This window comes from Triticum aestivum, chromosome 1D, assembly GCF_018294505.1.
Source record: "Triticum aestivum cultivar Chinese Spring chromosome 1D, IWGSC CS RefSeq v2.1, whole genome shotgun sequence".
In the NCBI taxonomy this organism is placed as follows: Eukaryota; Viridiplantae; Streptophyta; class Magnoliopsida; order Poales; family Poaceae; genus Triticum; species Triticum aestivum.
This window is the reverse complement of record NC_057796.1, coordinates 124,272,286-124,344,374: the sequence shown is the minus strand read 5'-3', so window position 1 is coordinate 124,344,374 and position 72,089 is coordinate 124,272,286. Positions and strand designations below refer to the sequence as shown.

Genomic DNA, 72,089 nt, shown 5'->3' with positions numbered 1-72,089 from the left:
CCCATCCATGATAAGCCACCCCCTGGCATGTGTCGCTAGATATCCCCGACATTTGGCGCCCACCGTGGGGCTCAGTGCACCGTTGGCCGGAAATACGTTCTGGACGGGAACCCTCTTCCTTCATGGCAAGCGCAGCCAGCCCGGCATGCCTGATGGCGTTTGCGTCGACGCGCTACGCGGCGTGGAAGCCGCTTGCGCCGCAAGCTGCCTCGCTGATCTCATCGGCGGGATCCACCTCTCCGACGAGCCCGCGCCTGATGCGGAGCGGCCAGCTCTGAGAGTTGCCTCGTCGACCTCCTCGGCAAGCTCCACATCGCCAACGAGCCTGCCTCCGACCTGTAGTCCGTCGGCTCCACCGATCCGCCCGTCGAGATGCTCATCGACTCTGACACGGCGTACACCGATGCCTTTCCTGGCAACGTGGTGATCATCGACGACCCGCTCCCTCCCGCGGTCAGCAATGCCAGCGCCAGCACCATCACGGAGGTGCTGGTCACTAGACACGATGGAGCCTCTAACGGGGCCGGCTAGGACCCGCTGCAAGCGGCAATGCGGGGTCTGTCCGCGCCCGTGGCGGCAGATGCCGATGGAGCGACGCTGGAAACATTCCGCGTCTCGCTCCTCGACAGTGCCAATAAGTTGGCGGCCATGAGGCGCCTCATTAAAGGCTACTAGCGCGAGATCGACTGTGCCGTGTGTTGCACGCCGGCTGCTGGCAAGCCTAGCCGAGTGGGCACGATTCGGCAGCGCGACGCGGCTATTGCCAGCATGCTGGGGGCTGAACGCCCGGTCTACGCCACCCCGATGGAGAACTTGTGCGCCGCCCAGGCGGCGGCAGACGAATTGGACCACCTGGAGGACGACGAGCATCGCTGCATGAGGGCGCGCCTCCAGAAGCTCCTCGACGCAGCTACCACGCCGCAGGAAGCTGGCCGCCGCGCCGTAGAAACCGGCGTGCAAGCCGAAAACCACCCCCCCCCCCCCGCCGCCGCCGTGAGCACGGGGCGACCGCCCGGTCCCCGACAGGCGGCGCCCGCGATCGGTGAGACCAAGAGCCGGCTGCTAGCCGCAGTCGGCACACACGCATCACGATTGTGCGCGACCAAGACGGGACGATCGTCCGCTTCCCCCTCGTAGGGAGAGGCGGGCTTCCCCACCGCCCGTTGAGCATCTGACTCTTGGAGGCCAGCTAGGCCCCCATGAAGGAGTCGGAGAAAACAACGCCCGCCATCAGAACGACCGGCTCGCTCGGTCCTTGGCGGTAGAAGAAGAAGATGCAATCGGCCCGCCCTGTTTCGGGCCCCGCATTCGCGACGAGCCCTTCCCAAAGGGTTCTCGCTCCCTCGAGACACTCCCAAGTACAACGGCTCCGTGAAGCCGGAGGACTGACTGGTCAACTACTCCACAACCATCAGCATAGCAAACGGCAACAAGCGTGTTACCGTGAAGTACGTTCCGCTCATGCTACAGGGCACGACCCGGACATGGCTGAACAACCTCAAGCCTTACAGCGCCAACAGCTGGCTGTACTTCGCCGATGTCTTCATCCGCAACTTCACCAGCACCTACAACGGCTGCCCAAGCCTCGCCAGCTCTCCATGTGCATCCACGGCCCGACCGAGTCCACCCGCGACTACCTGACGCGCTGGGCTGAGCTGCGCAACTCCTGCGAAGGGGTGCACGAGGTGCAGGCCATAGAATACTTCACCGCCGGGTGCAGAGAGGGCACCCTGCTCAAGCACAAGCTCCTCTGCGATGAGCCAGCCACACTAGACGAGTTGCTGATCATAGCGGACAAGTATGCCACGGCAGACTCCTCCATGAAGTCGGAGCTCCGGGTGGACGCGTCCGGGAAGGTGCTCCCCCCGGCTCCACAGATGCCGGCTGGTGACTCTAGCCGGCGACAGCAGCCGAACTACAACAAGTGCAAAGCCCTGCAGCCGGCTTCCACCAGCCGGCAAGTGGCAACAGCTGAAGACCAGCAGCCGGAGGGGCAGCCCGGCCCCAAACTTCAGAAGGGCGGCAAGCCTGCTTGGTTGCCCGCCTTCTCCTTCGAGCAAACCCTTGATGCTCCCTGCAAGTTCCACAGTGGCGCGAAGCCGTCCAACCACACCACCCGAAAATGCCACTGGCTGTTGGAAATATGCCCTAGAGGCAATAATAAATGGTTATTATTATATTTCTATGTTCATGATAATAGTCTATTATTCATGCTATAATTGTATTGTCCGGAAATTGTAATACATGTGTGAATACATAGACCACAACCTGTCCCTAGTAAGCCTCTAGTTGACTAGCTCGTTGATCAACAGATAGTCATGGTTTCCTGACTATGGACATAGGATGTCACTGATAACGGGATCACATCATTAGGAGAATGATGTGATGGACAAGACCCAACCTAAGCATAGCATAAAAGATCGTGTAGTTTCGTTTGCTAGAGCTTTTCCAATGTCAAGTATCTTTTCCTTAGACCATGAGATCGTGCAACTCCCGGATACCGTAGGAGTGCTTTGGGTGTGCCAAACGTCACAACGTAACTGGGTGACTATAAAGGTGCATTACGGGTATCTCCGAAAGTGTCTGTTGGGTTGGCACGGATCAAGACTGGGATTTGTCACTCCGTGTAAACGGAGAGGTAACTCTGGGCCCACTCGGTAATGCATCATCATAATGAGCTCAATGTGACTAAGGCGTTAGTCACGGGATCATGCATTGCGGTACGAGTAAAGAGACTTGCCGGTAACGAGATTGAACAAGGTATTGGGATACCGACGATCGAATCTCGGGCAAGTAACATACCGATTGACAAAGGGAATTGCATACGGATTGATTGAATCCTCGACACCGTGGTTCACCCGATGATATCATCGTGGAACATGTGGGAGCCAACATGGGTATCCAGATCCCGCTGTTGGTTATTGACCGGAGAGGCGTCTCGGTCATGTCTGCATGTCTCCCGAACCCGTAGGGTCTACACACTTAAGGTCCGGTGACGCTAGGGTTGTAGAGATATATGTATGCGGAAACCCGAAAGTTGTTCGGAGTCCCGGATGAGATCCCGGACGTCACGAGAGGTTCCGGAATGGTCCGGAGGTGAAGAATTATATATAGGAAGTCCAGTTTTGGCCACCGGGAAAGTTTCGGGGGTTATCGGTATTGTACCGGGACCACCGGAAGGGTCCCGGGGGTCCACCGGGTGGGGCCACCTGTCCCGGAGGGCCCCGTGGGCTGAAAGTGGAGGGGAACCAGCCCCTAGTGGGCTGGGGCGCCACCTTGGGCCTCCCCCCCATGCGCCTAGGGTTGGGAACCCTAGGGGGGGAGTTCCCCCTTGCCTTGGGGGGCAAGGCAACCCCTTCCCCCCTTGGCCGCCGCCCCCCCCTTGGAGATCCCATCTCCTAGGGCTGCGCACCCCCCTTGGGGGCCTATATAAAGGGGGGGAGGGAGGGCAGCACACTACAGCCTTTGGCGCCTCCCTCCTCCCCTGCAACACCTCTCTCTCGCGCGCAGAAGCTCGGCGAAGCCCTGCCGGAGAGCCGCTACATCCACCACCACGCCGTCGTGCTGTTGGATCTCCATCAACCTCTCCTCCCCCTTTGCTGGATCAAGAAAGGAGGAGACGTCGCTGCACCGTACGTGTGTTGAACGCGGAGGTGCCGTACGTTCGGCACTCGGTCATCGGTGATTTGGATCACGGCGAGTACGACTCCGTCATCCACGTTCATTGGAACGCTTCCGCTCGCGATCTACAACGGTATGTAGATGCACTCCCTTCCCTCGTTGCTAGTAGACTCCATAGATGCATCTTGGTGAGCGTAGGAAAATTTTAAAATTATGCTACGATTCCCAACAGTGGCATCATGAGCCAGGCCTATGCGTAGTTACTATGCACGAGTAGAACACAAAGCAGTTGTGGGCGTTGAGTTTGCCAATTCTTCTTGCCGCTACTAGTCGTTTCTTGTTTCGGCGGCATTGTAGGATGAAGCGGCCCGGACCGACCTTACACGTACGCTTACGTGAGACTGGTTCCACCGACTGACATGCACAAGTTGCATAAGGTGGCTAGCGGGTGTCTGTCTCTCCTACTTTAGTCGGAACGGATTCGATGAAAAGGGTCCTTATGAAGGGTAAATAGAAATTGGCAAATCACGTTGTGGTCATACGTAGGTAAGAAACGTTCTTGCTAGAAACCTACAAACCACGTAAAAACTTGCAACAACAATTAGAGGACGTCTAACTTGTTTTTGCAGCAAGTGCTATGTGATGTGATATGGCCAGAAGATGTGATGAATGATATATGTGATGTATGAGATTGATCATATTCTTGTAATAGGAATCACGACTTGCATGTCGATGAGTATGACAACCGGCAGGAGCCATAGGAGTTGTCTTTATTATTTTGTATGACCTGCGTGTCATTAAGTAGACGCCATGTAAATTACTTTACTTTATTGCTAAACGCGTTAGCCATAGAAGTAGAAGTAATCGTTGGCGTGACGACTTCATGAAGACACAATGATGGAGATCATGATGATGGAGATCATGGTGTCATGCCGGTGACAAAGATGATCATGGTGCCCCGAAGATGGAGATCAAAGGAGCATGATGATATTGGCCATATCATGTCACTATTTGATTGCATGTGATGTTTATCATGTTTTTGCATCTTATTTGCTTAGAACGACGGTAGCAAGTAGGATGATCCCTTATAATAATTTCAAGAAAGTGTTCACCCTAACTGTGCACCGTTGCGAAGGTTCGTCGTTTCGAAGCACCACGTGATGATCGGGTGTGATAGATTCTTACGTTCGCATACAACGGGTGTTGACGAGCCTAGCATGTACAGACATGGCCTCGGAACACACGCAATACACTTAGGTTGACTTGACGAGCCTAGCATGTACAGACATGGCCTCGGAACACGGAGGACCGAAAGGTCGAGCATGAGTCGTATAGAAGATACGATCAACATGGAGATGTTCACCGATCTTGACTAGTCCGTCTCACGTGATGATCGGACACGGCTAGTTGAGCTCGGATCATGTTTCACTTAGATGACTAGAGGGATGTCTGTCTGAGTGGGAGTTCATTAAATAATTTGATTATATGAACTTTATTATCATGAACTTAGTCTAAAATCTTTACATCATGTATTGTAGATCAAATGGCCCACGTTGTCCTCAATTTCAACGCGTTCCTAGAGAAAACCAAGCTGAAAGATGATGGCAGCAACTATACGGACTGGGTCCGGAACCTGAGGATCATCCTCATAGCAGCCAAGAAAGATTATGTCTTAGAAGCACCGCTAGGTGAAGCACCAATCCCTGAGAACCAAGACGTTATGAACGCTTGGCAGCAGCGTGCTGATGATTACTCCCTCGTTCAGTGCGGCATGCTTTACAGCTTAGAACCGGGTCTCCAAAAGCGTTTTGAGAAACATGGAGCATATGAGATGTTCGAGGAGCTGAAACTGGTTTTTCAAGCTCATGCCCGGGTCGAGAGATATGATGTCTCCGACAAGTTCTTCAGCTGTAAAATGGAGGAGAACAGTTCTGTTAGTGAGCACATACTCAGAATGTCTGGGTTGCACAACCGCTTGTCTCAGCTGGGAGTTAATCTCCCGGATGACGCGGTCATTGACAGAATCCTTCAGTCGCTTCCACCAAGCTACAAGAGCTTTGTGATGAACTACAATATGCAGGGGATGGAAAAGACCATTCCCGAGGTATATTCAATGCTGAAATCAGCTGAGGTAGAGATCAGAAAAGAACATCAAGTGTTGATGGTGAATAAAACCACTAAGTTCAAAAGGGGCAAGGGTAAGAAGAACTTCAAGAAGGACGGCAAGGGAGTTGCCGCGCCCGGTAAGCCAGTTACCGGGAAGAAGTCAAAGAATGGACCCAAGCCCGAGACTGAGTGCTTTTATTGCAAGGGAAGTGGTCACTGGAAGCGGAACTGCCCCAAATATTTAGCGGACAAGAAGAAGGCCGGCAACACCCAAGGTATATGTGATATACAAGTAATTGATGTGTACCTTACCAGTACTCGTAGTAGCTCCTGGGTATTTGATACCGGTGCGGTTGCTCATATTTGTAACTCAAATCAGGAACTACGGAATAAACGGAGGCTGGCAAAAGACGAGGTGACGATGCGCGTCGGGAATGGTTCCAAGGTCGATGTGATCGCCGTCGGCACGCTACCTCTGCATCTACCCACGGGATTAGTTATAAACCTCAATAATTGTTATTTAGTGCCAGCTTTGAGCATGAACATTGTATCTGGATCTCGTTTAATTCGAGATGGCTACTCATTTAAATCTGAGAATAATGGTTGTTCTATTTATTTGAGAGATATGTTTTATGGTCATGCCCCGCTGGTCAATGGTTTATTTTTGATGAATCTCGAACGTGATGTTACACATGTTCATAGTGTGAATACCAAAAGATGTAAAGTTGATAACGATAGTCCCACATACTTGTGGCACTGCCGCCTTGGTCACATTGGTGTCAAGCGCATGAAGAAGCTCCATGCAGATGGACTTTTGGAGTCTCTTGATTACGAATCATTTGACACGTGCGAACCATGCCTCATGGGTAAGATGACCAAGACTCCGTTCTCCGGAACAATGGAGCGAGCAACCAACTTATTGGAAATCATACATACCGATGTGTGCGGTCCAATGAGTGTTGAGGCTCGCGGAGGATATCGTTATGTTCTCACTCTCACTGATGATTTGAGTAGATATGGGTATGTCTACCTAATGAAACACAAGTCTGAAACCTTTGAAAAGTTCAAGGAATTTCAGAGTGAAGTCGAGAATCAACGTGACAGAAAAATAAAATTCTTACGATCAGATCGTGGTGGAGAATATTTAAGTCACGAATTTGGTACACACTTAAGGAAATGTGGAATAGTTTCACAACTCACGCCGCCTGGAACACCTCAGAGAAATGGTGTGTCCGAACGTCGTAATCGCACTCTATTGGATATGGTGCGATCTATGATGTCTCTTACCGATTTACCGCTCTCATTTTGGGGTTATGCTTTAGAGACTGCCGCATTCACTTTAAATAGGGCACCGTCTAAATCCGTTGAGACGACACCGTATGAATTATGGTTTGGGAAGAAACCTAAGCTGTCGTTTCTAAAAGTTTGGGGATGCGATGCTTATGTCAAGAAACTTCAACCTGAAAAGCTCGAACCCAAATCGGAAAAATGCGTCTTCATAGGATACCCTAAGGAAACTATTGGGTATACCTTCTACCTCAGATCCGAAGGCAAGATCTTCGTTGCCAAGAACGGGTCCTTTCTAGAGAAGGAGTTTCTCTCGAAAGAATTGAGTGGGAGGAAAGTGGAACTTGATGAGGTGATAGTCACCCCTTCCGAACCGGAAAGTAGCGCAGCACGGGAAAATGTTCCTGTGGTGCCTACACCGACGGGGAAGGAAGTTAATGATGATGATCATGAAGCTTCGGATCAAGTTGCCACTGAACTTCGTAGGTCCACAAGGACACGTTCCGCACCAGAGTGGTACGGCAACCCTGTCCTGGAAATCATGTTGTTAGACAACGGTGAACCTTCGAACTATGAAGAAGCGATGGCGGGCCCGGATTCCGACAAATGGCTAGAAGCCATGAAATCCGAGATAGAATCCATGTATGAAAACAAAGTATGGACTTTGACTAACTTGCCCGATGAGCGGCGAGCCATAGAAAACAAATGGATCTTTAAGAAGAAGACGGACGCAGATGGTAATGTGACCATCTACAAAGCTCGACTTGTCGCTAAGGGTTATCGACAAGTTCAAGGGGTTGACTACGATGAGACTTTCTCACCCGTAGCGAAGCTGAAGTCCGTCCGAATCATGTTAGCGATTGCCGCATACTATGATTATGAGATATGGCAGATGGACGTCAAAACGGCATTCCTTAACGGCTTCCTTAAGGAAGAGTTGTATATGATGCAGCCGGAAGGTTTTGTCGATCCTAAGAATGCTAACAAAGTATGCAAGCTCCAACGCTCAATCTATGGGCTGGTGCAAGCATCTCGGAGTTGGAACATTCGCTTTGATGAGATGATCAAAGCGTTTGGGTTTACACAGACTTATGGAGAAGCCTGTGTTTACAAGAAAGTGAGTGGGAGCTCTGTAGCATTTCTCATATTATATGTGGATGACATACTATTGATGGGAAATGATATAGAATTCTTGGAAAGTATAAAGGCCTATTTGAATAAGTGTTTTTCAATGAAGGACCTTGGAGAAGCTGCTTATATATTAGGCATCAAGATCTATAGAGATAGATCGAGACGCCTCATTGGTCTTTCACAGAGTACATACCTTGACAAGATATTGAAGAAGTTCAATATGGATCAGTCCAAGAAGGGGTTCTTGCCTGTATTGCAAGGTGTGCAATTGAGCACGGCTCAATGCCCGACCACGGCAGAAGATATAGAAGAGATGAGTGTCATCCCCTATGCCTCGGCCATAGGGTCTATTATGTATGCCATGCTGTGTACCAGACCTGATGTAAACCTTGCCGTAAGTTTGGTAGGAAGGTACCAAAGTAATCCCGGCAAGGAACACTGGACAGCGGTCAAGAATATCCTGAAGTACCTGAAGAGGACTAAGGATATGTTTCTCGTTTATGGAGGTGACGAAGAGCTCGTCGTAAAGGGTTACGTCGACGCTAGCTTCGACACAGATCTGGATGACTCGAAGTCACAGACCGGATACGTGTATATATTGAATAGAGGAGCAGTAAGCTGGTGCAGTTGCAAGCAAAGCGTCGTGGCGGGATCTACATGTGAAGCGGAGTACATGGCAGCCTCGGAGGCAGCACAGGAAGCAGTCTGGATAAAGGAGTTCATTACCGACCTAGGGGTGATTCCCAATGCGTCGGGCCCAATGACTCTCTTCTGTGACAACACTGGAGCTATTGCCCTTGCGAAGGAGCCCAGGTTTCACAGGAAGACCAGGCATATCAAGCGTCGCTTCAACTCCATTCGTGAAAGTGTTCAAAATGGAGACATAGATATTTGTAAAGTACACACGGACCTGAATGTAGCAGATCCGTTGACTAAACCTCTCCCTAGGGCAAAACATGATCAACACCAGGACGCAATGGGTGTTCGATTCATCACAATGTAACTAGATTATTGACTCTAGTGCAAGTGGGAGACTGTTGGAAATATGCCCTAGAGGCAATAATAAATGGTTATTATTATATTTCTGTGTTCATGATAATAGTCTATTATTCATGCTATAATTGTATTGTCCGGAAATCGTAATACATGTGTGAATACATAGACCACAACCTGTCCCTAGTAAGCCTCTAGTTGACTAGCTCGTTGATCAACAGATAGTCATGGTTTCCTGACTATGGACATAGGATGTCACTGATAACGGGATCACATCATTAGGAGAATGATGTGATGGACAAGACCCAACCTAAGCATAGCATAAAAGATCGTGTAGTTTCGTTTGCTAGAGCTTTTCCAATGTCAAGTATCTTTTCCTTAGACCATGAGATCGTGCAACTCCCGGATACCGTAGGAGTGCTTTGGGTGTGCCAAACGTCACAACGTAACTGGGTGACTATAAAGGTGCATTACGGGTATCTCCGAAAGTGTCTGTTGGGTTGGCACGGATCAAGACTGGGATTTGTCACTCCGTGTAAACGGAGAGGTAACTCTGGGCCCACTCGGTAATGCATCATCATAATGAGCTCAATGTGACTAAGGCGTTAGTCACGGGATCATGCATTGCGGTACGAGTAAAGAGACTTGCCGGTAACGAGATTGAACAAGGTATTGGGATACCGACGATCGAATCTCGGGCAAGTAACATACCGATTGACAAAGGGAATTGCATACGGATTGATTGAATCCTCGACACCGTGGTTCACCCGATGATATCATCGTGGAACATGTGGGAGCCAACATGGGTATCCAGATCCCGCTGTTGGTTATTGACCGGAGAGGCGTCTCGGTCATGTCTGCATGTCTCCCGAACCCGTAGGGTCTACACACTTAAGGTCCGGTGACGCTAGGGTTGTAGAGATATATGTATGCGGAAACCCGAAAGTTGTTCGGAGTCCCGGATGAGATCCCGGACGTCACGAGAGGTTCCGGAATGGTCCGGAGGTGAAGAATTATATATAGGAAGTCCAGTTTTGGCCACCGGGAAAGTTTCGGGGGTTATCGGTATTGTACCGGGACCACCGGAAGGGTCCCGGGGGTCCACCGGGTGGGGCCACCTGTCCCGGAGGGCCCCGTGGGCTGAAAGTGGAGGGGAACCAGCCCCTAGTGGGCTGGGGCGCCACCTTGGGCCTCCCCCCCATGCGCCTAGGGTTGGGAACCCTAGGGGGGGAGTTCCCCCTTGCCTTGGGGGGCAAGGCAACCCCTTCCCCCCTTGGCCGCCGCCCCCCCCTTGGAGATCCCATCTCCTAGGGCTGCGCACCCCCCTTGGGGGCCTATATAAAGGGGGGGAGGGAGGGCAGCACACTACAGCCTTTGGCGCCTCCCTCCTCCCCTGCAACACCTCTCTCTCTCGCGCAGAAGCTCGGCGAAGCCCTGCCGGAGAGCCGCTACATCCACCACCACGCCGTCGTGCTGTTGGATCTCCATCAACCTCTCCCTCCCCCCTTGCTGGATCAAGAAAGGAGGAGACGTCGCTGCACCGTACGTGTGTTGAACGCGGAGGTGCCGTACGTTCGGCACTCGGTCATCGGTGATTTGGATCACGGCGAGTACGACTCCGTCATCCACGTTCGTTGGAACGCTTCCGCTCGCGATCTACAACGGTATGTAGATGCACTCCCTTCCCTCGTTGCTAGTAGACTCCATAGATGCATCTTGGTGAGCGTAGGAAAATTTTAAAATTATGCTACGATTCCCAACACTGACTCACCCGAATCACCAAGGCCGAGGGCCTGCCTCCTCCGCCTGTCGGCCCCCCGGCTCCGCCTCCTCAGCAGCCAGCGGCCCGCGCAGCCGGCATGATCCAAGATGAGTTCCCCGAAGCCAACGCCACCTACGTCGTCTTCACCAGTGAAGCCGACGACAAGCACAATCGGCATCAGCAACACCGGGAGGTGAACGCCATCGCCTCAGAAGTCCCAGAGTTCATGCACTGGTCCGAGAGGCCCATCAGCTGGAGCCGTGATGCCCTCACCGTGTTCCTATGCCTTGGTGTTGGATTCCACCTTCTCAACAGAGAGGCGAGCTTGCCGCTTCTCCCGAGTCCTGATAGACAGTGGTAGCAGCATCAATATCCTCTACCGCGACACCATGGAGAAGCTAGGCATCAAGGAGAAGCAGCTCCTGCCCAATCGGACCGTCTTTCATGGCATTGTACCCGGCCTTTCCTGCTCTCCAATTGGCAAGATCAAGATAGACGTCCTGTTCGGTGACAAGGATCACTTCCGCCGCGAGCCAATCTGGTTCGAGGTGGTTGACCTGGACAGCCCCTACCACGCGCTCCTGGTTCAGCCCGCTCTGGCCAAGTTCATGGCAGTGCCGCACTACGCCTACCTCAAGATGAAGATGCTGGGCACCAAGGGCATCATCACCATAGCCGACGACTACCAGAAGTCGGCTGCATGTGCTGCCGCCAGTAGTCGGCTGGCCGAGTCCCTCGTCATAGCCGAAGAGAAGCATCTCCTTCACCGGGTGGTGGCCATGGCCAGGAAATAAACCAAGAAGATCCCCTTGGACCTGGAGCACCCAGAGAGGCACGCTGTCATAGGGGCCAACCTTGACAGCAAATAGGAAAGCGAGCTCGTCGATTTCCTCCGTGAGAATCGAGACATCTTTGCATGGTCTCCTAAAGACATGTCGGGTGTTCTGACGGACTTCGCCGAGCACAAGCTGCATGTGAGGCCGGATGCAAAGCCGGTCAAGCAACCCCTCTGCTGCCTGTCAGAAGAGAAGAGAAGAATTGTTGGTGAAGAGATCGTCCGGCTTCTGGCAGCCGGCTTCATCATGGAAGTGTTCTACCCGGACTGGCTTGCCAACCCAGTCCTCGTGTTGAAGAAGAACACAAGTGGCACATGTGTATTGACTACACTAGCCTCAACAAAGCCTGCCCCAAGGACCCTTTTGCCTTGCCTCGGATAGACCAAGTGATTGACTCCACAGCCGGATGCGAGCTGCTATCTTTCTTGGATGCCTACTTCGGTTACCACCAGATCAAGCTGAACCCGGCCGATCGGCTGAAGACCGCCTTCATCACACCATTCGGAGCCTTCTGCTACCTGACCATGATGTTCAGCCTGAGAAATGCCGGCGCCACGTTTCAGCGTTGCATGCAGAAGTGCCTCATCAAGCAACTCGGCAGAAATGCCCACGTCTATGTAGACGATATTGTGGTGAAGACGGAGAAGCGTGGCACCCTCCTGGAGGATCTCAAGGAGACCTTTGATAATTGCGCCATTTTCAAATAAAGCTTCACCCGGAGAAATGTGTCTTCGGAGTCCCAGCCGGCCAGCTCCTTGGTTTCCTTGTCTCTGAGCGCGACATCGAGTGCAACCCCGTGAAGATCAAGGCCATTGAGCGGATGCAGAGACCCACCCGGCTGCGCGACGTCTAGAAGTTCACCAGGTGCTTGGCATCTCTCAGCTGGTTCATCAGTCGGCTGGGCGAGAAGGCCCTCCCCTTTACCAGCTAATGAAGAAGACCACTTGCTTCGAGTGGAATGACAAGGCAGACGAGGCTTTCCTCCAACTCAAGAAGATGCTGACCACGCCGCCTGTCCTGGCCGCTCCGTCTACTAAGGAACTCATGCTCCTCTACATCGCCGCCATCAGTCGGGTGGTCAGCACCGTGATCGTGGTCGAGCGCCCAGAAGATGGCAAGGCACAGCCAGTCCAGAGGCCTGTCTACTACCTGAGTGAGGTGTTGTCGGCCTCCAAGCAGAACTACCCCCACTACTAGAAGATGTGGTACGGCGTGTACTTTGCCGCCAAGAAGCTCAAGCAGTACTTCCAGGAGCACTCCATCACGGTCGTCTGCACTGCCCCACTTGCCGAGATCATAGGCAACAGAGATGCATCAGGCCGGGTGGCGAAATGGGCCATCGAGCTAGCTCCCCACACCATCCTCTACCAGCCCTGCACTGCCTTCAAGTTCCAAGCGCTGGCCGACTTCCTCGTCGACTGGGCCGATACCCAGTACCTGCCACCAGCGCAGGATTCCACCCATTGGCGGACGCACTTTGACGGCTCAAAGATGCACACCGGTTTGGGATCCGGCATCGTCCTTACCTCTTCCAAAGGCGACAAGCTCAAGTACACGCTGTCGATGTCAAAACCGGCGGATCTCGGGTAGGGGGTCCCAAACTGTGCGTCTAAGGATCGAAGGTAACAGGAGGCAGGGGACACGATGTTTTACCCAGGTTCGGGCCCTCTTGATGGAGGTAATACCCTACTTCCTGCTTGATTGACTTTGATGAGTATAGGGGTTACAAGAGTTGATCTACCACGACATCGTAATGGCTAAACCCTAGATGTCTAGCCTGTATGATTATGATCCTCTCTACGGACTAAACCCTCCGGTTTATATAGACACCGGAGGGGGCTAGGATTATACATAGTCGGTTTATAGAGAAGGGAATCTTAATATCCGCATGCCAAGCTTGCCTTCCACGCCAAGGAGAGTCCCATCCGGACACGGGGGAAAGTCTTTTGTCTTGTATCTTCACGGCCCATCGGCCCGGCCCACGTCATATAGCCCGGACACCCGAGGACCCCATAATCCAGGACTCCCTCAGTAGCCCCCGAACCAGTCTTCAATGACGATGTATCCGGCGCACAGATTGTCTTCGACATTGCAAGGCGGGTTCCTCCTCCGAATACTTCCAAACATCTGAAAAGCTATATTCGGCCTTCACGGCTTTGGTCTTGGTAAGGTGAACTCTTCGAACAGCTCGACTTTACATTTAAACGTTGCACCCCTCGGCTTCGGTGCTTCCATCGCCTCGGCTTCCATGTGGCCAATGAATATGAAGGGTCCGAGCATTTTTACAGATAACCCCTTGACAGTGTACGGAAGGTGCCTATTTAAGGAGATTAGATCTCAGATGCCATTCCATACCAGGCGAAAATCCTTCAAATCTTTGCCTCACGAAACCACGCAATAATGGCCAACGCTCCCAGCTCTTCTTCCCGCCCCCACGACCCTCAAAAAGGCGATTGGGAGAGTTGTTCTGTATCCCATGCGCAGCTGACCAAACTCCAGGTGCAGGGATACCTCCCTCCTGCGGATCTAGTCCCCGTTCGGGCGGGATTAACCTCATTTACTGGCGAAGCCCTGGCAGAAAATTTCCCGAATCCTTCAGCAGGGGAACGGGTGTGCTTCGTTTCCTTTCTCTTAAGAGGCGTTAGATTTCCAATCCATCCCTTCCTCCGAGGGCTCCTGGAGTACTATGGCCTCCAACTGCACAATCTCACGTCGGGCTCCATTCTGCACATCGCGGGCTTCGTCGCTCTTTGCGAGTTGTTCCTAGGCTGCGAGGCCCATTTCAAGCTATGGAGGAAGCTTTTCTGCCTCGTCCCCCGCTCCCAAAAGGGATCCATATTCGAGGTGGGCGGCACCGAAGTATGGCGCATAGCCGGGACAAGATACCTGTCCGGCACTCCGAAGAATGAATCTGAAGAGTGGCCCTCGGAGTGGATTTATATAGAAGACGTTGTTCTCTCGGACCCAATCCGACGTGGCCTTCCTGAATTCTCCAATGCCTCGTTGAAGAAGCACCGCAGCTGGTGCCCCCTGAGCCTAGAGGAGGAAGACAGTGCGGAAGTTTAGAAGTTAATGGACAAGATAAAAGTACTCTCCCAATCCGTACTGTCTATAATTGAAGTCATGGCGATTTCTATAACGCGAGGTGTTCGGCCACTCCAATCCGGAGGACTCCCCATGTGGAACTTCAAGGGGGAGGATGATACCTCCCGCTATGGGTGCAAGGGTCTGGACAGTTTTGCCGCCCTGGCCGCTATGTTAACTAATCTTTACAAAGGGAAGAAAGAAGATTTCGCTCGCCTTAAGTGTCGTGATGGATTTTCCATGTACAACCCCCCTAGCTGGGTAAGCTCTCAATCCAGAACCTCACTCAATCTCCTTCCCGGGTCGCAATCAGTTAGATCTAACCCGACCATTTTTGACAAGAATGGAGGAAGGCCACCGCGGGGATTTATAGCCCTACTCCGCAACCGGAGGACCATATTCGGGACCTGGATCCTGGATTCGAGGAGGATCCCGACATATTCGTGGAGCTCAAGAAGGGGTTCTTCTATCAGGCGAGCTACAACGGCACAGAGGTGGACATCGAAGCCGATTACCCTGGCCTCCTTCCCGCTTCTCATGTAAGTGCCCAGGGAGCGTCTCCTCCGAAAGAGTTTTCCCATCGCACTGTCTCGTGCTTCAAAGGGGCGGCGCTCGTCTCACCATACCGCATCGAGATCGTCCCTCAAGAAGGCGACACCGACACAAGGCGGATCTTTGAAAAGAAAGGCAGACGGTGATACTTCCAAGCCCCATCCTTCATAAAAAAGGTACGGCTTTTGATACTCCATGCGGCAAACATACCGAATTGTGACGCTTGCTGTTGTGCCATATTTTAGGAAGAGCATTTACCAGACTACGTCCGAAGACCTCGCCGGACATACGTCCACCAATCCAACCCCGAACCCTGCCTCTAGGGCTAGAGTTGATACGGGTACCATGCCGGATTGTTCTCTCTCCAACGATTCGGATAACGTATCCGTCACCAACTCCGAAGTGGAGAGAGCCATGAACCATCGGCGCCGGAGGGCGGCTACGCGTGACCCTAATTTTACTGAAGAGGCATTCAATGCCTTCAGTTCGGCGGATGCATACATCCGAGCTGCTCGGGATGGGCTTGCCGAAGCCACTCACCAGCTATCAAAGGACATGCGGGTAAGATCATTTTGTATAAATTTTAATAGCCATATACCAGTAGCCCCCGAGACTTGAAAGAAGTTGAAACAACTAATTTTAAGGATCAATGTATGGTTAGGTACTTACGGAGAAGAACAGCATGCTATCTCGAGAGTTGGAGCATTGCCAGACTCAGCTGACGGCTGTTACCACCGAACTGGAGAAGTCCAAAGAGGCACCCACTGGTAATGTCTCCGCTGTCCGGAAAATATGATTATGTGCTAGTCGTGTTTATGCAAATAAACACAGTTGCATTGCATAATGGCACGATCGTCGGATCAGCTGGAGGAGAAACTAAAGGCCGCTCAGGCGGACAAAGAACATGCCGAAAGGCAAGAGGCCGTTGGTCAACGCGTACTGAAGCATATCAGGGACGAGAAGAACAAGCTGCATGATACCAACACTAAGCTCGACGAAGAGTTGAAAGACGTGCGAGCCCAACTGGCGGATGCCCTAAAGGAAAACATAAAGCTGAGAGGCAGCATATTCAGTATGCCTTTTAACTTACTATTATACAGTTCGCTGATGCGAATCCTAACCAGTTGATTGCTTGCAGGTGTGTTGACTGGGCGACCCGGAGAAGAAGTGTCTGGGTTCCAAGGTGACCTGCTACAAGAGTTGTTCAAGGTGCATGAGCAGGCGCGGAAGGCAATGAGAAGCATTGCGAAGGCTTTATGGCCAGCCAACTCTCCTCCAGGAAGTATGGAGGAGCTCGTGAATTTATTCAAGGGAGCTCGGCGCCATTTTGGGCTGTGGAAGATATCAGCATGCCGCGAAGGTGCTCGGGAGGCATGGGCCATGGTGAAAACACGGTACACCGGGCTTGATCCAAATCATATGTCACGAGTCGGGCCTCGAGGATCCGATGGCCAAGAAATCCCGGTCAGCCTGGTGTACGACCAAGTGAAGGAGGCCGCCAAGTTTTCCCAACAAGATTGTAGACTAGACAACCTGTTAGAGGGTCTAGAGGAAGAAGAAGTTTTTTAGTCCAAGTAGCAATGTACTTTTATCGACAAACTTGTCTCCAGCCGAATTGTAAAACGATTGTCATGGTAGACTTTCTGCTTCTACTCCGAAAACCCTAAGGTTAGGAGTGTTTCCAAATACTATACCATAGGTAAACACCAAAGCATGTTCGGAAACCAGGCAGTCCGGTCATCATTGCTTGAACAGACAAGTTGTATCCGAGGAGTTATGTTATATTACATTTGATTGTAAGAAACATCTTCCAGAGAGAATAGTTATGTTAAGGGTTCCTTTCCCTGGGTTAGTATGCGGTTCTCTGTGCATACCGAAGTTGTGATGCTAAAAAATCAGAGGACGCGTTTATACTCAGTTCGTCTTTTGCTCACCGACCAATCATTCCCTTAAGAATGCTAGCTTTCGGCTTCACCCGTCTGAGGTACATGTCTGGATGACCCGGCTGTAACAATCGCAGAGGTGCTCGCTTTATGCCCTAGCCGAACAAACGGGAACATAGGGCATAAGCACAGGAGCCAGGCAACCCAGCTTGGCAAAAACTTAAGTCATAAAGGTGCATATAATGGCGAAGAAAAGACATATATGGATAGATGACACATATATACGGTGAGCTTGATGCTCGAGAAATACTAACAAGAATAAGCTTCTTGTGAAAAGAAGCCCTCAGGTGTTGTGGGGTATGTACATTTTAGGATGTCCACCCCTCAGGTGTGCGGTTTATCCAAACACTAGCTAGAAGTCGTATGGAAATGAAGAAAAAAAAAGAAAAACTGAAAAGGGAGAAAAGAAGGAACGAGGAAAAAGGTATATGTTTGGACTTAGGCGTAGAATCTTCGGAGCCTTGCAGCGTTCCATGGGTTTGGCTCCAAGCGATTGTCCGAAGCATTACGAAAACGATAGGCTCCTCCAGTGAGAACTTCATCTATAATGAAGGCACCCTCCCATTTGGGCTTGAGCTTGTCCTTTTTCTTTTCTGGTAGGCGTAAAACGAGTTCACCGACATTGTAGGTCTTTGCTCGTACTTCTCTGCTTTGGTATCGCCGAGCCTGTTGTTGATAGAATGCGGAACGGGCCTTCGCGACATCGCGCTCCTCTTCCAGGCCGTCCAAGTCATCCTGTCGATCGAGCTCAGCTTCTCTCTCTTCATACATGCGCACTCGAGGTGAGTCATGAATAATGTCGCAAGGCAATACTACCTCCGCATCGTATACCATGAAAAAGAGGGTATATCCGGTCATGCGATTGGGCGTGGTCCGCAACCCCCAGAGTACAGAATCGAGTTCCTCGACCCAGTGTTTATCCGATTCTTGCAAAGACCGCACTAGTCTTGGTTTGATGCCGCTCATTATCATGCCGTTGGCCCGTTCAACCTGACCGTTTGTCTGAGGGTGGTATACGGAGGCGTAATCAAGCTTGATGCCCAAATTGGAGCACCAAGTTTTTACCTCGTCGGTTGTAAAATTGGAGCCGTTGTCAGTAATAATACTGTGCGAGATACCATAACGGTGTACGACGCTGGATATGAAGTCTATCACCGTTCCGGCTTCAGCCGTTTTAACTGGTTTGGCTTCTATCCATTTAGTGAACTTGTCGACCATAACCAACATGTATTTCTTCTTATGGCATCCCCCTTTAAGAGGTCTGACCATATCGAGCCCCCAGACCGCAAAGGGCCAAGTAATGGGGATTGTTCGGAGGACAGTGGGTGGCATATGGCTTTGATTAGCGAAAATCTGGCATCCGACGCAGTGCTGTAGAAGGTCTTGTGCATCTGCCCGGGCTGTGGGCCAAAAGAATCCTGTACGGAAGGCCTTACTGACAAGGGCCCGAGCTGCAGCATGATGGCCACTGCTACCTCTTGAGCTTGCGTTGGTTTTTCCCTTGAAGAGGAAGGGGTGATGCAGCAGAGTAGCGTAAGTATTTCCGTCAGTTTTTTAGAACCAAGGTATCAATCCAGTAGGAGACTACACACAAGTCGCCTCATACCTACACAAACAAATAAGAACCTTGCAACCAACGCGATAAAGGGGTTGTCAGTCCCTTCACGGCCACTTGCAAAAGTGAGATCTGATAGAGATAATAAGATAAATATTTTTGGTATTTTTATGATATAGATTGAAAGTAAAGATTGCAAAGTAAAAATAGATTGGAAACTTATATGATGGAAAATAGACCCGGGGGCCATAGGTTTCACTAGTGGCTTCTCTCAAGATAGCATAAGTATTACGATGGGTGAACAAATTACTGTCGAGCAATTGATAGAAAAGTGCATAATTATGAGAATATCTAGGCATGATCATGTATATAGGCATCACGTCCGCGACAAGTAGACCGAAACGATTCTGCATCTACTACTATTACTCCACACATCGACCGCTATCCAGCATGCATCTAGAGTATTAAGTTCATAAGAACAGAGTAACGCATTAGGCAAGATGACATGATGTAGAGGGATAAACTCAAGCAATATGATATAAACCCCATCTTTTTATCCTCGATGGTAACAATACAATACGTGCCTTGCTGCCCCTGATGTCACTGGGAAAGGACACCGCAAGATTGAACCCAAAGCTAAGCACTTCTCCCATTGCAAGAAAGATCAATCTAGTAGGCCGAACTAAACTGATAATTCGAAGAGACTTGCAAAGATAACAAATCATACATAAAAGAATTCAGTGGAGATTCAAATATTGTTCATAGATAATCTTGATCATAAACCCACAATTCATCGGATCTCGACAAACACACCGCAAAAAAGAATTAGATCGAATAGATCTCCAAGAAGAACTAGGAAAACTTTGTATTGAGATCGAAAAGAGAGAAGAAGCCATCTAGCTAATAACTATGGACCCGAAGGTCTGTGGTAAACTACTCACACATCATCGGAGAGGCTATGGTGTTGATGTAGAAACCCTCCGTGATCGATTCCCCCTCCAACAGAGCGCCGGAAAAGGCCCCAAGATGGGATCTCACGGGTACAGAAGGTTGCGGCAGTAGAAATAGGGTTTCATGGTGCTCCTGGATGTTTTCGGGGTATATGCGTATATATAGGAGGAAGAAGTAGGTCGGTGGAGCTGCGAGGGGCCCACGAGGGTGGGGGCGCGCCCAGGGGGGCAGGCACGCCTCCCTGCCTCGTGGCCTCCTCGCTTCTTTCTTGACGTCCACTCCAAGTCCTCTGGATCACGTTTGTTCCAAAAATCACTCTCCCGAAGGTTTCATTCCGTTTGGATTCCGTTTGATATTCCTTTTCTGCGAAACACTGAATTAGGCAAAAAAAACAGTAATTTGCACTGGGCCTTCGGTTAATAGGTTAGTCCCATAAATAATATAAAAGTGTATAATAAAGCCCATTAAACATCCAAAACAGATAATATAATAGCATGGAACAATCAAAAATTATAGATACGTTGGAGACGTATCAAGCATCCCCAAGCTTAATTCCTGCTCGTCCTCGAGTAGGTAAATGATAAAAATAGAATTTTTGATGTGGAATGCTACCTAACATAATTTTCTAAGTAATTCTCTTTATTGTGGCATGAATGTTCAGATCCGAGAGATTCAAGATAAAAGTTTAATATTGACATAAAAATAATAATACTTCAAGCGTACTAACTAAGCAATTATGTCTTCTTAAAATAACATGGCCAAAGAAAGTTCATCCCTACAAAATCATATAGTTTGGTCATGCTCCATTTTCGTCACACAAGAATGCTCTCATCATGCACAACCCCGATGACAAGCCAAGCAATTGTTTCATACTTTAGTAATCTCAAACTTTTTCAACTTTCACGCAATACATGAGCGTGAGCCATGGATATAGCACTATAGGTGGAATAGAGTATGATGACGGGGGTTGTGTGGAGAAGACAAAAAGAAGAAAGTCTCACATTGATGTCAATGCAAGGAGTAGGGATTGCCATGCAACGGATGCACTAGAGCTATAAATGTATGAAAGCTCAACAAAAGAAACTAAGTGGGTCTGCATCCAACTTGCTTGCTCATTAAGACCTAGGGCATTTGAGGAAGCCCATTGTTGGAATATACAAGACAAGTTCTATAATGAAAAATTCCCACTAGTATATGAAAGTGACGAAACAAGAGACATTCTATCATAAAGATCATGGTGCTACTTTGAAGCACAAGTGTGGAAAAAAAGGATAGTAGCATTGTCCCTTTTTATTTCTTCCCTTTTTTTGGGCCTTTCTCTTTTTTTAGCCTTTCTCTATTTTTTTATTTGGGACAATGCTCTATTAATGATGATCATCACACTTTTATTTATTTACAACTCAATGATTACAACTCGATACTAGAACAAAATATGACCCTGTCTAAATGCCTCCGGTGGTGTACCGGGATGGGCAATGAATCAAGAGTGACATGTATGATAATTATGCATGGTGGCTTTGCCACAAATACGATGTCAACTTCATGATCATGCAAGGCAATATGACAATGATGATGCGTGTCATAATAAATGGAACGGTGGAAAGTTGCATGGCAATATATCTCGGAATGGCTAAGGAAATGCCATAATAGGTAGGTATGGTGGCTGTTTTGAGGAAGATATAAGGAGGTTTATGTGTGATAGAGCGTATCATATCACGAGGTTTGGATGCACCGGCGAAGTTTGCACCAACTCTCGAGGTGAGAAAGGGCAATGCACGGTACCGAAGAGGCTAGAAATGATGGAAAGGTGAGAGTGCGTATAATCCATGGACTCAACATTAGTCATAAAGAACTCACATAATTATTGCAAAAATCTACAAGTCATCAAAAACCAAGCATTACGCGCATGCTCCTAGGGGGATAGATTGGTAGGAAAAGACCATCGCTCGTCCCCGACCGCCACTCATAAGGAAGACAATCAAAGAACACCTCATGTTTTAAATTTGTTACACAACGTTTACCATACGTGCATGCTACGGGACTTGCAAACTTCAACACAAGTATTTCTCAAATTCACAACTACTCAACTAGCACGACTCTAATATTACCATCTTCATATCTCAAAACAATCATCAAGTATCAAACTTCTCATAGTATTCAATACACTTTTTATGAGTGTTTTTATTGTACCCATCTTGGATGCCTATCATATTAGGACTAATTTTATAGCCAAAGCAAACTACCATGCTGTTCTAAAAGACTCTCAAAATAATATAAGTGAATCATGAGAGATCAATAATTTCTATAAAATAAAACCACCACCGTGCTCTAAAAGATATAAGTGAAGCACTAGAGCAAAATTATCTAGCTCAAAATATATAAGTGAAGCACATAGAGTGTTCTAATAAATTACGATTCATGTGTGTCTCTCCCAAAAGGTGTGTACAGAAAGGATGATTGTGGTAAACTAAAAGCAAAGACTCAAATCATACAGGACGCTCCAAGCAAAACACATATCATGTGGTGAATAAAAATATAGCCTCAAGTAAAGTTACCGATAGACGAAGACGAAAGAGGGGATGCCTTCCGGGGCATCCCCAAGCTTAGGCTTTTGGTTGTCCTTGAATTTTACCTTGCGGTGCCTTGGGCATCCCCAAGCTTAGGCTCTTGCCACTCCTTACTCCATAATCCATCAAATCTTTACCCAAAACTTGAAAACTTCACAACACAACACTCAACAGAAAAATCTCATGAGCTCCGTTAGCGAAAGAAAAAAACCACCACTTCAAGGTACTCCTAATGAACTCATTCTTTATTTATATTGGTGTTAAACCTACTGTATTCCAACTTCTCTATGGTTCATACCCTCCGATACTAGTCATATATTCATCAAAATAAGCAAACAACACACGAAAAACAAAATCTGTCAAAAACAGAACAGTCTGTAGTAATCTGTATCAAACGTATACTTCTGGAACTCCAAAAATTCTGAAATAAATTGCTGGACGTGAGTAATTTGTCTATTAATCATCTGCAAAAATAATCAACCTAAAAGCACTCTGCAGTAAAAATGGCAGCTAATCTCGTGAGCGCTAAAGTTTCTGTTTTTTACAGCAAGATCATAAAGACTTCACCCAAGTCTTCCCAAAGGTTCTACTTGGCACAAACACTAATTAAAACATAAAACCACATATAAACAGAAGCTAGAAGAATGATTTATTACTAAACATAACCAAAAAGCAAGAAACAATAATACAATTGGGTTGCCTCCCAACAAGCGCTATCATTTAACGCCCCTAGCTAGGCACAAAAGCAAGAATAGATCTAGGTGTTATCATCTTTGGTATGCAATCTATAAGTGGCTCTCATAATAGATTCATAAGGTAATTTAAGTTTCTTTCTAGGAAAGTGTTCCATGACTTTCCTTAACGGAAATTGGAATCTAATATTTCCTTATTTCATATCAATAATTGCACCAATCATCCTAAGGAAAGGTCTACCAAGAATAATAGGACATGTAGGATTGCAATTTATATCAAGAACAATGAAATCTATGGGCACATAATTCCTATTTGCAACAATAATAACATCATTAATTCTTCCCATAGGTTTCTTAATGGTGGAATCCGCAAGGTGCAAGTTTAAAGAACAATCATCAAATTCACGGAAACCTAACACATCACACAAAGTTTTTGGAATCGTGGAAACACTAGCACCCAAATCACATAAAGCATAGCATTCATGATCTTTAATCTTAATTTTAATATTGGGTTTCCACTCATCATAAAGTTTTCTAGGGATAGAAACTTCTAATTCAAGCTTTTCTTCATAAGATTGCATTAAAGCATCAACTATATGTTTGGTAAAAGCTTTATTTTGACTATAAGCATGAGGAGAATTTAACACGGATTGCAACAAGGAAATACAATCTATTAAAGAACAATTATCATAATTAAATTCCTTGAAATCCAAAATAGTGGGTTCATTGCTATGTAAAGTTTTGACCTCTTCAATCCCACTTTTACCAATTTTTGCATCAAGATCTAAAAACTCCGAATCATTGGGACGCCTTTTAACTAAAGCTGACTCATCTCCAGTCCCATCATTATCAAGATTCATATTGCAAAACAAATATTTAATAGGGTACACATCAATAACTTTTAGATCTTCATCCCTATTATCATGAAAACTAGAAGAACACGCTTTTACAAAGCAATCTTTCTTAGCACGCATCCTAGCGGTTCTTTCTTTGCACTCATCAATGGAAATTCTCATGGCTTTGAGAGACTAATTGATGTCATGCTTAGGAGGAATAGATCTAAGTTTCAAAGAATCAACATCAAGAGAAATTCTATCCACGTTCCTAGCCAACTCATCAATCTTAGGCAATTTTTCTTCAAGCAAAGCATCAAAATTATTTTGAGAAATCGTAAATTCTTTAACCCTAGTCTCAAAATCATAGGGCATCTTATTAGAATTTCCATAAGATTTGTTGTAGGAATTACCATAATTATTAGAGGAATTACTAGGATACGGCCTAGGATTCAAGTTTCCTCTATAAGCGTTGTTACCAAAATTGTTCCTACCAACAAAATTCACATCCATAGATTCATTATTATTCTCAATCAAAGTAGACAAAGGCATATCATTAGGATCAGAAGAAACACTCTTATTAGCAAACAACTTCATAAGTTCATCCATCTTCACACTCAAAACATTAATCTCTTCTATCGCATGAACCTTTTTACTAGTGGATCTTTCGGTGTGCCATTGAGAATAATTAACCATAATATTATCTAGGAGTTTAGTAGCTTCTCCTAAAGTGATTTCCATAAAAGTGCCTCCCGCGGCCAAATCTAAAAGATTTCTAGAAGCAAAATTCAATCCGGCATAATTTTTTTGTATAATCATCCATAAATTCAATCCATGTGTAGGGCAATTACGTATCATTAATTTCATCCTCTCCCAAGATTGTGCAACATGTTCATGATCAAGTTGCTTAAAATTCATAATATCGTTTCTAAGAGAGATGATTTTAGCGGGAGGAAAATACTTAGAGATAAAAGCATCTTTGCACTTATTCCAAGAATCAATACTATTTTTAGGCAAAGACGGAAACCAAGTTTTAGCACGATCTCTAAGCGAAAACGGAAATAGCTTCAATTTAACAATATCATTATCCACGTCTTTCTTCTTTTGCATATCACACAAATCAACAAAGTTGTTTAGATGTGTAGCGGCATCTTCACTAGGAAGGCCAGAGAATTGATCTTTCATGACAAGATTCAACAAGGCAGCATTAATTTCACAAGATTCAACATCGGTAATAGGAGCAATCGGAGTGCTAAGAAAATCATTGTTGTTGGTATTGGGAAAGTCACACAATTTAGTATTGTCTTGAGCCATCGTGACAAACAATCCAACACACAAGCACACAAGAAGCAAGCAAAAAGAGGCGAACGGAAAAAGAGGGCGAATAAAACGGCAAAGGTGAAGTGGGGGAGAGGAAAATGAGAGGCAAATGGCAAACAATGTAATGCGAGGGATAAGAGTTGTGATGGGTACTTGGTATGTCTTGACTTGGCGTAGATCTCCCCGGCAACGGCGCCAGAAATCGCACGTTGGCGGGAGATCAAATCTTGACTTGACTTGGTGTAAGCCTCCCCGGCAACGGCGCTAGAAATCCTTCTTGCTACTTCTTGAGCTTGCGTTGGTTTTTCCCTTGAAGAGGAAAGGGTGATGCAGCAAAGTAGCATAAGTACTTCCCTCAGTTTTTGAGAACCAAGGTATCAATTTAGTAGGAGACTACACACAAGTCGCCTTGTACCTACACAAACAAATAAGAAGCTTGCAACTAATGCGATAAAGGGGTTCACAGTCCCTTCACGGCCACTTGCAAAAGTGAGATCTGATAAAGATAATAAGATAAATATTTTTGGTATTTTTATGATATAGATTGAAAGTAAAGATTGCAAAGTAAAAATAGATTGGAAACTTATATGACGGAAAATAGACCCGGGGGCCATAGGTTTCACTAGTGGCTTCTCTCAAGATAGCATAAGTATTACGGTGGGTGAACAAATTACTGTCGAGCAATTGATAGAAAAGTGCATAATTATGAGAATATCTAGGCATGATCATGTATATAGGCATCACGTCCGCGACAAGTAGACCAAAACGATTCTGCATCTACTACTATTACTCCACACATCGACCGCTATCCAGCATGCATCTAGAGTATTAAGTTCATAAGAACAGAGTAACACATTAGGCAAGATGACATGATGTAGAGGGATAAACTCAAGGAATATGATATAAACCCCATCTTTTCATCCTCGATGGCAACAATACAATACGTGCCTTGCTGCCCCTGCTGTCACTGGGAAAGGACACCGCAAGATTGAACCCAAAGCTAAGCACTTCTCCCATTGCAAGAAAGATCAATCTAGTAGGCCAAACTAAACTGATAATTCGAAGAGACTTGCAAAGATAACAAATCATACATAAAAGAATTCAGAGGTGATTCAAATATTGTTCATAGATAATCTTGATCATAAACCCACAATTCATCAGATCTCGACAAACACACCGCAAAAAAGAATTACAACGAATAGATCTCCAAGAAGATCGAGGAGAACTTTGTATTGAGATCCAAAAAGAGAGAAGAAGCCATCTAGCTAATAACTATGGACCCGAAGGTCTGTGGTAAACTACTCACACATCATCGGAGAGGCTATGGTGTTGATGTAGAAGCCCTCCGTGATCGATTCCCCCTCCGGTGGAGCACCGAAAAAGGCCCCAAGATGGGATCTCACGGGTACAGAAGGTTGTGGCGGTGGAAATAGGGTTTCATGGTGCTCCTGGATGTTTTCGGGGTATATGGGTATATATAGGAGGAAGAAGTAGGTCGGTGGAGCTGCGAGGGGCCCACGAGGGTGGGGGCGCGCCCAGGGGGGCAGGCGCGCCTCCCTGCCTCGTGGCCTCCTCGCTTCTTTCTTGACGTCCACTCCAAGTCCTCTGGATCACGTTTGTTCCAAAAATCACTCTCCCGAAGGTTTCATTCCGTTTGATATTCCTTTTCTGCAAAACACTGAAATAGGCAAAAAAACAACAATTTGCACTGGGCCTTCGGTTAATAGGTTAGTCCCAAAAATAATATAAAAGTGTATAATAAAGCCTATTAAACATCCAAAACAGATAATATAATAGCATGGAACAATAAAAAATTTATAGATTCGTTGGAGACGTATCAGCCACCAAGGCCGGCGTGTATTTCAGCCAAGAGCTGTCGTCCCTCTTCTTCGGAGATACATCGTTGAAGGACTCTGGTAGTACTTTTATTGTACAGTTCCCCTTCATGGACTTTGTATGCCCTCGATCATCGAACGATGCGACGGGCTTCAGTCTGATCCTCGGGGAGCTCATTCCTAGTGAGGTAGGCAAGGAAAGGCTCAGTCCACGGGGCGATCACAGCCATGATTTTGTGGGCCGACGATGTTATTTCGGTGCCCGAGCCCCCGACGATGTCGGGATTGTATTCGGATTCTTGGGGTATGACCGGCTTCGGAACGGTATTGCCGCATTCGTCCTGCCACACCACGGATGGCTTGAAGAGCCTTTCCACAAAAGTATTAGGTGGGACAGGGTCACGTTTAGCGCCCATGCGAGCAAGGATGTCTGCGGCTTGATTGCTCTCTCTCGCCACGTGGTGGAACTCGAGCCCCTCGAACCGAGATGATATTTTGAGTACGACATTTTTGTAAGCCGCCATCTTCGGATCTTTTGCATCAAACTCTCCGTTTATTTGGGATGTTGCGAGGTTTGAATCCCCGCGCACCTCAAGGCATTGTATGCTCATGGAGACAGCCATCCGGAGGCCGTGTAACAGGGCCTCGTATTCGGCCGCATTGTTGGAGTCTGTATACAATATTTGGAGCACATAACGGACTGTGTCTCCTGTGGGGGATGTTAAGACGACACCAGCCCCCAGTCCGGCTAACATTTTAGAGCCGTTGAAGTGCATCACCCAGTTGGAATACGTGCAATACTCTTTAGGGAGTTTGGCCTCTGTCCATTCGGGGATTAAATCAGCCAACACCTGAGATTTAATGGCTCGGCATGGTTTGTATGTTATTTGAGCTCAATGGCCCATTCGGCAATCCGGCCGGTGGCGTCCTGGTTGTTTACAATATCATTGAGCAGTACCTCTGAAGCCACCGTGATCGAGCACTCTTGGAAGTAGTGACGCAGCTTGCGGGATGCCATAAAGACCGCATATGCTATCTTATGATAGTGCGGGTATCGGTATTTGCATGGTGTAAGGACCGTCGATACGTAATATACTGGTTTTTGGAGTGGGAATTTATGTCCCTCCTCTTCTCGCTCGACGGCGAACACTGCACTCACCACCTGGTGAGTTTCCGATATGTAGAGTAGCATTGGTTCATCGACGTTTGGTGCGGCCAGGATGGGGTTGCTTGCTAGCAAGGTTTTTATTTCCTCCAGTCCGGCAGTTGCAGCGTCCGTCCACGCAAAGTGGTCGGTGCGTCGGAGTAGGCGATACAGTGGCAGTGCCTTCTCTCCTAATCTGGAGATAAAGCGGCTCAAGGCTGCCACGCACCCGGCTAGTTTTTGGACCTGTTTGAGGTCAGTTGGTGTTGCCAATTGTGACAGGGCTCAAATTTTGGCTGGGTTTGCTTCAATTCCTCTATTGGAAACGATGAACCCAAGTATTTTGCCGGCGGGAACGCCGAAGACGCACTTTTCCGGATTGAGCCTTATATCATATGCTCGGAAGTTGTTGAATGTAAGGCGTAAGTCGTCCACCAATGACTCAACATGCTTAGTTTTGATAACTACGTCATCTACGTAGGCCTCCACGGTCTTGCCGATTTGCTTTTCCAGGCATGTTTGAATCATGCGTTGGTAAGTGGCGCCGTCGTTCTTGAGCCCGAAAGGCATAGTGTTGAAACAGAAAGGCCCATATGGGGTGATGAATACCGTTGTAGCTTGGTCGGATTTCTTCATCTTAATTTGATGGTATCCGGAGTATGCGTCGAGGAAACACAGTGAATCATGTCCTGTGGTTGCATCAATGATGTGGTCGATGCGAGGTAGTGGGAAGGGGTCCTTAGGGCAAGCCTTGTTGAGGTCTTTGAAATCGACACACAGGCGCCAGGATTTATCCTTCTTTGGTACCATGACCAGGTTTGCTAGCCAGTCCGGATGTTTGATCTCTCTGATAAACCCGGCTTCGAGTAACTTGGCTACTTCCTCCCCCATAGCATGCCGTTTGGGTTCGGAAAATCGCCGGAGCGTTTGCTTGATCGGCTTGTGTCCCTTTAGTATGTTGAGACTATGTTCGGCTAGCGCACATGTGATTCCTGGCATATCCGAGGGGTGCCAGGCGAAGATATCCCAATTTTCACGCAAGAGCGCGCGTGATGCGGCATCGACCGTCGGGTCCAACTATGCCCCAATGGAAGCTGTTTTCTTGGGATCCATCGGGTGGACTTGGAATTTGACTATTTCGTCCGCTGGCTTGAAAGAGGTGGATCTGGACCTTTTATCAAGGATTACGTCGTCCCTATCCACTTTGGAATGCAGTGCGGTGAGTTCCTCGGCCGCTAGAGCTTCGGATAGTGCCTCGAGGGCCAGGGATGCGGTTTTATTTTCAGCGCGGAGTGCTATGTCCAGATCACTAGAGATAGTGATAACACCATTGGCCCCAGGCATTTTGAGCTTCATATACCCGTAGTGAGGTATAGCTTGAAAGCGTGTGAATGTGTCTCGCCCTAACAGGGCGTGATATCGGCTGTTGAAAGGAGCCACCTGGAAGATTATTTCTTCGGATCTATAGTTTTCTGGTGTGCCGAATACCACATCCAGCTTAATTTTCCCCGAGCACCTTGCTTCCTTGCTGGGAATGATTCCCCTGAAGGATGTATTGATCTGGTCAATGCGACTCCTGTCCATTTGCATTTTATTGAGTGTGTCCCTGTAGATGAGGTTCAGTCTGCTGCCACCGTCCATTAGCACTTTAGTGAGCCGAAAACCGTCCACAATTGGGTTGAGGACCAGAGCGGCTGGTGCCCAGACTGAATGGGATCTTGGTTCGTCATCGGCATTGAAAGTGATTGCGTATCATTCCAAGGGTTTATTACTGCTACCTGGCAGACTTCGGCAAGGTCGCGAAATGCCTGTTTGCGCTGATTATTTGATGAGATGGTCTCGAAGACTGTGAGTACTTCGGGATTGTGTTCCGAAGAGTGTTGTTCTGGTGTGGTGTTGGTGAGGATACCCTCGCCGCTCTTGGCCACTTGCCGGAGTAACCAACATGCCCGTAGGTTGTGCATTGGTTCGGTATTCGACGTCATGTGTATCTGACAGGGCCTGTCGAGCCATTCTTCGAAGACAGTTTTGTGTCCCGTAAAGGGCTTGATTCTCTTGTCCACGGGATGATGGTTAGGTGCCCCGCGAGGGTGTATCCTTTTTACCCGTCCGGGAGATGGCTTAAAGGCCCGCGGTTCCTAGCGGGCCGTCTGAGTTTTCCAGTCGCTTCCCGTTGCACAGTACTTCTGTACTATGTGTGCCAAATTTGCGAAGTGCAGAACACGATGGAGATTGAGGGCATTACGGATTCCCTCGTCCATACAACTGTTGTGAAACACTGAAAATGCATCGTCGTCGCAGCAGTCCTTTATCTTGTTTTTAACAAGGAGGAATCTGGCCCAAAAGTGAAGGACCGTCTCTCGAGGCTGCTGCCGCACATACATTAGGTCGCATATGTCCGGAGGGCCGGAATTGCTTGGATAATATTGCTTGTGGTGGGTGGGTGGGCTTAAATTCACGCCCTGACCCACTGTGGAATCCGGAGTTTGGAGAATTTCCGAGGCTGCCAGCCCAGGTTCCGTAGTGTCCGGAGAATTCTCAGACTCAACGTCCGATTTTGTGTTCGGAGGACAGGGAGTGTCCTCTCGAGGATGGGTATCCGGTTCCCCAAATTCAGAGAACCGAATATAGTTGGTTCTCAATGTAGGAGAAGAGTTATTGTCAGCTTGTTCCTCCACAACCGCTACCTGATGGGTGATCGGTGGAGATTTAATTTCTCTCTGATCGGGTTTAAGCCCGATCCGATCATAGTCAGTTGAGACGCCCAGGGCGGTGATGCGATCCAGCAGCTCGTTCAAAGACGGTAGATCTGCCGATTCATCTTGTCGGAGTATTCGGGGCTGATGTGAAGAGGATTTTCGGTGACTTGGGGGGTTGCCTTTGGCTTAACGGCCGAACGGGCACCCACGGTGAAGCTGCCAAGCCGGAGGGTTTGCCCTGAAACTAGGGTTCCTTCGGAAGTGATATTGTCCTTGATGACAAGGCGAGCCATTGACCTTTCTGTTAACGTCACAGAGGAACTCTCAATGAAAGCACCAATGTCGGTGTCAAAACCGGCGGATCTCGGGTAGGGGGTCCCGAACTGTGCGTCTAAGGATCGAAGGTAACAGGAGGCAGGGGACATGATGTTTTACCCAGGTTCGGGCCCTCTTGATGGAGGTAATACCCTACTTCCTGCTTGATTGACTTTGATGAGTATAGGGGTTACAAGAGTTGATATACCACGAGATCGTAATGGCTAAAACCTAGATGTCTAGCCTGTATGATTATGATCCTCTCTACGGACTAAACCCTCCGGTTTATATAGACACCGGAGGGGGCTAGGATTATACATAGTCGGTTTACAGAGAAGGAATCTTAATATCCGCACGCCAAGCTTGCCTTCCACTCCAAGGAGAGTCCCATCCGGACACGGGGGAAAGTCTTCTGTCTTGTATCTTCATGGCCCATCGGTCCGGCCCACGTCACATAGCCCGGACGCCCGAGGACCCCATAATCCAGGACTCCCTCACACGCTCCAGATTCACTTTGCCGCCTCCAACAACATGGCTGAGTACGAGGCGCTCGTCCACGGGCTCCGATTGGCCAAGGAGATCGGCATCCACCGAGTGCTGTGCTATGGCGACTCGGACCTAGTGGTCCAGCAGTCGTCTGGCGACCGGGACACCAAGGATGCAAACATGGCGAGCTACCGCTTCCTCGTCCAGCAGATCAGCGGTCACTTCGACGGGTGCAAGTTCCTTCACATGCCACGGGCCGACAACGAGCAAGTTGACGCTCTGGCACGGATTGCCTCCACTCGGCAAGCCATACCAGCCAGTGTATCCCTTCAGTGCCTACGCAAACCGTCCATCAAGCCTTTGCCGGAATCAGAGTCCATCTTTGTGCCAGCTGCCCTCGGAGCAGTCGGATCCGGCCCGGGGACTGCAGCACTCGCACCCGGCCCGGGGGCTGCAGCAGCCGGCCCCGGGACTTCGGCAGGTAGCCCGGGGACTGCAGCACTCGCGCCCCGCCTGGGGACTTCAGAACCCGGCCCGGGGCTGCAGCAGTCGGTCCGGGGACTTCAACGACGCAGCAAGCGGTGGCCGGCCCCAACCTGCCGCCTCCCAACCCAACCGCCCTGGTACCAGCTGCCGTAATGACAGTGGTAGAAGCACCATCTTGGACGCAGCACATCCTCAACTTCCTGGTGAGTAGAGAGCTACCAGCCAACGAGATTTTGGCCCGGCAGGTGCAACACCGGGCAGCAGCATATACAATAGTGAACAGAGAGCTTGTCAGGCGCAGCGTGACTGGCGTCTTCCAGCACTGCGTAGAGCCGGAGAAGGGCATGGCCATCCTTAGAGATATTCACCAAGGTGAATGCGGCCACCACGCAGCCTCCAGATCCCTTGTCGCCAAAGCTTTCCGCCATGGATTCTTCTGGCCGACTGCTTTGGATGACACCAAGGAATTGGTCAAGAAGTGCAAAGGGTGCCAATGCTTCAGCTCCAAGCAACAGATGCCGACTTCTGCACTAAAGACCATCCCCCTCACTTGGTCGTTTGCCGTCTGGGGGTTGGACATGGTGGGTGATACGTCTCCAATGTATCTATATTTATTTATTGTTCCATGCTATTATATTATCTGTTTTGGATGTTTATGGGCTTTATTAAACACTTTTATATTATTTTTGGGACTAACCTATTAACCCAGAGCCCAGTGCCAGTTCCTGTTTTTTTCCTTGTTTCAGTGTTTCGAAGAAAAGGAATATCAAACGGAGTCCAAACGGAATGAAACCTTCGGGAGAGTTATTTTTGGAAAGAAAGCAATCCAGGAGACTTGGAGTACACGTCAGGGAATCAATGAGGAGAGCACGAGGCACGGGGCGCGCCCACCCTCCTGGGCGCGCCCTCCACCCTCGTGGACCCCTCGTGGCTCCCCTGCCCGACTTCTTTCGCCTATATATATCCATATACCCTAAAAACATCAGAGAACAGAATAGATCGGGAGTTCCGCCGCTGCAAGCCTCTATAGCCACCAAAAACCAATCGGGGCCCTGTTCCGGCACCCTGCCGGAGGGGGATCCCTCACCGGTGGCCATCTTCATCATCCCGACGCTCTCCATGACAAGGAGGGAGTAGTTCACCCTCGGGGTTGAGGGTATGTACCAGTAGCTATGTGTTTGATCTCTCTCTCTCTCTCTCTCTCTCGTGTTCTTGAGGTGGTACGATCTTGATGTATCGCGAGCTTTGCTATTATAGTTGGATTTTATGATGTTTCTCCCGCTCTACTCTCTTGTAATGGATTGAGTTTTCCCTTTGAAGTGATCTTATCGGATTGAGTCTTTAAGGATTTGAGAACACTTGATGTATGTCTTGCCGTGCTTATTTGTGGTGACAATGGGATATCACGTGATGCACTTGATGTATGTTTTGGTGATCAACTTGCGGGTTCCGCCCATGAACCTATGCATAGGGGTTGGCACACGTTTTCGTCTTGACTCTCCGGTAGAAACTTTGGGGCACTCTTTGAAGTACTTTGTATTGGTTTGAATAGATGAATCTGAGATTGTGTGATGCATATCGTATAATCATACCCACGGATACTTGAGGTGACATTGGAGTATCTAGGTGACATTAGGGTTTTGGTTGATTTGTGTCTTAAGGTGTTATTCTAGTACGAACTCTATGATAGATTGAACGGAAAGAATAGCTTCGTGTTATTTTACTACGGACTCTTGAATAGATCGATCCGAAAGAATAACTTTGAGGTGGTTTCGTACCCTACCATAATCTCTTTGTTTGTTCTCCGCTATTAGTGACTTTGGAGTCACTCTTTGTTGCATGTTGAGGGATAGTTATATGATCCAATTATGTTATTATTGTTGAGAGAACTTGCACTAGTGAAAGTATGAACCCTAGGCCTTGTTTCCTAGCATTGTAATACCGTTTGTGCTCACTTTTATCATTAGTTACATTGCTGTTTTTATATTTTCAGATTACAAAAACCTTCATCTACCATCCATATTGCACTTGTATCACCATCTCTTCGCTGAACTAGTGCACCTATACAATTTACCATTGTATTGGGTGTGTTGGGGACACAAGAGACTCTTTGTTATTTGGTTGCAGGGTTGTTTGAGAGAGAACATCTTCATCCTATGCCTCCCACGGATTGATAAACCTTAGGTCATCCACTTGAGGGAAATTTGCTACTGTCCTACAAACCTCTGCACTTGGAGGCCCAACAACGTCTACAAGAAGAAGGTTGTGTAGTAGGCATCAAGCTCTTTTCTGGCGCCATTGCCAGGGAGGTGAGTGCTTGAAGGTATATCTTTAGATCTTGCAACCGAATCTTTAGTTTCTTGTTTATAAAAGAAAATTACAAAAAAAATGGAATTGAGTTTGCCTCATACGCTTCATCTTTTTAATATCTTTCATGAGAATGATGGAAAGGAAAATTGTGCTCAAGTACTAGAAGAAGAAATCTATAAAATGTTTGGCACTAAATCTTTGTATGATGAGCATGATTGCAATGTTGTTAGTATGAATCTTTGAATACCCGTGATGCTAATTATATGCAAAGCCACAAGCTTGGGGATGCTATGTTTGATGAAGATGATATGTTTAGTCCCCCAAGTTTTGATGTGCAAATTTATTATGATGAAAGCATCGCTCCTATCTATGATGATTATTGTGATGACACGTATGCTATAGAGAATAAAGATAACCATGAAACTTTTCATCATGATTTTAATTTTCAATTGGATTATGCTTCACATGATAGTTATTTTGTTGAGTTTGCTCCCACTATTATTGATGAGAATAAATTTGCTTATGTGGAGAGTAGTAAAATTTCTATGCAAGTAGATCATGAAAAGAATGCTTTATGTGCTGGTTATATTGTTGAATTCATTCATGATGCTACTGAAAATTATTATGAGGGAGGAATAATACTTGTAGGAATTGCAATAATATCAAGTTTCCTCTCTATGTGCTTAAAGTTTTAAAGTTATGCTTGTTTTGCCTTCCTATGCTAGTTGATTATTGTTCTCATAAGTTGTTTGCTCACAAAATCCCTATGCATAGGAAGTGGGTTAGACTTAAATGTGCTATTCATATTCTTCATGATGCTCTCTTTATGTTTCAATTCTTATCTTTTATGCGAGCATCATTGAAATCATCATGCCTAGCTAGGGGCGTTAAACGATAGCGCTTGTTGGGAGGCAACCCAATTTTATTTTAGTTTCTTGCTTTTTTTCCTGTTTAGGAATAAATAATCCATCTAGCTTCTGTTTAGATGTGGTTTTATATTTTAATTAGTGTTTGTGCCAAGTAAGACCTATAGGATCTTCTTGGATTATTTGATCTTGCTGAAAATTCCAGAAACTTTCTGTTCACGAAAACAATTGTTAAAAATCACCAGAACGTGATAAAATACTGATTCCAATTGAAGCAGATCAATAATCAAATTTTCTAGGTCTTCCTATTTTGGTAGATTTTTCTGAGTTCCAGAAGTTTGCGTTAGTTACAGATTACTACAGACTGTTCTGTTTTTGACAGATTCTGTTTTTCGTGCGTTGTTTGCTTATTTTGATGAATCTGTGGCTAGTAAAATATTTTATAAATCATAGAGAAGTTGGAATACAGTAGATTTAACACCAATACAAATAAATAATGAGTACATTACAGTACCTTGATGTGGTGTTTTGTTTTCTTTCGCTAACGGGGCTTACGAGTTTTCTGTTGAGTTTTGTGTTGTGAAGTTTTCAAGTTTTGGGTAAATATTCGATGGGCTACGGAATAAGGAGTGGCAAGAGCCTAAGTTTGGGGATCCCCAAGGCACCCCAAGGTAATATCCAAGTACAACCAAGAGCCTAAGCTTGGGGATGCCCCGGATGGCATCCCCTCTTTCGTCTTCGTTCATCGGTAACTTTACTTGGAGCTATATTTTTATTCACCACATGATATGTGTTTTGCTTGGAGCGTCATTTTATTTTCTTTTGTTTTGCTTGCTGTTTGAATAAAATACCAAGATCTGAAATTCTTAAATGTTATTGAATCTTCACATAGTTGCATAATTATTCGACTACTCATTGATCTTCACTTATATCTTTCGGAGTAGTTTGTTGTTTGCTCTAGTGCTTCACTTATATCTTTTAGAGCATAACGTTAGTTTTATTTTGAAGAAATAGATAAACTCTCATGCTTCACTTATATTATTTTGAGAGTATTTAGAACAGCATGGTAATTTGGTTTGGTTATGAATTTAGTCCTAATATGATGGGTATCCAAGAGGGATATAATAAAAACTTTCATATAAAGTGCATTGAATACTATGAGAAGTTTGGTTCCTTATGATTGTTTTGAGATATGAAGATGGTGATATTAGAGTCATGCTAGTGGAGTAGTTGTGAATTTGAGAGATACTTGTGTTAAAGTTTGTGATTCCCGTAGCATGCACGTATGGTGAACCGTTATGTGATGAAGTCGGAGCATGATTTATTTATTGATTGTCTTCCTTATGAGTGGCGGTCGGGGACGAGCGATGGTCTTTTCCTACCAATCTATCCCCCTAGGAGCATGCGCGTAATACTTTGTTTCGATAACTAATAGATTTTTGCAACAAGTATATGAGTTCTTTATGACTAATGTTGAGTCCATGGATTATACGCACTCTCATCCTTCCACCATTGCTAACCTCTCTAATACCGCGCACCTTTCGCCGGTATCATACACCCACCATATACCTTCCTCAAAACAGCCACCATACCTACCTATCATGGCATTTTCATAGCCATTCCGAGATATATTGCCATGCAACTTACCACCGTTTTGTTTATTATGACACGCTTCATCATTATCATATTGCTTTGCATGATCATGTAGTTGACATCGTATTTGTGGCAAAGCCACCGTTCATAATTCTTTCATACATGTCACTCTTGATTCGTTGCACATCCCGGTACACCGCCGGAGGCATTCATATAGAGTCATATTTTGTTCTAAGTATCGAGTTGTAATTCTTGAGTTGTAAGCAAATAAAAGTGTGATGATCATCATTATTAAAGCATTGTCCCAGTGAGGAAAGGATGATGGAGACTATGATTCCCCCACAAGTCGGGATGAGACTCCGGACGAAAAATAAAAAAAGAGAAAAAAAGAGGCCATAAAAAAGGAGAAGGCCCAAAATAATAATAATAATAAAATGAGAGAAAAAGAGAGAAGGGACAATGCTACTATCCTTTTACCACACTTGTGCTTCAAAGTAGCACCATGATCTTCATGATAGAGAGTCTCCTATGTTGTCACTTTCATATACTAGTGGGAATTTTACATTATAGAACTTGGCTTGTATATTCCAATGATGGGCTTCCTTAAAATGCCCTAGGTCTTCGTGAGCAAGCGAGTTGGATGCACACCCACTTAGTTTCTTTTGTTGAGCTTTCATATACTTATAGCTCTAGTGCATCCGTTGCATGGCAATCCCTACTCACTCACATTGATATCTATTGATGGGCATCTCCATAGCCCGTTGATACGCCTAGTTGATGTGAGACTATCTTCTTCTTTTTGTCTTCTCCACAACCACCATTCTATTCCACATATAGTGCTATGTCCATGGCTCACGCTCATGTATTGCGTGAAGATTGAAAAAGTTTGAGAACATCAAAAGTATGAAACAATTGCTTAGCTTGTCATCGGGGTTGTGCATAATTTAAATATTTTGTGTAATGAAGATAGAGCATAGCCAGACTATATGCTTTTGTAGGGATAGCTTGCTTTGGCCATGTTATTTTGAGAAGACATGATTGCTTTATTAGTATGCTTGAAGTATTATCGTTCTCATTTCAATATTAAACTTTTGTTTTGAATCTTATGGATCTGAATATTCTTGCCACAATAAAGAAAATTACATTGAGAATTATGTTAGGTAGCATTCCACATCAAAAATTCTGTTTTTATCATTTACCTACTCGAGGACGAGCAGGAATTAAGCTTGGGGATGCTGATACGTCTCCAACGTATCTATAATTTTTTATTGTTACATGCTATTATATTATCTGTTTTGGATGTTTATGGGCTTTATTAAACACTTCATATTATTTTTGGGACTAACCTATTAACCCAGAGCCCAGTGCCAGTTCCTGTTTTTTTCCTTGTTTCAGTGTTTCGAAGAAAAGGAATATCAAACGGAGTCCAAACGGAATGAAACCTTCGGGAGAGTTATTTTTGGAAAGAAAGCAATCCAGGAGACTTGGAGTACACGTCAGGGAATCAACGAGGAGAGCACGAGGCAGGGGGGCGCGCCCACTCCACTGGGCGCGCCCTCCACCCTCGTGGGCCCCTCGTGGCTCCCCTGCCCGACTTCTTTCGCCTATATATATCCATATACCCTAAAAACATCAGAGAACAGAATAGATCGGGAGTTCCGCCGCCGCAAGCCTCTGTAGCCACCAAAAACCAATCGGGACCCTGTTCCGGCACCCTGCCGGAGGGGGGATCCCTCACCGGTGGCCATCTTCATCATCCCGATGCTCTCCATGACGAGGAGGGAGTAGTTCACCCTCGGAGTTGAGGGTATGTACCAGTAGCTATGTGTTTGATCTCTCTCTCTCTCTCTCGTGTTCTTGAGGTGGTACGATCTTGATGTATCGCGAGCTTTGCTATTATAGTTGGATTTTATGATGTTTCTCCCCCTCTACTCTCTTGTAATGGATTGAGTTTTCCCTTTGAAGTGATCTTATCGGATTGAGTCTTTAAGGATTTGAGAACACTTGATGTATGTCTTGCCGTGCTTATCTGTGGTGACAATGGGATATCACGTGATCCACTTGATGTATGTTTTGGTGATCAACTTGCGGGTTCCGCCCATGAACCTATGCATAGGGGTTGGCACACGTTTTCGTCTTGACTCTCCGGTAGAAACTTTGGGGCACTCTTTGAAGTACTTTGTGTTGGTTTGAATAGATGAATCTGAGATTGTGTGATGCATATCGTATAATCATACCCACGGATACTTGAGGTGACATTGGAGTATCTAGGTGACATTAGGGTTTTGGTTGATTTGTGTCTTAAGGTGTTATTCTAGTACGAACTCTATGATAGATTGAACGGAAAGAATAGCTTCGTGTTATTTTACTACGGACTCTTGAATAGATCGATCCGAAAGAATAACTTTGAGGTGGTTTCGTACCCTACCATAATCTCTTCGTTTGTTCTCCGCTATTAGTGACTTTGGAGTGACTCTTTGTTGCATGTTGAGGGATAGTTATATGATCCAATTATGTTATTATTGTTGAGAGAACTTGCACTAGTGAAAGTATGAACCCTAGGCCTTGTTTCCTCGCATTGCAATACCGTTTGTGCTCACTTTTATCATTAGTTACCTTGCTGTTTTTATATTTTTAGATTACAAAACCTTCATCTACCATCCATATTGCACTTGTATCACCATCTCTTCGCCAAACTAGTGCACCTATACAATTTACCATTGTATTGGGTGTGTTGGGGACACAAGAGACTCTTTGTTATTTGGTTGCAGGGTTGTTTGAGAGAGACCATCTTCATCCTACGCCTCCTACGGATTGATAAACCTTAGGTCATCTACTTGAGGGAAATTTGCAACTGTCCTACAAACCTTTGCACTTGGAGGCCCAACAACGTCTACAAGAAGAAGGTTGTGTAGTAGACATAAGTGGGCCCATTCAAAACAGCACGCGACAGCATTACCCATCTGCTGGTCGCCGTGGACAAATTCACCAAGTGGATTGAAGCGAAAATAAGCCAATCAAGAAGCTGAACGGTCCGACTGCTGTGACCTTCGTCGCAGATATCACCGTCCAGTACAGCGTACCGCACAGCATCATCGCCGACAATGGCACAAACTTTGCCAAAGGCGCCTTGGCCCGTTTCTGTGCGACACAGGGCATCCAACTAGACTTAGCATCCGTTGCCCATCCGCAGTCAAACGGCCAGGTCGAGCGAGCAAACAGCCTCATCCTGTCCGGCATCAAGCCCCGACTGGTCGAGCTGCTGGAGCGCTCGGCCAGCCGCTGGATTGAAGAGTTGTCGGCCATCCTTTGGAGTCTCCGGAGTACGCCGAACAAAGCAACCGGCTTCACTCCCTTCTTCCTCGTGTACGGGGCCGAGGCCGTCTTCCCAACTGACGTCGAGTTTGACTCGCCTCGCGTCACCATGTACACGGAGGCAGAGGCGAAGGAGGCGCGAGAAGACAGCGTCGACCTGCTGTAGGAGGCCCGGCTGCTGGCACTCAGCCGGTCCGCCATCTACCAGTAGGGCCTGCGCTGCTACCACAGCCGGAAGGTCAAGCCACGATCCTTCCGCGAGGGGGACCTTGCGCTCCGGCTGATCCAGCGAACAGCCGGCCAACACAAGCTCTCGGCTCCTTGGGAGGGAACTCTCATCACCAGCAAAGCCCTGGGCAATGACTCCTACTACCTCATCGACGTGCAAAAGCCCAGGGCATGCTAGAGGGATGATTCCGGCAAGGAAACAGAGCGCCCCTGGAACGCGAATCTTCTCCGTCGATTTTACAGTTGATGCACTGTATTTACCATGCTACCTTTTGTATTATGCAAAGACAACGGGTCCCTCAAGGAGCACTCGGGGGCTACCCTTTTTATCTATATGATAAGATTTCGCCTATGAATGTATTATTTCATTCTTTCGCCCTGCACCGGGTCCAGTTAGCCGGCCGGGGGACTTGCCGCCTTGATCTAAGCTGGTACCACCTGCAGTCGGACAAGTAGTGTGCCGACATCTAAGCCCTCTCTTGCCTTAAGCTGCAGCTCGCAGAGCGACTGTCCGGCTGGCAAGAGCTAAAGGCAGGAAAGGATGTCCACATGAAAAATGACTAAGGAAAAAACGCCAGCATAGGGAAAGACGTCTCCTCGCCTTACCCGTCCGGCTGCTGCGCAGCCGGCCGGCCGGCTTCTTGCTTGACTAGCTACGTTCTGGACAGCCGAAGTACTTGTCTATCCTAAAACCGCCAAGCCCCTGACCCAGCCACAGACCGCAGAGCAACTGTCCGGCTGGCAGGGCGGCAACCAAAGGAAGGCGGCAAAGGAAAAAGTCAAAAAGAACAAAAAGCAAAACCAAGCCAGAACCCGGCAAGAGCGCAAGCATGTGCGAGAATAAAGTTATTTACATATCAAAAGGCCCATGGCCAGTATTCAACTGGAGTTTGAATTACACCCCCAGCGAGTGGAACTGCGCAAATTTAACTTGTTCACTCTAAGTACAAGACAGGAAAAGCACGAAAGATAAATGGCCGCCTAGGCCAGGGGCGCTGCAGGCGGAGTGGACAGGACGGCGGAGGCAGAGGCGCTGGCTAGTGGGGCATCCGACTGGTGGGTCTCGGCCTGGTCAGCACCGGCGGCAGTTGGCACGGCCTCCCGTGGCTCGCTGGTCGAGGCTTGATCAGGCTGAGGCCGGCTGCTCGCTCCATCATCCGGTGCGATGTCTTCGCCTTCCTCGTCCTCATCCTCCTCACCCTCGTCGCTGGAGGCGATCTCCTCTGCCAAGTCCTCCCCTTCCTCTGGGTTCAGCCCGAACTAGTTGGGTGGCACCTCAGCACCGTCGTCGTCCAGCTCCGAGATGAAGACGGCGGTGTCGGTGTACTCGACGATTGCCGCCGGGCGCTGGGTGAGCTCGTCACGCACCGCCTCCAGCTTTGGTCCGGTCTCCTGCCGGTAGGTGGCCAGCTGCGCCAGCCTCAGATCCGGGTACCAAGCCTTGGCGAATTCCAGCGCAGTCCTGACGCCTGCTTGAGCCGCGACGCACTTCCAGGCCTCGAACCGCCCGTCCGCCCGACTGCTACCTCCACCCAGCCGGCAGTCCGACTAGGGGTGTGGGGGACCTAAGCGTTCGGCCAGAGTGCGGCCAGCACCTGTGACCCGGCGCGCTACAGGTGGCGGAGCAGACGGTGAGCTGGCACCAAGCGCGTCTTGACGGCCAGAAGCTGCTTGCCAAGGTTGTGAGGCACGTTCGGCGGAATGTCTACGCCCGCCCTCCTCCGCTGATTATGCCGCGCCTCGATGGCCTGGCTGACGGCGACGGACTGACCATGAAGAAATCCTGCACAAGAAGAAGATCAAAGAATTAGAAGCCAGAAGCCGGCTCCCGCAGCAGTCGGTGACTGTGCAACAAAAGAAGAAATGACTTACCATCGATCATGTCCTCGATCTCACCGTAGCCGTCTGACAGGAACTTCTCCCTCTCGGCCCAGTTCGAGCACTGAGTCTCGTACTCGGCCTTGAGGAGGGCTTCGTTATCCTTTAGCTTCTGGACCTCTGCCTGGTGCTTCTCCGCCTGGTCCGCGAGCTCCTTCGCCAGTCGGTCGCGCTCCTGGGCGGCCTGACTGTGCTCCTACTCCTTGGTGTGGAGCTCGGACTGGACCTCACCCAGGCGCTTCCGCAGATCAGTGGCGGCCTCTGCCAAGACAAGAAAGAGAAAAGGTCAGCATCAACCAAAAGCAAGTAGTTGCCGGAAGATCCGGCCCGACTGCTTAGCAGTCGACCCGAATCTCAGGGGCTACACCCAGCGGGTGCGCTGACGCGCCCCCGCGGAAAGAAAGATGAAGTGCTTACTTCAGCTCTGGGTCAGATCAGTGGTCCGCTTGGCCAGCTCCTGGTGCTGGGAGTTGTAGGCGGCCGCGCAAAGGTTGTGGTAGTCCTGCAACGAAGACAACGAAAGAAAAGACACTTCAGCACTCGGAAGCTCACCTTGGAGTTCCGACCCGCCTGCTCAGCAGTCAACCCAGAACTCGGGGACTACACCCAGTGGGTGCGCTGGCGTGCCCCCACGGAAGATTACAAGAATTAAAAATAAGAAGCGAACAGCGTACCCGGACGGCCGTCTGCATTGCCAAAAACTCCTTCCGGACTGTAGGAGGGTGGTGACGTGGGTGTTGAACTGGGCCAGGATGTCCTGCACCGCCACGTTGAGGACACCCGAGCCAGCCCCGGACGTCCAGCCCGGTGGAGCGGCACTGGTAGCCTCGATGTCAGGCGCCGACAAGCTCGTGGCCCCAACCTTCATCGGCCTTGGCGCCGAGACCGCCTTCATTGGGCGCTGGCGCGCCGGAACACGGGGCATCGCAACCCGGCCCACTACCAGCTCGCCGCCAGATGGCGGCACCACCGGCGCTTCGGGCCGGCTACCCTGCGCGCCGGCAGTCGGCGCGCGCGGAGGCACCTCCTTCTCCAAGGCGACGGGGTCAGTTCCTCTCCTCTCCTGGGCCGGCTGGTCGGCCCCAGCCCCTCTAGTCAGCACCTGGCCCTCCAGCACCGGCGGCTGATACATCCATTTTGCATCATGTTTTCTTACTGTTATTTATAATGTTTTTATCCATAATAATGCTTTTCGGAGTAATTCCAATGCCTTTTCTCTCATAATATGCAAGGTATACACAAAGAGGGAGAATTCCGGCAGCTGGAAATCTGGACCTGGAAAATCTACGCCAGGCCACCTATTCTGCACAACTCCAAACAAGCTGAAACTTCACAGAGATTTTTTATGGAATATTTGAAGAATATTGGAGCAAATAACTACCACAGGGGGCCCACCAGGTGGGCACAACCCACCTGGGCGCGCCCTGGTGGGTTGTGCTCACCCAGGCCCACCTCTGGTGCCCATATTCTGGTATATAGGTCATTTTGACCTAGAAAAATAAATAAGGAGAGGACTTTCGGGACGGAGCGCCGCCGTCTCGAGGCGGAACTTGGGCAGGAGCACTTTTGCCCTCCGGCGGAGCGATTCCGCCGGGGGAACTTCCCTCCCAGAGGGGAAATCATCGTCATCATCGTCACCAACAACTCTCCCATCTTGGGGAGGGCAATATCCATCAACATCTTCAACATCACCATCTCATCTCAAACCCTAGTTCATCTCTTGTGTTCAATCTTGTTACCGAAACTATAGATTGGTGCTTGTGGGTGACTAGTAGTGTTGATTACATCTTGGAGTTGATTACTATATGGTTTATTTGGTGGAAGATTATATGTTCAGATCCAATCTGCTATTTAATACCCCTCTGATCTTGAGCATGATTATCATTTTTGAGTAGTTACTTTTGTTCTTGAGGTCACGGGAGAAATCATGTTGCAAGTAATCATGTGAACTTGATATGTGTTCGATATTTTGATAGTATGTATGTTGTGATTCCCTTAGTGGTGTCATGTGAACATCGACTACATGACACTTCACCATATTTGGGCCTAAGGGAATGCATTGTGGAGTAGCAATTAGATGATGGGTTGCGAGAGTGACAGAAGCTTAAACCCCAGTTTATGCGCTATTCCGTAAGGGACCGATTGGATCCAAAAGTTTAATGCTACGGTTAGAATTTATTCTTAATACTTTTCTCGTAGTTGCGGATGCTTGCGGGAGGGTTAATCATAAGTAGGAGGTTTGTTGAAGTAAGAACAACACCTAAGCACCGGTCCACCCACAAATCAAATTATCAAAGTACCAAACACAAATTAAACCAACATGATGAAAGTGACTAGATGAAATTCCCGTGTACCCTGAAGAACACTTTGCTTATCATAAGAGACCGTTTTTGCCTGTCCTTTGCCTCAAAAGGATTGGGCTACCTTGCTGCACTTTTGTTACTACTATCGTTACTTGCTTGTTACAAATTATCTAGCTATCAAACTACTCTGCTACTTACAATTTCAGCACTTGCAGACATTACCTTACTGAAAACCACTTGTCATTTCCTTCTGCTCCTCGTTGGGTTCGACACTCTTATTTATCAAAAAGAGCTACAATTGATCCCCTATACTTGTGGGTCATCAGCGGCTCCGCGTGCTGTGGGCCGGTGGCCTCCGGAGCCCGGCCACGGGACGCCTCCTCCTCCTGCGCCTTGGCGGCCGCGTCCACCTGCTCCTTGGCCGCCGCGTTAACCTTCGCTCATGCCGCATCAGCCGCTTCCGCATCTGCTCGGGCCTCGGCGTCCCGCTCCTGCTGCGCCTCCAGCGCGTTCTTCTCCGTCGCCTCCCGAAGGGCGGCGACCGGGTCCACGCGGCGGGAGACTTTGGGGCCGCCTGCCGCCCTAATCACCGAGGCGGACGGGGCCCACGAGAGAGAAAGCGGGCCCTGCACATCATAGCAAGAAGAAGCTAAGAAGGGTTTGCGAAAAAAGAGAAGCAAATGCAAGACAAAACAACAAAAGTACTTACGCGGACACCATCGGGCGCTGCTTTGGGCCCTTCCGGATGATGGCCGCCTTCGCGGCCTCTTGCCGCTTGGTCGCGGCAACCGAGGCCTTGGCCTTCTTGGACGGTCGATTGCCAAACACACCGACGTCGGCCCAACGCTTTGGCACGCCGGGTGCTCCAGTCGGCACCGTCGAGGAGCCGACGCCTGTCCTGTCGGCGTCGAGGGCACGGTGCGGCTCATCGTCGTCCTCGTCGTCGTCCGGCCACTCCCCGAGGCCGCCTCCTGCGGAGCCACCCGCTCCCTCGCTGCCGCCTCCTGCGGCGCCGTCGTCCGGCCACTCCCCGAGGCCGCCTCCTGCGGAGCCACCCGCTCCCTCGCTGCCGCCTCCTGCGGCGTCGTCGTCCTCCATGGCGGCCGCCCCCAGCTCAGCGTTGTCCATGTCGCTTTCCCCGCGGTCCGCCAGGTACGGATGGCTTGGGGCCGGCGCGCCAGTTGCCATCTGGCCCGGGAAACGCTGCATCACGGCCGGATGGTCAGGCGGCAAGAAGAATTTGGGGCAAGCAAAGAAAGAAAATCAGAGACTTACCGGAGGTGGCGGGTTGACGCGGCTGTACAACTCCTTGCCGAACCGCCAGCTCCCCTCGACGAGCTTGCAATCGGAGAAGTGGTTGACCAGCCGGACCACCTCCGTGTTTGGCAGCGCCTTGGTGGACATCTGGCACAGCTCCCGGAGCCCACTCATGTTGCTAATCAGGTGGGTTCGGGCTTGAAGAGGCAGCACCCGGCGCTCCACGAAGGCGGCCAATAGATCCGAGGCCTTGAGGCCCTCCGACTTCGTCATCTCTTGGAGCCGGGTGAGAGCTGTGGAGACGGCGGCCGACAGCGTCCTCGGCCGGAACTTCCAGTTGGTGCGAGGCCCAACAGGCGGGCCGGCTGCGTAAGCTGGCAAGTTGATGTAGTCCCGCGTCGCATGGATGTTCTGGACGTAGAACTACAATTTCTGCCAGAGCTTGGCCGACTGCAGCAGTGCGAGGGCTGGGAAGCGGATTCCAGAGCCACTGCACCGCAGGCCCGGCACTGGGCCGCCCAGTCTTTGGCGGCGGTGCCGAGCATGAGGTGGAAGAGCTCCCCCCACAGCTCAAGCAAGGGCAAGACGCCGAGGTACCCCTCGCAGAGGGTGACGAAGGCGGCGAGCAGCAGCACCGTGTTCGCCGTGAGATGGTGGGGTTGGAGTTGGTAGAAGTTGAGAAAGGAACGAAGAAAGCCGCTTGCGGCAGGCCGAAGCCGCGGAGGAAGTGCGACCGGAAGACGACGCGCTCGCCGTCCTCTGGCTCCGGTGAGATCTCCCTCTCGCGGGGAACGCGCACCTTCATATTCGCTGCTCGGGGAAGCCGCCACGTCTAGCGGAGGAACTCGAGGTGGTCTTCATGGACATTGGAGCCGTCCCAATCACCGTGGCGTCCGCCGCACGCCATGGACGCGGTTGCTCGGTGGCGGCGCGGAGCGGTCACGCGATGGTGAGGCCGCGGTGGTTCGAAGAAGTCAGGCGACGGCGCGCTGCAGCACGACGGCAGCAAAGGAGGCAAAGAAGATGGAGGGCGATGAGGGCGCGCATGCGTTCTGCCGCGCCCTCCTCCCCCTACTTATAGGCCCGCGGCGGCGGAGCCGATGAGGCAAAATGTGGGGGGCGTGGGATTAACTGCGCCCACGCCCCGCACGACCCCGCGCATTCCGCGCCTTAACGGTGTGTAATTAAAGCGCCTGAGAAGTGCAACCCCTCGCCTCGGCCGCAGCGAATCCATGCGCACACCGAGGCCCTGTAGTGGCGGGCCCGGGCCTGCGGCGACGTCCCGTTGCGCGCGCGGGCCGGTAGGCTGGCCCGGTCTGCTAGCGCCGCGTGGCAAGCAGGCAACGGGCAGCAAGCCTGTCGCCTGGCTGACTCGCCACCCGGCGCCTACCCCGACGTTTCATATTCACCAGTCGGCCGGCCCCTCTTTGGTCGGCTCCTAACAGTCGGCATCGCCAGAAGACGGACGAAGCAAGATTACCAGATTACTTGGAGTAGGAAGCTGTCGAGGCTCCTCGATTTCAGCCACGGTGCCCCACCAGTTTTGGGGACTACTGTCGGAGGGATTGACCACGGGTAGCCTCATCAGCACCCTATAGTATTTCAAGACATCAGGGCTAGCTGCGCCCCTCACACCTTCCAGAAGAAAGGCCGACCCCTTGGGCCGACTGGTCCAACGGGCCGGCTGCCAGAAGATGGCGTGCTCCCAACAGGCGGCCCCAGAGAGCCGGCATCTAGCAGGCGGCCCGGCGCCCCCTCAAAGTTTGCACCCACTTACTGCAACGAGACGGGGCGTTGCTACAGTATAACCTGCCACCCTCGAATCCAGGGCGGAACGTGGCCACAGTGCGGGAGTACCAAGCGGACACCCCTCACCCAGTGCGACATTGTTGCCACGCATCCCATGACGTCACCTACGTCAGAGGGAGCCATGCTCCCACGATGGGCGGTCGGTACAGCCCGCAGACGGCGGACCATACCTGTCTGCGAGCCACCAGAAGACGGCGAATCCCGAGCAGGTGGCATCGAGGGCGGGCCGACTCCTAGCAGGCGGCCCTCCTTCCTCTCGAAGTCTGTGCACCATTAATCTGATGAGACAGGGTGTGGCTACAGTGAGCGCCCGCCAGGCGGCGTGACTGTAGCCATGCGCCCCCCGACAAAGCCTCTATCATCAAGGGCGAAGCTACAGTCTAAAGCAGTCAATCTGGTCCGCAGGCGGCAGGCCCTACCTGTCGGCCGAGTTCACGGCAGCCGGCGGGACCCACCAAGCGGCGGGCCCCAGTAGCCGGCGAAGAAGCCGGCGCCCAGACACTGACGGCCGGGTCCTACACCCGGCCGGATTACCATTGTACCCCTAGGGGGTAGGCCTATATAAACCCCCCAGGCTCACCCATGCAAAGGGTTCAGAACCCTAGCCTACATACACACACCCATAGAGAGAGGAGATAGAGCTAGCCTTGCCCTTCTTCCTCCTCTAGCCGAAACAGCTCAAGGAGCACACTTGTAGCTACTCTATTGACGATAGTCATCATGTGGAGACCCCGCAGAGTAGGACTAGGGGTGTTATCTCCACGGAGAGCCCCGAACATGGGTAAGACTCGTAGGCGTTCGAGGTCTCACTCACTCCCACTTCTAGGACCCGGCGACGTACTCCTGTCCCCATCCATGATAAGCCACCCCCTGGCATTTGTCGCTAGATATCCCCGACACCGGGCACGAGCCATGTTGGACTCCGACACCTCAGGCCCACCCAAAACTAAGGCGGAGCCCGAGCTTTTGTAGCTGGCCGAACTATTTTTGCGGTACAATTCCCCACTTTCTTCTTCCATCCTGCCGTTCTCTACCTAGTTTCTGCCCTTTTTCCCACCCTCTTCTTCCCTCCGCCACCGATACATGGACCCGGAGGAGACCCTGCCTGAGTCGGTGGTCGTGGAGGATCCGAGCAACACGCTCGCCTGGAAGATCAACTCGACGACATGGCAAAATTGTCGCGTCGAAACAAAGGCCATAAAGGTGGCCGCCCTCGCCGGCCGTGCAGACGCCGCCATGGTCGGAGCATTACGAGGCGGGCGCTGGGCAGGAACAACTAGGTGCCCGCACGCTGGTATGCTCAAAGTGGGCGAGCTGGCACACGACGTCATGGACAGGGATAGACGTTCGACATCATCCACGAGGGAGGCGCAGGGGGAGTTTGCTATGAGGACGACCAGGTGGATGACTCAAAGCCCATCCAGTCCGGCACCTACACCCGGCCGCGCATGCAGCAGGGCTACACCCAGTCCAGCACCTACAGCTAGCTGGGCGCGGACACGCAGCAGCAGGATTGGGCCGCCGGACAGCAGCAGGAGGAGGAAGATGGCAAGGACGATGATCCAGATGATTTCGGTGGCGGTCCAAAGAAGAGGAGCAAAGGAGAAAACTTCAACATACAGGAGGACAAGCTGTTGTGAGATGTATTGTTGGCCACTTATAGAAACTAGTAATATTGTAGGTGCATTATAGTATTAGGTAGGATATTAGTTGCACGTTATATTAGGTAAGATATATCTGTTGCACGTTGGTATTTGGTAATATATCAATTACTTTTTCACAGGAATGATAGGATATTAATTACATGGCAGATTTCAAGGGATAGCGTTGAGTCAAAACGTGTTTATAACCAATGGCAGTTGTGGGTAATTAGAGCGTTAAACGTGTTTGGTGCTCAACATTGGAGCGATTTGAACCACTAGATAACACTAGTAATATTGTACGTGCAATGCACGTTTATATTAGGTAGGATATTAGTTGCACGTTATATTAAGTAAGATATATCTGTTGCATACTGGTATTTGGTAAGGTATCAATTACTTTTCCGCGGGAATGGTAGGATGTTAATTACATGGCAGATTTCAAGGGATAATGTTGAGTCAAAACGTGTTTATAATCAATGACAGTGGTGGGTAATTAGAGCGCTAAACGTATTTGGTGCTCAACATTAGAGCGATTTAAACCGCTAGATAACATGATTTGATAGTCGGGATAGTTTGGATCTGCCCATTTGGAACAACAGTAAAAAAAGTCCCCTTTGCCCTCCCGAGCCCATTTGGAACAACAGTAAAAAAAGTCCCCTTTGCCCTCCCGAGCCTATACCAGCAAGTATCCAACGTGTCACATCTGCATTAGCAGCCAAAATCCACTCGGGATTATCAAGAAAAGGAGGGGGAGAGCCACTTGGAAAGGGCAAGCAATCACCCAAACGGGACGGATACCAAAAGGCAGAAGCCGCTCACGCCCACGCCTTCTCCGCCCTCCTCCTCCTTCCAATTTTTCGCATCTCAGCAAAGGACCACCTGCTGAAAGGCACATCCGCCGCAGAATTACATGGACTTTCCTCGCAGGAGATTCGATTCGGTCATGTAAGTTTGCAGCTTCCGTTTGGCCGTTTGACGCCGCCCTTGCCGCGGTGTCCGTATCTTGCTTCTGCAGATCTCAGCTCAGTTCTTGGTTTCTTGCTTCGTACCCTGATTATACGTACTATGTTGGATCATAATGTGATAGCTTGTGGAGTTTCTGGAATGTACTAGGACCGGATCTTGACATCGACTCGTCTGCGATTTCAAGCAGGGCGTTGACCCTGTGGCTGTGGGAGGAACACAACCCGTTCGATGGTATTACAGACTCAAGCTGTTTGTTGGATTTCCGGATCTTTGTGTTCAAAGAGCTTTCCTGGGCTTTCTTCAACAGTTCAACCCCTATTTGGTGTAATGCGCAGTGCAGGACACAAGACCTTCCTGACACTGCATTTTTCTCTAGTTGAATCCAGTTTAGATGAAAGTGTTTCTAATATTAGCACTTTAGCTGTCACCTACAGGCCTAAGGGTAAAAATTAGGGGGTGTTTGGTTCCAGGGACTTTTTTGTGTTGGGACTAAAAAAAGTCCCTAAAAGTCCCTAGCAAACCAAACAAGGGGGGACTTTTTGGGACTTTTTGCTAAAAGTCCTTAGAAGCACCTCCTTAAGAGTCTTTTTCAAAAAGTCCTAGGGACTAGAAAAAGTCCTAGGACTAGAGAACCAAACACCACCTTAGTCTGTCGGCTTATCAGGGACAAGTCAAAGTGGATGCCCATGAGGTTTAAACTTTGCCATGGCACCGCGTTCCTGTTGCCTCCGCCTCGTCCACAATCTTTCCCATTGGGTTTTGAGGTGTGAGCTTGTTTCCATCAAATTCTTAGTAAAACCACATTGGCCTTGACAATTTATGAGTGTGCCAGTACACCATCTAAATCCTCCCCTGCTTCTTTCAGTTGAACCCACTTCAGACGAAAGTGCTTCCAATAGTAGCACTAAAACTATCATCGTCTACAGGAAAAGTCAAAGCGGGTGTCCATGAGGTGAAAACTTTTAGTTTGTCACAATTCTCTTAGGCTTTGTTCGGTTACACCCTGCCTGGAGGGGGTTGGAGGGGATTTGGGGGGGATTTGACTTACAGGGGAATCAATTTACTTCAATCCCTGTCAAACCCCTTTCAATTCCCTGTCAACCGAACGCAGCCTTAGGCAAGTTTAATCAAGTCAGTAAAATTGGTTCATGGCCACGGTTTAGGCATGCCCAAAGGTTTGTTGAGTAGTCAAGATTAGCTTAGGCAATCTCAGAAACTCACTTGTGATGTGTCTTGTTTTTCTCTGAGACAAGTTAGGCAAAAATGTTTGACAAACTTAATCACTCCAAGGCTGTGAACCGCACAAGCCTATATCATTTGGATACAGTTCTACCCTGCTATATGTTCTTGATGAAAATGGTCTGAAAAGAATTGTTGCGGTGAGCTGTGTACTTCCCGTTCGTTGTGGGAATTGCTCATCACATTTATGTAATGAATGAATAGCTAGTTCAATTGCACTCGATATATTTCTGAATTACAACATTTGTACAGAATCATCATCTCTGTAGTGCAACTACCTAAAACTGCTGTTTGTTTTGAATACACTTTATTCTACATAACTAGATTAGACGCCACATGATTTTCCTGCCATTTTCTCATGTTTCTGTGCAGCTGCTTAATGTTTATGCTAATTACTCACATTTCGTTTGTGCAGCTGCTTGATGTGATGATAGCTCTTAGACCATAGTTTACATTAGCCATTACAGCAAGGAGTCCTGAAATGCTGAAAAGCTCCATGTTTCTTCCTGCTGGTTCCTTGACCAAACAACTGTAGTATTATGAGGGGAGGTACTGAATCTGCTTATGCACTTACTTTGTGTGAGATGCCTGTCAGATATTGGTTGCAAAACACACTCTCATCTTATTAAAAGCATGCTCGTTGATCTGTAAAAGACATATAATGAAGAGTGTTTATAAGTACATGTCTCTTGGAGAAGTATTTATCTTACTTTAACTAAATTCACTGTTTTGTGTTCCATAGGAAACTCAAATGAATATTGCAGTTGCCAGGTGTGCCTCGGCAAGTACACACTACTTGGCGATGAAGAAAATCCAAGATTGGCAATGTTCGAAAGACGCCTTCCCTTCTTTGGTTGTGGAATTGGATGGTGTTGGTGAGGCAGTCTACTCCTTCATTCTTTCATTCGGTTATTGTTTACTGTATTAAAATTATTGCAGTTTTCTTTTAGGTTTCCTGTGCCCGTTAATTTGGTACATAGCAGCTCTTCTTTATTGCTGCAAGTACTACAACCGTGATCCTCGAGAACGGCCTGGGCTTGCCGCTTCTGCTCTTCTGGTTAGTTTGTATTCGTCATACACGTGCATCATGTCCGGTTAGATTTAGTATATGATATACAGAAACAATAATTCTTTTTTGCCTGTTTAACAAGTTAATCATTCATCGGTGGACATTATCATAATTCATGCTTGAATTGCCTGCAAGGCCTTCTTTACTTCCTTGTGATGTATGGGCATTTTAAATCTTATATACAAACTCATTAATGTGCTTCTCCAGTTTTTTCTCTTTTTTTTCGTGTACACTGTTAGCAAATGAGTTTTCGTTCTTATGTTTCCTCTGCTTTGGTGTGTGCAGGCAATCATGTTTACAGCAGCGACTATCATTACCCTTTCTGTTTTACTGGTAATGTGTGTACACAAACGATTCTTGAATAGCTGTGGTAGCTGACTGAAGAATGTACAGTAGCTAGCTGCAAGATATTCGATGCATATCCTCGAGGAATGAAGTACTTACATAAATACTCTTTAGGTTCCTTTGTTAATCAATTGCTTAAATCCACGGGAGAAATCGAAGGATTGCCCTTCGCGTGATAGCATGTCAGCATGTCTGTCATTTGCTCGAGTGTAGATTACTGTACAATTTTGTTGCTGGCAGATGAACCTGTTGCATAACATTTTTTGTACTGGCAACCAATTGGAATTTATTCTTTCAAGCGCAATCAGAAGATTACATGCGCGAGCTGTGTAATATATCAGCTACCACCGAAATAATTATATTTTACTTATATCATGCTGTCTATGTGAACTATGTATATAGTATTGCTGATTACTGAAATAGTGTTTTAATGTATTGCTGTCTGTGATATATAAAACCAAACTATATACATGTAATGCATACTGTATGATTGAATAAAATCTAGCCTTCATCATCAATTAGGCCCTGTTTGATAGCAAAGTATTTTCAAAGTATTTTGACAATACTACAGTTTTTCTAGTTACTGTAGTTTTAATTACTTGACCTGTTTGGTCACCAATAAAAACTGTGATATTCAAACTAGAATATTCCCAAAACCAAAGTATTCTCTGTCTAAAAAAAAGAACCCCGAACCTCTTTTTTAAAAATAGAGCAGGCGAAAAAAATGAGCTGGTCACACGTCCACGTTTATCTTCTTCGATGGCTGTTTGCAACAACTCGCGTCGCACCGCCGTATTGCCTCCGGAGATGTTTCTGTCGGTGGACGACCACAGCGAGATCAAAGGAGCCTCCCTCTTCTTCTTCTCCCACCTCTTGCACCGGTCGTCGGCCTTGACTTCTGCGGCTGCTGGCTGCGCCGATCAGTACTCTTGCCTGGCCACCACGTCGGCGGAAGCTACTCTAAGAAGTAGACCATGGATTATTGGAAGGAAGTGACCATGTCGTGGAAGAAGGCCAAGCCGTTCATGCGCAGCTCCGGCCATGGTGATCAAGACGCCTACTATACACCGTGTTGCTGAGCGTTCTAATAGGAATCTACAAGCCTTGTGCATGCCTGCGCCCGGCTAGCTAGCTTCAAGAACGCGCATGTCTTCAACAGTTAACGGCTAGCCAGCAATTTCTACGTTGTTAAGTTACGCACAGTGCTAGCCAAACAGGTCTTCTGTATTGTTGATACTTTAAAATACTTTGATATATAAAAACTGCAGTATCTTGCACCAACAGGTTAATATACTATAGTTTTCAATACTTCGGTTTTTTACAATACCATTTGAAACTATGATAAATCCAGATCGACAAACATAGATGACACTGTCATAAGTATTTGTATGACATGTAATTTGGTACTAATTCACTCCACTTTGTGTATATGAATATCAGAATATGCATCGAAAAGCCTGACTTCATTCATCTTCATCAAGCCACTTCCCTTCTCTTGAGCTTAACCATGAGGCCGTTCTTGGTGTGGAGCACCACCGAGTCGCTGGGCTCCACCACATGGCCGTCGACGAGCTCCACCCGGAAGTTATATATGATGGCCGCGGCGGCGATCTTGAGGTTGATGAGCCCCAGGTCCTTGCCCAGGCAACTCCTGGGCCCGCAGTTGAAGGCTGCGAACTTGTAGCTCGGCTGGTGCCGGACCCGGCCGCTGCCGGACAGCCACCGCTCCGGCCGGTACTCCCGGCAGTCGTCGCCCCATATCCCCTCCACTCTGCCCATGGCGTAGATGCAGAAGAGGATCCTGGTGCCCTTGGTCACCCTCGTGCCGTCCGGCAGCACGTCGTCGGCGCGCGCCTCCTTCTCCTCGAACGGCGCGGGCGGGTGCAAGCGCAGCGTCTCCAGCACCGCCGCGTGGAGGTAGGTCGCCGACCGGAGCGTGTCGCAGTCGAACACGACCGGTTTACCGCCGCAGCACGCGGCGTTGGCGCGCAGCGACTCGAGCTCGGCGAGGACCTTGTCTTCCACGTGCGGGTGCGTGCAGAGCATGTAGAAGAGCCAGGTGAGCGCGGACGCGACGAGGTCCTTGGCCGCGATCATGTAGCCGACGGCGGCGTCGCGGAGGAACTCGTCCCTCTGCCGGTCGGTCATGGCGGGGTCCCTTGGCCACGCCATGTACATGGACAGCAGGTCGCCGCCTTGTCCTTCTCCTTGGGGGAGAGGTTTTGCCTTGCGGTTCGCGATCTCGAGGTAGACGAACTCGTCGAGCACCGCCTTGGCCTCGGCGAACCTCCTCTCGATGCCGACGTTGAGCCACCTCAGCAGCTTCCACCACCGAGCCGGCACGACGTGCCGGAACATGACGGCCTCCCCGGCGATCCTGGTCGCCTGGCCGAAGGGCGGGTACGGGGCGTCGGCGGCGGAGACGGTCAGCGAGTCGAGGTCAGCGGCGAACACCACGGCGTAGGAGACGTCGAGCGAGAAGCGCATGAACACGTCCTCGAGCTCGACGGCGCGCCCGGCCGCGGCGGCGTGGTCCATGAACGGCAGCAGGAGCCGCGCCGTCTGCCGCGCGACGGTGGATATGACGAAGGAGCGGAACACGGGGGCGGCGAAGACGGTGGCGACGACCTGCCGCTGCCGCGCCCAGGACACGGCGTCCGCGTTCAGCAGCCCGTTGCCGGCGACGTCGAACATCTCGGCGAAGTCGTGGCCCTTGTCGTAGCAGTCGAAGTTGGCCGCGAGGCAGTGGTGCACGGCGGCCGGGTCGCACGTGACGAGGAAGTCGCCGCCGACGAGCCACGGCCCGCGGAACACGAACATGCACCCCGAGTCCCTGAGCGCGGCGGTGGCGGCGTCCAGGAGGTGGCCGAGGTTGCTGAGCACGAACGGGAGCATGCCGACGACCGGCCATCGCAGCGGCACGCTGCTGCCGCGGCACCGCAGAGCGAGGCGGAGGGCGGCCAGGGAGAGGAAGCAGAGAGCGGCCAGGAGGATCTCCGGGTAGGAGAGGAGGAAGGTCCGGAAGGCGCCCATGGTGGCCATTTGCGCGCGCTGCCGAATGGAGTGTGCCTTGCACGCCGACAGTTAATGTACTGATGATCAGTAGTAGTAACTGGCACTTGTTACTTCCCTGCGGGAGTGGTGAGATTCACGACGATTGTGTGGGCCTGGGACTTCGGCTGATGTGAGATGGACGGTAAATGGTTCATGCCGAGTTCGTGATAGAAATCGTCGACTGCGGCTTGGGTCGGCACACCGGCGCTGCACGGATCGACTTGTTGCTCTGCTGTTCCGACGGGCGACTGTTTTCTCTGAGCTCCAACCGTGTCGTGTTCAATAAAAAAAAAATACTGCACCAGCCGGGAATCGAACCCGGGTCTGTACCGTGGCAGGGTACTATTCTACCACTAGACCACTGGTGCTTCCTGCTCATTTTCAAACAACTTTTTATAAGACAATGGTAGAAATATCCTCGGGGACGGGTAGGCAGATCATGCTACGCGTAGCATTCTTTTGAACAAAGGTATTCCAGACCGATATAATTTTTTTGTAAACCGTGTGCATTCATTCTTAAGCAAAATTATAAACCCACACTTTCTAGATTTTGGGAAAGTGACTGTTGAGCATTGTATTAGAGAGTCAAATTTTGTAGCTCATGACTTAGCTAGATGGGGACGTGATAAAAATCAATCTTTTTGGATTGATGCCCCTCCGAAGTTCATCGTAAAACTGTTAGTGGATGATGTAACGGTCATATGATTAATAAAGTTTGTCTTCCCGTAAAAAAAACCCCACACTTTTTTTTGTAAACCATGTGCATTCATTCTTAGCAAAATTACAAACCCACACGTAGCCACGATCTAGGGCATCTTGTTGAAATATGGGGTGTGCTTTAGGCCCATCTAACAATTTTAGAAATATCTAAGGACCCATGTATGGTATCATGACAAGCTATATGATTGGAAGTTAAGCTTGGGACCATCTCCTAAAACCAAAAAATATGGGAGGAATTGGTTTAAGAGATTTTAGGCTTTTGAATCAAGCTCTACTCGCTCGTCAAGCATGGAGACTACTCGCTTATCCGAATAATCTATGTGCTCGTGTCTTAAGGGCAAAATATTACCCAAGAGGGCGGTTGGAGGATACTGTTTTTACCGGTACCCCTTCTTCTACTTAGCAAGGCATAGAGTATGGTCTGGAGCTGTTAAAGAAGGGACTAATTTGGCGTGTTGGCAATGGCACAAATATAAGAATCTGGAGGGATAACTGGACTCCACGCAATCACTCACATAAAGTTGTCTCTTCGAAGGGAAGATGCAGACTTCGATGGGTGTCTGAACTTCTGGATATATATGAAGCTTGGGATCATAGTTTGGTTCACAGTACCTACCACTTGATGCTCACGAGATTTTAAAGATTCGGCCTTGCGCTACAAACTCTGTTTTTTTGGCATGAGCAGGTGAGAAAATGGGTAATTTTACTATGAAAAGTGCCTACATAATAGCTTTTGATGAGCGAAATTGTTGCAATCAGCCAGCATCTAGTGCGGCTCCTAATGGTGGCCGGGCATGCTGGAAAGTGGTATGGGGAGGTATGGTACCACCAGAGGTTAAAGTTTTCATATGGAGATTAGCAACAAATTCACTCCCAACCCGGCTGTTAAAACAACAGCGTCACCTTGACATCTCTAGTCAGTGTTTGGTGTGTGACAGAGAGAAAGAGGATTCTTTCCACGCCTTATGTAGATGTCCAGCGGCTGTTTCTCTTTGGAAAGCAATGGATGAGTGTTGGGATCTTCTGGATGTTTCACAGATCAAAAATACAGAGCCGGAATGGATTGTTGAAGCTGCATATGATCTATCTGAATTTAAAAGGCTGAAGCTCTTTATGTTGTTGTGGCGTATTTGGTACGTGAGGAATGAGGTTGGGCATGCGAAACCAACTCCTCCTATTGATGTGTCCAAGAGATTTCTCTGTAGCTATGTGCCTTCTATCATGAGCATACAAAACAAGCTAGATCATGATCCAATTAAAGGTAAGTTCGTTCTTGATGTTGAACCCCTTGTGGAGCAGTCTAGTTGTGTTCCATCCAACCAAATTTCTTCCTGGACACCACCAAAACAAGGTTTTGTGAAGCTAAACACTGACAGATCGTTTGGCCAGAATGGATCCGTAACAACAGGCATGGTCCTTTGGGATACTGAAGGGAATATCATATTTACCGCTTGTCGTCACCTTTTATCATGCCATGATGCGCTTGAAACAAAATGCTCTTTCTGAAGGAATTTCCTTCGCTATGCAGTGGAGCAATCTTTCGCTTCATGTGGAATCCTTCGCTATGCAGGATAGATCAAGATATGCCTTCTTAGTTCGAGAGATCAAATTGAAGTTGTTAGAAAGAGATGCTTGTATTACTCATGTTTGACGTTCTCACAACTCTGTAAGCCATTTTATGGCTAGTTATGCTAGATCTTTTAGTCGAACTGTCGTATGGCTTGGCAATGGGCCTACGGGTGTTGCACAACTATGCAACAATGATTGTAGTAACTTAAATGAGTAATACAAGTTTTTTCCCGCAAAAAAGTATCATCTCAGATAGTGGAGGAAGAGTCGGGCCCTTTATAAGGAATCATTTTCAAAATGTTATTGGAGTTCATCGCAAATAATTAAATGTTATTGTTGAGAAGAGAAGTGGTTTCCGCGCGGTCCTCCTTCGCCACCTGCCTCGCCCCGCGGGCCGTGAATGAGTCAAGCTGAGCTCAAACCAATGTCATGTGTTTTGCCGGCCAGTAACGAAGAGTTTTTAACAAAAGAGTCACGAATCTGAGACATCAGATCATGGGTTGTTGCTGCCTCGGACGTGGGTCTAGCCCACGTCTCTCCACCCGGTCGCGCCTATAAATTGGAGGTGTCGGCAACCCTAGCCGCCACAAAGAACATATCACATCTACTCTGCCTCCACGCGCACGGCTGTACGGGAGAGCTGGCCTTTGGAACCCCGCCCCTTTAGATCATATATAGGAGAGGCGTGATTAGGTTTTTGGGGAGCGTCTCATATGCGACTGTTAGCCATTGTTTGTCTACGTCCTCGTCGCCTTTGTCATCAACATGGCCACGGACGCCGAAAAGCTCACTTCCAAGAAGAAGGTCATCGAGGAGACCACCGCCACCGCGGCTTTGTCCTGGCCGAGGGTATAACACACTTATCTCGCTCCTGTTTATTTCCATGTTAGTTGTAATAGCATTATACATAGACATGTCTGCTATGTGTGTACTATATGCTTACGTGATCAAATATCAATATATATTCAATATTAACACTAACATGCTCATGATTTATTTATGGATTAATTCAATCAAAAAATGCTAATGTACTCAGCACATCCAAAACACAACTGATACAAGACTTTGCAAAAAGAACCCAACAAGAAAAGCAAAGGAGCCCTTCAGGGATCATAAAGCAAAACCACCAAAAATCACTGCCATGGTATAGAGCATCATACATTTGGGTTCAACACAAAGCAGGAAATTACATACTAGCTCCTGAAATATGCAATGGGACGCAAAATTGGGTACAAAGCCACTCCTGTATGAGACTATCACAGAGGGACGAGACCATCTAGTCCGTCAAGACCACCACAACTGCTCGTCAGGGACTCCGCACTGAAGTTGCACTGCCTCCCATTTGGCATTATGGACGGGAGGAATAAAAGAGGCAACCCTTTGGCCATAGGGTTTTGCAACTTGTCAAAGTGGACCCGGAGCCTTTTGTGGGATTCGTAGCCTCTTGAAAACCATCACGTAAATAATATGCTCAAACACCATCTGCATCTTCGCTGTCGCTCCTATGCTCCGACGAGCCAGACATCCTCTTGCAAGCCAGGGAGCGACAGTAACCTCGCTGGAAGCTCAGATCTGATGAGGCACATCGTGAGAGGCAGGCGAAGTAGGGATCCTCCTATGTTTCCTTGTCTTCCACCTCGACAACTTGAAGGGAACGGGAGAATCACCATATCATCTCATCTCAATGCCACAACAAGCTTATTTAGGGGGGGGGGGGTGTTTGCCAAACATTTTAGGGATAATTAGATTTATGCCCCTAGTTGTGTCCCACTCGTCTGTTTTACCCCTAATTCCCAAAAGTCACCGGTTCTGTCCAAATCACTTTGCTCCTCTTATGCTTTTGCCCATTGACCGTTTGACCGTCAGTTTGAAAACTTCATAACTAATTCATACTAAATCAGAAAAATGCAAATAAGATACCAAAATGTTCAGAAAAACATCACCTATATGTCAGTGTCATTTGCATTCATGAAAAAAGTGTTGGAAAGTGCTCATTCGAGTTTTAGCTCTTATGCTACCACCATGAATAGTAAAATCTAAAAAAGTTCAAAAAAATTCAAAAATAATTTGGTGGCAAAGAATGACAAATGTTTTAAGTGCCTGCCAAGTTTCATCAGGGAATAACATTCGTGGGTGCCGCGGCAAAAAAAAACAATCAGCACTCCAAAATAGATTTTTTTTTGCCATGACTTCCACGAATGTCGTTCCCTAATGAAACTTGGCAAGCACTTCGAACACTTGTCGTTCTTTGCCACCATATTTTTTTTAATTTTTTGAATTTTTTTAGAGTTTACTATTCATGGTGGTATCAAAAGAGCTAAAACTCGGATGTGCACTTTCCAACACTTTTTTCATGAATGCAAATGACACTGACATATAGGTGATGTTTTTCTAAACATTTTGGTATCTTATTTGCATTTTTTTGATTTTGTATGAATTAGTTATGAAGTTTTCAAACTGACGGTCAAACGGTCAAAGGGCAAAAGCATAAGAGGATTAAAGTGACTTGGACAGAACTGGTGACTTTTGGAATTAGGGGTAAAACAGATGAGTGGGACACAACTAGGGGCATAAATCTATTTATCCCAACATTTTAAGGCCACGACAAACCTAGCATTATTATCTATAGCAGAAGCCTAGCTGCCTATCCCACTCCTTCCGATTAGCAGCACCAACGAAGGCAGAGGGAAGAAGGGTTGGGGAGCTTATGGAGATTCAAGAAGAAGGGCGGAGAGAGAAGATGAAGGGGCGCTGAAAGTGCATTTGTCCCTAAGTGGTATTTTGGTGTGACAGCCATGTGGTTAGTGGGACTAATGACAACTACTACGTTTGTCTTGGGTTATTGGTCCCTCGAGATTATTTTAAGGAGATGGTTGACCCCCCACTTTAAAGGGAGAATGTGTGATTCTCCGATGACTCGAAGTTTTTTGTTTTAGTTTCTTTGAGTCATAGGATCAGCGAACTATTAAGAGGGGCTGAGATGCTCGGCTGAAAAGTGTGGGAACGTGCAAAACATATACATCAGCCCTCGCAAGTTCATCCAACTCAAAATTCACAGTTACGACTGACACGATGGACTCAATCACCTCTAGATGCTCAACATCAACCCTCCCAAGTTCATCCAACTCAACATCATCATTCACAGTTACCACCAACACGATGGACTCAGGCGCCTCTAGATGCTCACATGATAGAGGCGGATCATGTCCCTCACACGAGGTCGCCGGTGAGTTGACTTCCATATGGTCCACGAATAGAGGCGAAGCAGGTCTCACACATAGTTGTTGAAGCTCAGGCATGATCTGCAGCACAGGGGCAACAACCATGGTGATGGCCTCTCCCTCGGCAGCAGACAACACAGAGGGCAGGGCAGATAGTGACGAAGAACTGACCCCAACATGAGGGGAGAAACAGTTGAAGAGCTTCGCACCATGTTCATCGACGTGGCCACCAACACTCTCACCCATAGGAGCCGACACGAGAAGGAGCCTTTCCAGAGGAACCTCTACCCGCTCCAGGAAGCTCCCAACTAACACCAACGAGTCTTACATGGCAACAACAACCTACCGCAGAGGTAGGACCGCCTCCTTCAGCTGTGAGGAAGTAAAGCCTTGAAGATCATAGCGCGACAAATCCTCATGCGCCCCAAAAGAAGACTCGAGCACCACATCTACTAGGGCTATTTGTTGGGGAACACAGTATTTCAAAAAAAATTACCTACGATCATGCAAGATCTATCTAGGAGATGCATAGCAACGAGCGGGGAGAGTGTGTCCACGTACCCTCGTAGACCGAAAGCGGAAGCGTTTAGTAACGCGGTTGATGTAGTCGAACGTCTTCGCGATCCAACCGATCCAAGTACCGAACGTACGGCACCTCCGCGTTCAGCACACGTTCAGCTCGATGACGTCCCTCGAACTCTTGATCCAGTTGAGGCCGAGGGAGAGTCCCGTCAGCACGACGGCATGGCGACGGTGATGATGAAGTTACCGGCGCAGGGCTTCGCCTAAGCACTACGACGATATGACCGAGGTGTGTAACTGTGGAGGGGGGCACCGCACACGGCTAAGAGAAGGCTTGATGTGCCTTTGGGGTGCCCCCTCCCACTTATATAAAGGGGGGAGGAGAGGTGGCCGGCCCAAGGGGGGGCGCCATAGGGGGGAGTCCTACTTGGACTCCTGGTCCCAGTGGGATTCGCCTCCCCCCTTTCCTATTCCCACTAGGAGAAGGAGGGAAGGAGGAGGAGAAGAGAAGGAAAGGGGGGCCGCCCCCCAACCCTAGTCCAATTCGGTTTGGGCTTGGGGGGGGGGGGGCACCACCACCTGGCCGCCGCCCCCTCTCTCCACTAGGGCCCATGAAGGGCCATTAACTCCCGGGGGGGGTTCCGGTAACCCTCGGTACTCCAGAAAATGCCCAAACCTTTCTGAAACCATTCCGGTGTCCAAACATAACCTTCCAGTATATCAATCTTTATGTCTCGACCATTTTGAGACTCCTCGTCATGTCCGTGATCTCATCCGGGACTCCGAACAAACTTCAGTTCATCAAATCACATAACTCATAATACAAATCGTCATCGAACGTTAAGCGTGCGGACCCTACGGGTTCGAGAACTATGTAGACATGACCAAGACACATCTCCGGTCAATAACCAATAGTGGAACCTGGATGCTCATATTGGTTCCCATATATTAAGATCTTTATCGGTCAAAGCGCACAACATCATACGTTGTTCCCTTTGTCATTGGTATGTTACTTGCCTGAGATTCGATCGTCGGTATCATCATACCTAGTTCAATCTCGTTACCGGCAAGTCTCTTTACTCATTCCGTAATGCATCATCCGGTGACTAACACATTAGTCACATTGCTTGCAAGGCTCATAGTGATGTGCATTACCGAGAGGGCCCGGAGATACCTCTCCGATACACTGAGTGATAAATCCTAATCTCAATCTATGCCAACTCAACAAACACCATCAGGGACATCTGTAGAGCATCTTTATAATCACCCAGTTATGTTGTGATGTTTGATAGCACACAAGGTGTTCCTCTGGTATTCGGAAGTTGCAAAATCTTATAGTCTGAGGAACATGTATAAGTCATGAAGAAAGCAATAGCAGAAAAACTAAACAATCATTATGCTAAGCTAACAGATGGGTCTTGTCCATCACATCATTCTCTAATGATGTGATCCCGTTCATCAAATGACAACACATGTCTACGGTTAGGAAACTTAACCATCTTTGATGAACAAGCTAGTCAAGTAGAGGCATACTAGGGACACTCTATTTGTCTATGTATCCACATGTACTAAGTTTCCGGTTAATACAATTCTAGCATGAATAATAAACATTTATCATGATATAAGGAAATATAAATAACAACTTTATTATTGCCTCTAGGGCATATTTCCTTCAGTCTCCTACTTGCACTAGAGTCAATAATCTAGATTACATAGTAATGATTCTAACACCCATGGAGTCTTGGTGCTGATCATGTTTTGCTCGTGAGAGAGGTTTAGTCAACGGGTCTGCAACATTCAGATCCGTATGTATCTTGCAAATCTCCGTGTCTCCCTCCTTGACTTGATCGCGGATGGTATTGAAGCGTCTCTTGATGTGCTTGGTTCTCTTGTGAAATCTGGATTCCTTTGCCAAGGCAATTGCACCAGTATTGTCACAAAAGATTTTCATTGGACCCGATGCACTAGGTATTACACCTAGATCGGATATGTACTCCTTCATTTGCTGCTTCCGAAGCAGCTATGTACTCCGCTTGACACGTAGATCCCGCCACGACGCTCTGCTTAGAACTGCACCAACTGAAAGCTCCACCATTCAATATAAATATGTATCCGGTTTGCGACTTAGAGTCATCCGGATCAGTGTCAAAGCTTGCACCGACGTAACCATTTACGACGAGCTCTTTGTCACCTCCATAAACGAGAAACATATCCTTAGTCCTTTTCAGGTATTTCAGGATGTTCTTGACCGCTGTCCAGTGATCCACTCTTGGATTACTTTGGTACCTCCCTGCTAAACTAATAGCAAGGCACACATCAGGTCTGGTACACAACATTGCATACATGATAGAACCTATGGCTGAGGCATAGGGAATGACTTTCATTTTCTCTCGATCTTCTGCAGTGGTCGGGCATTGAGTCTGACTCAACTTCACACCTTGTAACACAGGCAAGAACCTTTTCTTTGAATGATCCAGTTTGAATTTCTTCAAAACTTTATCAAGGTATGTGCTTTGTGAAAGTCCAATTAAGCGTATTGATCTATCCCTATAGATCTTGATGCCCAATATATAAGCAGCTTCACCGAGGTCTTTCATTGAAAAATTCTTATTCAAGTAACCTTTTATGCTATCCGGAAATTCTGTATTATTTCCAATCAACAATATGTCATCCAGATATAATATTAGAAATGCTACAGAGCTCCCACTCACTTTCTTGTAAATACATGCTTCTCCAAAAGTCTGTATAAAACCATATGCTTTGATCACACTATCAAAGCGTATATTCCAACTCCGAGAGGCTTGCACCAGTCCATAAATGGATCGCTGGAGCTTGCACACTTTGTTAGCACCCTTTGGATCGACAAAACCTTCTGGTTGCATCATATATAACTCTTCTTTAAGATATCCATTAAGGAATGCAGTTTTGACATCCATTCGCCAAATTTCATAATCATAAAATGCGGCAATTGCTAACATGATTCGGACCGACTTAAGCATCGCTACGGGTGAGAAAGTCTCGTCGTAGTCAACTCCTTGAACTTGTCGAAAACCTTTCGCAACAAGTCGAGCTTTGTAGACAGTAACATTACCGTCAGCGTCAGTCTTCTTCTTGAAGATCCATTTATTCTCTGTGGCTTGCCGATCATTGGGCAAGTCAACCAAAGTCCATAATTTGTTCTCATACATGGATCCCATCTCAGATTTCATGTCCTCAAGCCATTTCGCGGAATCTGGGCTCATCATCGCTTCCTCATAGTTCGTAGGTTTGTCATGGTCAAGTAACATGACTTCCAGAACAGGATTACCGTACCATTCTGGTGCGGATCTTACTCTGGTTGACCTACAAGGTTCAGTAGTAACTTGATCAAAAGTTTCATGATCATCATCATTAGCTTCCTCACTGATTGGTGTAGGAATCACTGGAACTAATTTCTGTGATGAACTACTTTCCAATTCAGGAGAAGGTACAATTACCTCATCAAGTTCTACTTTCCTCCCACTCACTTCTTTCGAGAGAAACTCCTTCTCTAAAAAGGATCCATTCTTAGCAACGAATATCTTGCTTTCGGATCTGTGATAGCAGGTGTACCCAACTATCTCATTTGGGTATCCTATGAAGACACATTTCTCTGATTTGGGTTCGAGCTTATCAGGTTGAAGCTTTTTCACATAAGCATTGCAACCCCAAACTTTAAGAAATGACAACTTGGGTTCTTGCCAAACCACAGTTCATATGGTGTCGTCTCAACGGATTTAGATGGAGCCCTATTTAACGTGAATGCAACCGTCTCTAAAGCATAACCCCAAAACGATAACGGTAAATCAGTAAGAGACATCATAGCTCGCACCATATCTAATAAAGTGTGGTTACGACGTTCGGACACACCATTACGTTGTGGTGTTCCAGGTGGCATGAGTTGCGAAACTATTCCACATTGTTTCAAATGAAGACCAAACTCATAACTCAAATATTCACCTCCACGATCAGATCGTAGACACTTTATTTTCTTGTTACGATGATTTTCCACTTCACTCTGGAATTCTTTGAACTTTTCAAATGTTTCAGACTTATGTTTCATCAGGTAGATATACCCATATCTGGTCAAATCATCTGTGAAGGTTAGAAAATAACGATACCCGCCGCGAGCCTCAACACTCATCCGACCGCATACATTAGTATGTATAATTTCCAACAAGTCAGTTGCTTGCTCCATTGTTCCGGAGAACGGAGTCTTAGTCATCTTGCCCATGAGGCATGGTTCACAAGTATCAAGTGATTCATAATCAAGTGATTCCAAAAGCCCATCAACATGGAGTTTCTTCATGTGCTTTACACCAATATGATCTAAACGGCAGTGCCACAAATAAGTTGCACTATCATTATTAACCTTGCATCATTATTAACCTTGCATCCATCCCTCACACGATGACCTAATCAGAAGCATTGAATGCACCGAAGCAGATCCCTACACTTAAAAGGCTGATGGCCTTTACCAAAGTAGCACAAACACCTATTCCCGAGCCACATCCACGGAGGGGCGTGTCGGTGTCAAAACCAGCGGATCTCGGGTAGGGGGTCCCGAACTGTGCGTCTAAGGTCGATGGTTGCAGGAGACGGGGGACACGATGTTTACCCAGGTTCGGGCCCTCTCTATGGAGGTAATACCCTACTTCCTGCTTGATTGATCTTGATGAATATGAGTGTTACAAGAGTTGATCTACCACGAGATCGTAGTGGCTAAACCCTAGAGGCCTAGCCTGTATGACTATGGTAATGAGTATATCCTATCCGGACTACGCCCTCTAGTTTATATAGACACCGGAAGGATCTAGGGTTGCATAGAGTCGGTTACATAGGAAGGAATCTTCATAGTTGATCGCCAAGCTTGCCTTCCACGCCAAGAAGAGTCCTATCCGGACACGGGTACAATCTTCGGCCTTCATGTCTTCATAGCCCATCAGTCCGGCCCATGGATAACAGGCCAGACGCCCGAGGACCCCTTAGTCCAGGACTCCCTCAGTAGCCCCTGAACCTGGCTTCAATGACGAGGAGTCCGGTGCACAGATTGTCTTCGGCATTGCAAGGTGGGTTCCCCTTTTTCCGAACTCCAAGATAATATTTGGATGCGACGATAGTATCCGGACCTGTAACACGTTCCACACACAACTGCAGAGAGAATATAATACTTGCACGAGTCCCATCCGCTGACAGCTTTTTACATCATGACATTACGTCAGCCCGGTCATAACTTCGGACCGCTTTGTGTTCATCGTTCCATGTTTCGAGACGCGGTTGCTATTGGTACGTCTTGTCAAAGCAGAGATCGTGTCCCTTTATTGCGGGAGTCTCATCAATGCGGGTATGGGTAACCCAACCGTGCCGTTTATACAACCCTTGGGAATAGGCGAATTCTAAGGCGAGTGGGGAGGTGCTCAACATTTACTGCATTTATAAGGGGATAAGGGCTCTCCCTTCTCCTCCCACGCCTTCTCTCTATCTCCGCCCTTCCAATCTCGAGCTCCAGCGCCCAAGTTCTCATCTCCTTTCCACTCGAGCTAGCACTCAACCATGTCCGGATCCGGAGGTCAGGGCAAGTGGATGGTCTTCTCCGTCAAGGAAGAGGACATTACTGAGCTTCGGGCGGCCGGATACTTGGCGAAGCAAATCGTCCACCGCCTGCCGGCCGAGGGACAAGTCGTCCCCACGCCGGAGCCCAATGAGAGGGTTGTATTCCTCCCTCATTTCTTCCGCGGACTAGTGTTCCCGCTCCACCCTTTTGTTCGCGGGCTGATGTATTATTACGGGATAGATTTCCACGATCTGTCCCCGAACTCCTTCCTCAACATCTCGGCGTTTATCGTCGTGTGTGAGGCCTTCCTCTGCATCCAACCCCATTTCGGGCTATGGCTCAAAGTCTTCAATGTGAAGCCGAAGGTGGTGGATGGCCAGCACGCGGAGTGCGGGGGAGCCATGGTGAGTAAGCTGTCAAACGTCTCATGGACGAAAGGCACTTTCATGGAGACGGTAAAGGAGTGGCAGAAACAGTGGTCCTACATCACAGAACCCCGCGGCACCACCTGGGCCGCAGCTGCCGAATTCCGCTCCGGTGCTCCCATGCAACTCACCTCCTGGGTCGAGAAGAGACCGAACTGGTGTTCGCCCGATGAGCTGATAGCGCTGCAGACGCGCGTTCAGAGTATGACAGCCAAGAACGTCAAGCTTGTCGATGTAATCCAGGTGATGCTAGTTCGCCGGATCCTCCCGTGCCAGTGCAGAAGTCTCCCTCTATGGGAGTTTAATCCTAAGAAGCACCAAACCCTGGAGAGGCTCTTCGAAACTACTCACGAAGGTGCCTGGAAGTTGCTCTTTAAGGGCAACGAGAAACCGCCGGCCACGGATTCAGACCGTGGTCACGATTGTAAACACCTCGCCAGCGAGGTATGTTATTTTTGACGTATCCCCAACTTAATTGTTTCGAGGATGATGTCTGAGTTTTATCATTGCTTTTTCAGGATTGGATGGAGAGGGCGAAGCGGATCCAGTGTCCGGCTCCACTGCCTGAAGAACCAGTCATCCCGCGTCTGGCGAAGATGCTGGTGCCGGTGCCATAAAAGGTGCCGGAGAAGAAGGCCAAGAAGAAGGCAAAGGGGGCCAAAAGTGGCCCCCGTTGCAAGGGCACTTCGGACGTGACGTCCGAAGACGAGGAAGCCCATTCCTCTGTCCCTGAGGATGACGACGAGGAAGAGGAGGAGGAGGAGGAGAAGAAACCTCCCCCTAAGGAGAAGAAGAGGGGGGCCTCCACGAATCTGGAGGCGGGAACGCCCAAGAAGGGGAAGGGCGCCCCTGCGGTCGACACCGCGTGGGACGTTGACAGCAGTCCGGAGCGACGGCTCCGCACTAAGCCCCGGGCCGCATCGTAAGTACTATGAATCTCGTACATAAGTGTACCCGGCCTCTCCTTTTTATCGTTTTGACATGGTTAATTGTGCCATTGCAGTCCGGCCCGCGGCAGCATCCATTGATCCTCTTCAGGGGGTTCGTTGGATCCGGCAGAAATGGCCAGTATGTCGCCGCCGCCCGCTTACTCCCCTGAGGCCAAGGACGACACCGAAGTGTTGTCCCGGAGGACCGCTCCGAGTCGGGGAGGGGCCCAGGATGTTGTCCAAGAGGCGCCGCAAGGCGAGACCTCCGCTGCCGGACATATGGGGGAGTAGATCCCCATGGAGGATGGCGAAGAGGGACGTATTCAATTCGGCCCTCAGCCGAATACGATCCCGGGGACCGATATGGCCCCGGAATCTGGCGCGTGCCTTCCTTCGAAGGAGGGGGTGCGCCAATTCCACCGATGGCCCCTATCCAGCCAGGGGCACCAGATAACCTGATGGAGGCACTACGAGGCGCCTCCATTGGGGACGAGCACCGTGTCCTTATGGGTACGGTGATCGAGAAAATCCAGTCCGCCAAGAGCGGACTAAACGAGGCCTGCAACAATCTGTTGACAGGTTTTGAGGTAAGTCACGTAGGAAGAGAACACCCCGTGCTGACAGTAGCCCCTGAGACACTGTCCGGTGTTCAGAAAGAAATGCCGGACAGGGGATCAACCCTTTGTAGGAGACTAACTTGATATACATGAATGAGCAGGCGTCGCCGTTGGTCGCGACCTCGCATGCTGCCGAAGTCTCTGAACTGAAGCAGAGGTTGGAGCGGGCCGAGAACGAGCTCGGCGAGGTGAAGATGAAGCTCCAGAAGAAGCAATGTGAGTGACTACTTGCTGTGTATTCGGAAACAATAAGTGGTGAGTATTGACCGGAGTGTCATAATGTGTGTAGGGGCGGCGACCGAGGTCGAGGCCCAAGGCTGTCCAGCAGCAAGCCGCCCTTAAGAAGCTCAAGGCCTGGGTCGACGAGATCCAGCAGGAGCTCCAGGACGCGGTGAAAAAGTGTGAGGCTTTGGAGCTCGAAGCGTCCGTTCGAGAGACCGAACTTACCAAAGCTCGCCAGAGCGCGGAGGCCGCATAGAATGAGGCCCGGGGCGCTCTCTAGGAGATCCAGGAGGCCAAGAAGATCGCAGCGGGTAAGGCATTTAACATGCAAAGCAAGTATGCGGAGAGGAAGTACCTTTTACTAACCCGGATTCGGAGTTGCCCAGGGGCTTTTGCGGATCTACCATGCAGCGTGTCCGATGCGGCGGAGTTCTGCCGAGCCAAAGAAGGGAGCTCCACGGAGAAGATGTTTTGGACGCAATACGCTGTGCTAGAACATCCAGTGCCCTTTACCGATCAGCTGAAACAGCTGGTCGAGTTGCACAGGGTGGCCGAACTGGCCATGAAGGACTTAATAATCCAGCTGTGGCCAGCCGAGGCGATACCCAACAGTTATTTTGGCCTCGTGAAGTGGGTGATGGAGGCGTGTCCGCGGCTAGACATCGTCAAGTGATCAGTCTACATCGAGGGTGCCCGCATGGCCTTCGCTCGTTGCAAGATGTGGTGGGCGAAGATGGGCGCCGTCGAGGTGGCCAGTTGGACGCCGGAGGGGAAGGAGCACCGCACACCCGAGCGATATTTTGCGGATGTCCTGGAGGGATCTCGTCTTGCAGCCGCGCAGTGCGGGCAGGACCTTATTTTCGAATGAAGACATTCTTTTTTTTTTGCCTTGTATGATGAAAACAAATCCGGTTTGTAATATAATGTTTGTTATGTTTTGATTGTTTCCTCCTGTGCGGCCGTGTTATATTAAATATGAGGGTTGGCCAGTCATCGGCTTCTGCCCTCACGTAGGTAGTACGGAGGTGTTCGTGATGGAATCTAAACAATCTTGATCCAATTATATGGTCCTTGAAGGAGTTGTTTAGCGCAACGAACCAGGCAATCAGACTATGTGGCTTAAACGCCCTCACTTAGCCATAGGAGTTTTATAATAAAACATAGGCCCAGCCCCTGGTATACAAATCAGGGTGCTGTCAGCGTCTGATCGGGAAGTACCGATCCTTCGCGAAATGCAGAAAACATCTCCAACGATTTGTGACCTCCGAACAGCTGACCGGCTCTCGCCGCATCATGATAGTCAGTTTTTGGCTTTCTCTACTGAGGTGCTCATCTGGTCTAGGCCAGGGCACAATCGCATTAGTTCTCCCTTTACTACCCTAGCCGATATAGCAGAACGTAGGGTAGTAAGCATAGGAGCCGGGCAACCCAACTATTGACCAAAGACATGATTCGGAGCCAATGCATATAATGCTAAATTCGGGGTGCCGAACTTATCTATAAGAAGTGTTCGGACTTTGTTGCCGTATTATGGGGCGATAGGAAGCCCCTGGCGAATATGAAATGTACCAAAGTGTACGGGTGCGAGGATATAAGTAATTAATAGCAACGGGAAACAGAAAAAGAGCAGAGGTAGTATCTGGGGCCCCTTGACGTGGGCTGTAAACTGTTTCCATTATAGTTGGGTTAATGCGTCAAAGCGCATTTATACAAGTAATGCGATAAGCAACCGGCCATTTAACATGCCAAAACCAGAGGAGAGCTGCATTTGGGTACTGAAAAATAGGTAGAGTAGTCATTGAATTGTCCTCTAGGGCTTCCCCTGTATGCCCTTGCTCTGCGCCAATCTGGTGTACTTGTCCTTTGACAGAACTGGTAATCAGGCCATCGGAGGACGCTTGTATAAAAGATACCTGAAAAAGGAAAAAGAGAAAAATGGAAATAGCAAAGATACTAGTGAGTCCGGGATCGGTGTAGCCAAACTGTGGATCACACGCTAGTTGTGCCTCCGTCATGCCCATGGGATTTTGAGTGCGTAATTATGTACGCGAGGTGCGGATGCGGCTACCTCATCAGGACCGGGACGGAGGCCGAATTGCTAGTCGAGCTCTTGACGAGCCAAACCGTCCTGTTGCAGTGTGGTCCGGACTCTCTTAGTGATGTCCAGGGGCTCGGCAGCCAGATTCCGGTTCTGCTTGAGAAGGCCGCTCTGTACCTCA

General features: G+C 48.6%; 2 protein-coding genes and 1 non-coding gene across 4 annotated transcripts; 1 reads left to right on the top strand and 2 right to left on the bottom strand.

Annotated features, from left to right (window-relative positions):
- Window positions 1-50,121: 50,121 nt before the first annotated feature.
- LOC123180711 (60S ribosomal protein L18a-like protein) lies at window positions 50,122-53,537 on the top strand. 2 transcript variants are annotated; one of them, XM_044592826.1, is made up of 6 exons: window positions 50,146-50,345; window positions 50,514-50,597; window positions 52,021-52,154; window positions 52,348-52,480; window positions 52,545-52,662; window positions 52,960-53,537. In XM_044592826.1, the coding sequence occupies exons 3-6, from the start codon at window positions 52,145-52,147 to the stop codon at window positions 53,050-53,052; spliced, it is 354 nt and encodes a 117-aa protein (XP_044448761.1). In that variant the 5' UTR covers window positions 50,146-50,345; window positions 50,514-50,597; window positions 52,021-52,144; the 3' UTR covers window positions 53,053-53,537. The 2 variants fall into 2 exon arrangements, with proteins under 2 accessions (XP_044448760.1, XP_044448761.1); XM_044592825.1 differs by lacking the exon at window positions 50,514-50,597 and having other exon boundaries at window positions 50,122-50,345.
- Window positions 53,538-54,291: 754 nt separating this feature from the next.
- Window positions 54,292-56,204, bottom strand: LOC123180710 (noroxomaritidine synthase). Its single transcript, XM_044592824.1, has one exon. The coding sequence runs from the start codon at window positions 56,059-56,061 to the stop codon at window positions 54,496-54,498; it is 1,566 nt and encodes a 521-aa protein (XP_044448759.1). The 5' UTR covers window positions 56,062-56,204; the 3' UTR covers window positions 54,292-54,495.
- Window positions 56,205-56,370: 166 nt separating this feature from the next.
- TRNAG-GCC (transfer RNA glycine (anticodon GCC)) lies at window positions 56,371-56,441 on the bottom strand. The gene has a single exon. It is a non-coding gene; the product is annotated as a tRNA-Gly (tRNA).
- Between the last annotated feature and the right edge of the window lie 15,648 nt (window positions 56,442-72,089).

Coding starts and splice junctions, on each gene's coding strand:
- LOC123180711 (XM_044592825.1), top strand. Junction 52,481..52,544: donor TGTGGAATTGGATGGTGTTG/GTGAGGCAGTCT, acceptor AAATTATTGCAG/TTTTCTTTTAGGTTTCCTGT. Junction 52,663..52,959: donor TTGCCGCTTCTGCTCTTCTG/GTTAGTTTGTAT, acceptor TGGTGTGTGCAG/GCAATCATGTTTACAGCAGC.
- LOC123180710 (XM_044592824.1), bottom strand. CDS start 56,061: ATGGCCACCATGGGCGCCTTCCGGACCTTCCTCCTCTCCTACCCGGAG.